This window comes from Lathyrus oleraceus, chromosome 7 (genome assembly GCF_024323335.1).
Source record: "Lathyrus oleraceus cultivar Zhongwan6 chromosome 7, CAAS_Psat_ZW6_1.0, whole genome shotgun sequence".
Classification (NCBI taxonomy): Eukaryota; Viridiplantae; Streptophyta; class Magnoliopsida; order Fabales; family Fabaceae; genus Lathyrus; species Lathyrus oleraceus.
The window spans coordinates 256,145,748-256,217,836 of record NC_066585.1 but is presented as its reverse complement, the minus strand read 5'-3'; the positions used below and the strand labels follow the sequence as shown (position 1 = coordinate 256,217,836).

Genomic DNA, 72,089 nt, shown 5'->3' with positions numbered 1-72,089 from the left:
TGTCATCTTCCAGTGGAAATGGAGCATAGGGCATTATGGGCTCTCAAATTCTTGAACTTCGACTCCACTTTAGCTGGGGAAAGAAGAAATGGGCAACTCCATGAATTGGAGGAATTAAGGAACAACACTTACCATTCGAATAAACTTTACAAGGAAAAGGTAAAGGCATACCATGATGGAAAGGTTCGTCATAAGGAGTTTCATGTTGGACAAATGGTATTGCTTTTCAACTCAAGGTTGAAGTTATTCTCGGGTAAGCTGAAGTCAAAGTGGTCAGGACCGTTCGTTGTCAAAGAGGTGCGCAACTATGGGGCCATTGTGATCGAGGATCCAAAGTCACAAGAGAGTTGGACTGTAAATGGCCAAATACTCAAAGTCTACCATAGTGGCGACGTAAATCGGGATGTGTGTGTCATTTCTCTATCTAGACTGGGCTAATCATTGGACCGTCGAGCTCTAACGACGTTAAACAAAGCGCTTGTTGGGAGGCAACCCAATGTTGTAAGTTTGCATTTTACATTTTTTTTCAATTCTGCTGTGTTAAATTTTATGAAATTGGGTTCTGTTTTCTGCCGTTCGCCCCGCGACCATCGTTCGCCCCGCGAACTGAATACAAAGCTTCAGTTCACGCTGCGAACAGTGCTTGGTAGAACCACTTAAGTTCTGTTTAGGTTATTTTTTCCTGTTCATTCCAATTCATTTTCAAAACAACAAGTTTCCCTCGTTTTCACTCCCACTCCCAAAACTTCCAAAAACTAAAAATCTTCCTTCCCCAACTCCCAAATCTTCATTTGCTAACAAGAATCAAGTGCTTCAATAAGGTACGTTATGCTTTTCATATCCTCTTCTCCATTTCCTTTTGGGTTCACATTTAGGTATGGTTAGGGATTGGAAAAAATTTGAAAATTGACACTTGAAATCACTTTGCATGTCTGATTTAGATTAGGAATAGGATAGAGTTGGAGACCATGACTGTTGGAAGTAGCAAACTTCACATCTTTGGAACCCTAGGAGGCTCCTAGAGATTTCCTGGTTCGCAGGGTTCGCGCCGCGAACTGGGAAATTCCAGGGCCATGTTTTTATGCTAATTGATTGCTAACTCTCTTCATGTTTTGTTGTGTGGTTGTTCTGATGTTTATTGCAGATGTCTAAGAGAACCAAAACCACGGCTTTCGTTCAACCCCGTTCATTAGGAAGGTTCACAAGTGACGAACATGAGGAACGTCTTGAAAACCTTATCAAGAGAGCCATCCAGCCGGAAAGGTTCATCCGTTTATTACTGGGTGGGACTTATCGGAACGTGGTTTCAAATTTTGAGAGACGAAGGTGGACGAAACTTTGTGAACCAGAAGCGGCAATCAACTATGATATTGTTCGGGAGTTCTATGCAAACGCCATGCATCAAGAAGAGGGGGGAGCTTTCAACTACCAAACAAGGGTAAGAGGAAGGATCATTTCTTTTGGGAGAGATGTCATTAACTCATATCTTGGTAATCCTCTAACCCTGGGAGAGAACGAGCGTTGCGAATATCGTACCCTGGAATTGGCTAATGTGTGGGATCTTCAAGCGGTGAATGCTACCCTATGCCTTAAAGGAAAATCATTTGACCTAAATGATCAAGGACTTTCGAAATCTTGGAAAAGGGAAAATCTAAATCTGGAAGCAAGGGCATTTCTGGTGCTGCTATTAAGCAATATTCGGCCAAGGAGCCACACCACCACGGTCCCTCTGGATGTAGGGTGTTTGATGTACTACATTATGATTGGAAAATTTGTGGATGTAGCATCAATCATAGCGGGAGAAATAAGGAAGATGGCTATAAGTGGAACCAAATTTGGTGGTAAAGCAGGTGTGCTTGCATACCCGGGGCTGATCATGGGACTTTGCCGTCGGGCGAATGTTGCCATTCCGGATGAAGTACACTTCTCTATCACTAGTGTGATTAACGATGCCTATCTGAATAGATTCTGCCAAAGCCAAATGGATAGAACCGAAGGAGCTGGGACTTCGTCATCCAGACCCCGACCCCGACCCCGCACTACTCCAGTCTTCGACTAGATGGCGTTTGCCAATTATTGCTGTGAGAGCTTTGAGGCTTCTAGGAGGTCTCAGTCATTTATCTTTGATGTTATGCAGCAACAATTCCAGAACACGTTCCTTGCACCCGAAGCTCGCACATTTCCTTCTCAGGCGGAATATGTGGCTTATGCTAATTGGCCTGAGGGTAGGCCAGATTTTATGGGGGGTGCAGGAGGTGGTGCAAACCCTAATGATGAGATGAAAGGCGTCCTTGGAGCTGTTGGTGGTGGCCAAGAGGAGGAGGATTGAGGAGTTGGTGATTTTGAGGAGTTTGTTGTCATTTTGAGTTTTCTTTGTATTATTTTTGTTTTGGAAAAATTTTGATGTACTTTTGGATGGCTCTAGTTCACCAAAACTTTGTTTTGTGTTAGTTGTTTTGATAATTGCATGAATACTATTTGAGATTTAAGTGTGTTACAATCAAATTGGTTTACCAATATTTTTTGTTTAATTGTTCTTACTCTTAAGTCAAGCTTAAAGCAACCGAGAAATGTTCGCAAAGAAAGAAGCATAGGACACTTCAAGTGGTGATGATAAGAATTAGTGTCGGCATTTCAAGGTACACTTTATCGCTTTCTAGACTTAACATGAGTAGTTTGATGGTATGTGCAAATTCCATATCATAAATTCATTGAAGTATATGTCATTTTTGAATCAAAATAGGACTTAACCAATTGTGAGGAAGCTTTCCATTGTACACTAAAATGCGGGAAACCGAGCATTATTTCAACTCATTCTTATCATGCTAAATCATGCATCAATCTATTTTTGTGTGAAAATTTTGAAAATGATAGAGGCATTGTTTGTGAGAAAAACCACTTGACCAAAAAGTTTGAATCAACTAACCTTGTGAGGAATAATCCTTAGTTAAACCCCTTTGAGCTTATTTTAGGATTCATTTGATTGATCATTGTAAAATCAATTGAAAATTTTGGAATAAATGAATCCTAATCTCTTTCGTATCAATTGAACCCTCAAACCGAGTTGTTCGCAAAATTTTGCCTTTTGCTTATGCCTAAGTAGGGAGCATTATTGAATAAATTTGGTTTTGGAATCTAAAGTTGGGGAGAGTAAAGAAAGAAGAGTTGATTAGAAACTTGGAAAAATGAGTTTTTATGAAAGGATAAAAATATGAAAAGAAACAAGAAAAAGAAATCACCCTTGAAACCATAGAGCAAAGAAAAAAAAAGAAAAAAAAAGAAAAAAACAAAGAAAATGCTCATGGTTGTGTGGATGTAAAAAGAAAAAGAAAAAAAGATAGGGATCAAAGAAAGGGAAATTGTGTAGAGTTGAATGTTTGGGAATGCTCCCTTAGAATAGGCAACTTTGTTGAATTCTCTTAATCATATCCTTTCTTGTAACCTAAGCCACATTACAACCTTTGAAAGACCTCTTGATTCTTAATTTTTACATGATTTGGTATTTGTTGTGATAACCGCATGATTTGAGTTGTTGTTGATTTAATTGCTTGAATGAGTGAAAGTAACCCTTCATGTTACTCATCATTATTATGATGTGTGTGTAAGTTTGATTCAATTTTGACATATATGGCTTTGAATTCCTTGGAATGATTTTTGCACTCAACCATTTCTCTTATTCATGTTTTGTCTAGAATTGAGATAGGTGGATTGATAAATTGCCAAACACTTTTGAACCATTTGAATGTCCTTGGTAAATCCTTGTTTCAATCTTTTGTGTCATTGCTTTGGTTGTGAGGGTGGAAACTTTTGTTTAGGGACAAACAAAATGCTAAGTTGGGGAGAGTTGTTAGGGACCAATTAGTACTACTTTTTATATCATTTTATTGGTCCCTTTTACCAAGTTTTGATGTAATTACACACTTTTATTCTCATTAATTTGTATAAATGCAATTAGGTTTAATTTATTTTGTTTTGAATAGTTATTTCACATATTTGTTAGTTTTGTAGAATTTTTGTATGAGAGAGCTTTTGGAATGCAACATCATAATATGGAAGATTTTGGATGAAGCTTGCAAAGCAAGGAAGCTGAGATAGCTTCAGTTCGCGCCGCGAACCTCCTTCGCACCGCGAAGGCTACGAATCCAGCAAGCTGATTTTGGGCCAAGGGTGTTGTTTTTCATGACTAGTTGTTTTTGCCATTTTGGTGTCTACCTTGGGATAACTTTTCTGCTTGGGATGAAAATGATCAAACAAGGAAATGTCAACCTTTTTAGGAAAGGAGAACACATTATTCTAAGACATTCATTATTATTCACACATTGAGATATATTTTGTAAGAGAGAAAAACAGAGTTTTCTTCCATTGCATTTTGCTTTGTAAAATGATGATGAGGAGCTAAACCCCATTTTGTCAAGATTGGAGGTAGTAGCTATTCTCATTTGTTTATGTATTCCATTTTATTTATATATATGATAAAAGATTGTTAATGTATTGAATGTTATTTTTGCCCTAAGTTGAAAATCAGATTTGAGTAGTTGTTGAAAGAGATTATTTGAGTCTCGACATAAAATAGATTTTCAAGTAGTGAATAAGTTGTAGAGATGGATTTATTCATTACTCTTCTTTTGTATCAATCGTTAAAGATTTCTATATTGATAGTTAGGTGGAGAGATCGTTTAAGGATCAATATAGTGATTATCACAATATCATTTAGACATAAATGACTTTGAGAGGATACTTGAACATCATCAATAATCTTAAATCTATATAGTTATCATAAGGAATCATAAGCACTTAGAATAGTGAACTCCAATCTTGCCAAGCTTTTACATTTGATTAAAACCATTTCACTGTTTTTAGTGACATTTTACTCAAAAGATAACTTTCCAAACAAACAACTTTTCTACTTTCTAAACTTATAACAATTTGGATTATAGAACGGCGGTAATAACAACCAATCTCTGTGGATACGATATAAAAATATTTGCTGAAGATATAAAATTCAACACCTTCCTAGGGTGTGACTTAGTCGTTGGAAACAGACCTAAGAATGCCAGGATTTATCAAAGAGGGAAAAGAGAATGAGTACCTGTTTAGCCCATATGGCTAAATTCTATTTGGCAAATGGTTGTTCAGGTACAAAACCTCTCCCCTTGTCATCTTCTGAAGCCGGAATCATGAATGCCAAAGGATTTTTGTCGGTATCTATTTTGAGAGTTGAAGTGGAAGCTGCCATGTTTGAGTTTTGAAAAGCTTAATGAAAGAGAAAAAGAGTTTTTCTTTGTGTAAAACATTTTGATTGTGAAGCGTGGGTGAAGAAGATTGAAAGAGGGTACAAAATAAGTATTTATAGAAATGGTTACCCTTCAAATGTTAGACACATGACAAACGCGTGTTAAGCTGAAACGCATCATTTTGTCAGGAAGTGGGGGAGTTAATAGAAGTTAATAAATTGTGCAAACCCACAATCTCCTAGAAAATAGGAGTAATGATGAGATTTTGAAGAAATCCATTGGATATGATAATTTGCATTAAAGTTTCAATGATGACACTGATGTCATCAAAAAGGTTTGAGCAGTATCGAAAATAATATAAAAAATGTCATTTTTCTCCTTTTGATTAAAAGGAAAGTCGAAACATGGCGTTTTCTGGGATAATATGTTACCCCGAATTTTTGACACAAGCATTTATTATAAGGATTTGACAAATTTTGATTTGTTATTTGGGTTTGTTACCTAAGTCTAAGTGGTCAACTATGACCATGAAATTAGAACATGCATTTCGATGAATTTGTCTTTTTGAAAGATGATGTTAACCTTTGTCGATTTTTTCAAGCAATCAGTTTTAAAAGGCCAGGGATAAGTAAGTTTTGGACTTAGTCAAATTACAAGTTTCTAATATATGATGTTACTCCATATAGTCGAACGGGGCAAGCAGATAAGATCAAACAGTTCTTCCAAGACACGTGGAAGCCTGTGCGGAGATTGGATGGAGACGAAGACGTGGCATAATTTGATATGTCGATCATTGTAGACTGTTATGTTAGGACTAGTATATAAGTAGTGCTCACTTGTAGTTTTAAGCATCCACTATTTTACACAAATTCTATAATAATAGAAGTATCCAAGTGTTTAGTGGGAAAAGATTGTTCTAAGAATGTATGTATTTGAATTCCATTATATGAATTCAATGCACACCCAACTACGAAGGACCATACATTATGAAAAAGGTTTTCTTTGGAGGAGCCTTGATTCTCTCAACTATGGACAGTGAAGACCTTTCATCCCTAGTGAACATAGATGCAGTCAAAAACTACTTCGCCTAAAAAATAGACCCGCTAAGTTGAAAACCCTAAGGGCGACTTAGGCAAAAATGGGCATCCTGGTGGACCATAAAAAGAAAAGGTCCAAGCAAAAATTAGGGATAAAACCAAAATAAATAAATAAAACCGCTAAGTTGAAAACCCTAAGGAGCAACTTAGGCAAAAAAAGGGTATCCCGGTAAACTGAAAACCCGAAAGGACAGTCTAGGCAAAAGTTAGAGATTTAAAAGGAAAGAGGTTGTGGTCTATCGTGAATCTGTGAATCCATCACTTCAACAATGGAAACCCCAGATGGGAAGAATAGATCCAATCACTCTCCTCAGAAGCAAAGCAACAAGAGCTTCAAGGATATAAGGGTTATAACATAATTGAAACTCGATGGAAATGTGAAGTTGTTTTTAATAAACAATGCGTTGAAAATTTTGGGGATGATAACGAAAGCGTCGAAAGAAAACACGAAATTACTTTTATTTTGAAATGTCTGAAGGATAACCACGACTTCCAAATATCACATACGGTGCACAAGAACCAAAATCACAAAGGTCACCTTGACCTAACAGATTACAAGAATTGTCATCAACACTCAACTTGCGTGCTCAGATCAAGCTTGGGGCACTAGAAGATCCAGATTTGTCTCACTACTACAGTAGTACCAAGAGACCAAAATGTCGGGAAGTCAAGTCCTTCCTACAAGAAAAGCCAAAGCCCAATCTTTATTGGCACTTTCAAAGTCCAATCATTCTTGGCACCTCCATGAAGCTCAATCCTTATTGGCACCCTTCAAAGCCCAATCATACTTGGCACCTCCATGAAGCCCAATCCTTATTGGCACCCTTCAAAGCCTAGTCTTTATTGGCACCTCCAAGAATAATAAAAGTCCATACATACCACAAAGCCCAATCACAGTTGGGATCTTGCATATAATAATCCATTATTACATAACATTGCATCACTAAAACACGTATCATATTCCATTAAGATGGAGTATTACGCCATACAAAATCAAACATGCATACTTAGCATAAGCCAGATTCAAGCCTTTCTCAGAAGCACAAACAAATCCTCAACTAAGACAATAATATCTCTACTAAGAGAACATCATCCTCACAAAATTTCTAATTGGTACTCCCGGAAGGTTCTCTAAGGCATTTCTTATTTATTTTCCTTTTGCAAGTATTATTGGCCTTCTGACAGTACTATATGCCTTTTACATAAGAAAATTTATATACACGATATCTTTCCTTTTGCAAGTTCCCCTTGCCTTTTGCATGGGAAGTCTCTCTTTCGGCTTACCTTTTATAAGTTCCCACTTCCTTTTGCATGGAAAGACCTTTTTCTTTATGCTTTCCTTTTACAAGTCCCCCTTGGCCTTTTGCATAAGGAATTCTATTTCTAACTTACTTACCTTTTATAAGTACCCCCTTACTTTTGCATAGGTGTCTCTCTTTCAGCTTAAATTTTATAAGTCCCATTTTCCTTTCACATGGGAAAATCTATTGGTCTACTTCTTATTACTTATCTTCTGTAAGTATCATCTGCCTTTGGCATAAGAAAGTACATTTCTGCCTTTGCTTTCCTTTTGCAAGTCATCTCCGTGTTTTGCATGAGGTAAGTCATTCATTTCCTTTTGCGTGAGGGATCACATTTACCATTCAAAATTTCCTAGCCTTTTGCTAAGGAATTCTCCTTGACTTTTTCAGGAGAAAACCAATTCAGTTCATCTTTCTTCTTAGCCTTTTTCTAAGGAGTTCTCATTTCCTTTTGCATGAGAAACCATATTCACTATCATCCTTCTTCTTAGCCTTTTGCTAAGGAGTTTTTCATTACCTTTTATATAAAAGAAAGCTCATTTCTGCTTAGCCTTTTCCTAAGGAGTTTCTCAACGCCTTTTGCATGAGAAATCATATTGACTTCCACTCTTCTTCTTAGCCTTTTACTAAGGAGTTTCTTATTGCCTTTTACATAAGAAATCATATTCACTTCCTCCTTTTTCTTAACCTTTTGTTAAGGAGTTCTTATTACATTTTGTATGAGAAAACACTTTTTCTTCTTAACCTTTTGTTAAGGAGTTCTCATTGCCTTTTGCACGAGAAGTCATATTCAATTCACTCCTTCTTCTTAACCTTTTATTAAGGAGTTCTCATTGCCTTTTGCATGAGAAATCAATTCACCTTCATATTTATTCTTAACCTTTTGTTAAGTTCTCATTGCCTTTTGCGTGATAGATCACATTCATTTTCACCCTTCTTCTTAGCCTTTGGTTAAGGATTTCTCATTTTCTTTTGGATGAGGAGTCACATTTATCCTCATGTATCTTCTTAGCCTTTTGATAAGGAATCCTTATTTTCCTTTTGCATGAGGAAATGTCATAATCCTTTACTTTACTTTTGCAAGTCTCCTCTATCTTTTGTAGCGGAAAATATTGTCACTCCCCATCAAAGCATCACTTGCCTTTTGCAAGATTTCTCTTCCTTTTGCAGAAGAGAATTTCAGTTGCCTATATTACTTTCCTTTTGCAGATATAAAATCTTCTTACCTTTGTGGAACCCTGCGGGAACATCTCGACCACCAATGCCTGTAAAAACTTGTTAGTGGAGTCAAAAACAAAAATAACCCACACTACATACATAACACATTGCATACATCGTGCATAACAAACATATCTCTTTACGGATGATCTATATCCCCAACAGAATATTTCAGCCAAGCCCAAGCAGATGACCCTACAGGAGCATATCTGTCATTCCAATCAACAAAATCCCTGATACACTTACCTCACATTACATCCACTCCATTCCCAGCGGGAAAACTTTTGGATATTCTGGTATTTAATCCTCTTCTACCTCGAATGTCTGAAAGCCATTGCTATTCATACCTTCAGGTCCAAGAAGATTAAATAAGAGAAGTTGTCATACCCCAAAATTTGCCCTGCCTTTTACATTTTTACCTGACTTTTAACCCTCAATTCATATGCATAAGCATACCATATTCATTCATGTGCAAATGCATTATTAATTTAGAGGGTGGTGTTCATAGCACAAGTGTTGGATAAATTTCTCTTCATGGTTTTCTTAAGAATTAAGATTATGGTACATTGGTATTGCACTTAATTTTGGTCTGAGATACTTGTGAATCATGTACACTACATCATGGAATTGGACCTGGTTATGGGTCGTAAGTATGATTGGCTAATCTTTTATGTATTTGGTCATTTGGTATGGACTCAAGACGGGGCTTTGCAATTCAGACTCATGTCATAGAAATCAAGATTCATTCCTTCAAATTCATGATTCATTAAAGAATGTCCAACATTCCATTGGAAAAAGTTCAAAACCAAATTACACTATTTTACATCTTTTGACCCACAGTTGACCTTTTAGTCAAATGGTTGACCAAAGTCAACTGACCATCCTAGACACTACTTGTTTCATCCCTTCATGAGTCCTCCATGTTTGAGCTTCCATGACTTGTCAAAATTTTGTTCATACCATGTGTCAAACCTTCAAAAATATACCAAATCACATACATAATGAGTCACAAAGATCAATGCATAACTCACATTTTCAAGCCACTACATCCAAGATAGCAAAAAAATAAGTTTTTGTGTTGGTAACCGGTTATGCAAAATCAGGTAACTGGTTACACCTACCATGTATGTCATTCCAGTAGCCTGGAAACACGCTTTTTCGAGTGTGTAATTGATTACTCAAAACCAGGTGAGCGGTTACACCTGTTTTGAATAGCCAAAAACCCATCCATTATACACATATTATCGAGTTGGTAACTGGTTACCAAGAATCAGGTAACCAGTTACAAGTATGTTACAACCCCCATTTTACACATGTTTTCATGTGTGTAACCGGTTACGCCATACCTGGTATTTGATTACACCTGCACCAGTAGCATAAAATCAGTCAATTGCCAGCATTACAATGCCACTGAAACATGCCAAACCAGTTCCAATTCACATAACACATAACAACAATGACATTATGCAGCAACTAACAATAACATTTATGCATTGAACCAAACATTTCTAACACACTAACAATTATCAAAACTTGAACTAATATTCATTCATTACAATCCTAACATTAAGTCAAGCTAAAATTCCATAACAATCCTTGCATTTAACACTCCAATGACAGTTCCAACTAACAATTTAACAGCTCATTAACATTGTTAACTTCATAATCAACTTGCTCACGATAATACTTAACACTAATTGCTGCCTAAACTTCTAACCGCTACTGCTCGAAAAATATGACCAAAATAGTTGGGAAGTTCATCTGTATAAACTCACCACTCTCTTCAATCAAGGGGGTTAATCATTTTCTGCAGAAAATCACTCATTGCAAATTCAGTTTTTATTCTCTCAATTCATCTTTTCCAATTCCTCTCCCCACATTAAAGCTCTATCACCATTGGAGCAAGCTTCGCCTTGAAGTTTGTCACCAATTGAGCTAAATCTCCTACATTATACACTAGTCTTACACTCACATAATCAACATCAATAACAATAATTTAGTTCAGAGTTTTCAGAGCTAATTCTTGAAGAGAAGAAGTTCATAGAAGAAGTAGAAGATTAAAGGTTCAAAGTAGCATACCTTTGGTTTTCTTTATCTTCTTCATCTTCAAAATCCATTAAATTCCAAGCCAACTCTCTGTTTTGCAGGTCGGTGAATTTCCATTCCTTTTTGTTTGCTGAATTTTGGATACCACAATGTAGCTTTTGCATGGGAGAATCAAAGCCCCGAGGTTTGGAGGCTTGATTCTTCTCCACCTCCATTTAATTTCAATTTTCATGGTTAGGGTTCATAGCTTTAATGCTTCAATTTAAGGAATTGGTTAATCTTTGGAAAGAATTAATGAGAGATTAGGATATAGGAGGTTGGAAGGAGTAGATTGATGGTGATATTTCTTAATTCCGGCCAACTCCGCCGCCTCCAGCACGGTGGAGCAAAGCTCCGGTGGTGGTACTCTTGACATTAACATGAACATGATGTATAGAGGAAATTAATTTTCTTTTCTGATTTTTTCCTTTCTCGTGGCTAATTTCGGTTGGGCCTAGCCATTAAACCCACTGATTTGTTGTTTACACCTCTATTTTGCTTAGGCTACCATTGCTGAACCCAACAACAACACCTTGTATTTGGGCCTTATCTGTTAGGCCTAAAACCTCTGATTCCAGGTTGCACACTCACTGGTTTATGCACCCCTGCAGATTTAATTTCTAATCTATTATTTCTTATTTTTTAATCATTCTTTTTCTATGCTTTTAATTCATGTAAATTCATGTATCATGGTTAATTAGAATATTTTCTCTTTTATAATTTAATTTAATTTTATTGTAGGAGTTTCTTTAATTCTTCATTAAAATTCATTAGAAGTTAGGTTCTAACATGCTTAATTTCATTTTTTTCAATTCCATGTTAATTCATAAAAATTCACATTAAAAAATGGTTAGTTTAATTAGGATATATTTCTACTTTAGATTTTAATTAAATTTAGTTTAGAGTTTAGCTCTTTAATCTTTCAATTAGAACTCATTAGAAATTAAATCATTTAATCTTGATTGCATGCATGAATTATGGTTGTTGCCATTATGGATGATTCTGATGTGCTTATGGTTTAATTCTGCATGGCGTATGATTATCCCTCATTTGGGGAAAATGTATCTCACTCCCATGAAAGTGTAACAATTTTATTGCTTTCCATTTTATCGCTTTCCTCACTAGTCCATTAACTTATAAAATAATCAAAAGCGAGTTAAAAAGAACCTTTTCCAAAAGAACAAAAATAAACTTGATCCAACGTCAAGTATTTTTTCCAAATCAAATTGAATGCAACGCGAGTACTCGATCCAACGTCAAGTACCGCTTTTATTTAATTCACACATTTTGTTCTATTCAACCTCAAACACTTGATCCAACGTCAAGTAATTTTCTAAACATTTTACTATAAACCGGATGAAAAAGAATGGGTTGTACGTACTTGTGCACACAATTTCTCAACTATTGGATTATCGGGCGTGCTTAGCTTGTGAACTGATACTTGTCTTCCATTCAAAACACTTAAAAATAAAACTAGTTTAATTTGGTCCTCATAGGTCGAAAAAGAGAGGTCAGGATACAATTGTCCTTTCAGCTCCCAAGTATTCGCATTGGCGACCATACTTAGCCTGTGGTTAGATACTTATCTCTCTCTAAGTACCAACGATTAAACTCACCTCACAAATTTCATAAATAAAAACTTTCAGGATGAAAAAGAGAGGTTATGATGCACTTGCCCTTTCAGCTCCCGAGTACTCAGATTGCCGGTCGTACTTAACTTGTAGTCTGATACTTGTTTCCTACTTTAAAATCAATCACAAGCAATCAAATTAAATTTCCCGCCTTAGGGCATTCAAAAACTTTTCACAAAGGACGTGTTATTTCGGTTTTACCGCAATACAAATAATGTTTAAGCCTCCCCACGCGCGAGCATACAAGCAACGTTTAACTACTAGAATGTGAATGTTAACATCGTCCAATAAAAATAACGACCAAATCCGTATTTTCTACCACAAAGTACGGAGCTCTGATTTTCTCATTGCACTATGATAATACGTAGGCATGAGGGTTCGAATCCTTGGTGAGCACACTAATTAATAAACTTATTTTTCCTCTTTCGCAAGTAACATTTAGATAGTAACACACATCCGTGAAAAGAACAAACAAAACGGTTCCCGTTAAGTACAACGGATGTGAGGGGTACTTTACCCTTGCATAATCGACTCACAAATCCGTTTTTGGTTGCGACTACCATCTTCTTTTCTTTTAAGGGTTTTATCGATAGTTTCCTTTTCCTTTGGAATAAATAAAGTTCGATAGCGACTCTGTATTTTTCACGGCGTGACACTAAATCACACATTAAATATAATAAACACTGAGCGGTATCTAGCGACACATCATTGCTTCCCATGTCATGAAAATGTCATATAATATAATGAAAGTGTCCAGTGATAATATTTATAAGCACAATTACCCTTTGTCTCTCATGTCTATCTTTAACATAAGGCATAGATTGTGTCACTCTTGTATAATTCAATATTGGACCCTTAGACATTTATCATATTACGGCGGATGAGAAAATTCTATTTAAGTCACTCATGTCCCTCGGTATGATTTGCGGAGAATCTATCAACCATATTTATAGTCATTATGTTATGGGCAATGTTTGAACGAAAATAAAGTACTCAAATCCACATATATGGTCCATAATGGTTTCAGGTTAAAAGGTGGTATACACCATTATCACCTTGAGAATAACTTACGACACTTGCATGATATTTTATTTAGTATTCTCATGGTAGATCAATCGAATATAAATATTACTCCTAATATATTTGTGTGTGTGTGTGTGTGTGTTCTCTCGCTTCATTATAAAGTTTGACTACATATACTTTAAGAATAATATCCTTATATTTAATGGGGTCTCACTTAATGCTTTTTTCAACTAGCTAACTGTTCGAGGGACTTTACTACTTTAGAAAAAATTATATAATAAAAAAATGTCTTATTATTATTATTATCATTATTAATATTATTATTATTATTATTATTATTATTATTATTATTATTATTATTATTATTATTATTATTATTAGATAACTCGATATAAATACTAAGTTACAATAAAACTATTGGCCTTTAGGGATTACACCAATAATTTGTTTCCTTGATATTTGCATTTCTGGATGGAAAAATTCCACTTGTTTTAGGGTAATCTCAAAAGAAACATGTATAATGGAATAACTTTCCTCCCCGACTTAGCACACTGCTTAGACAAATCCAGCTTTTCGAGACTCGTCTCCTGGAGGTCATCTTGAGCCTTCTTCCAACCCTCCCGAAGATTCTGATGCCTGATCAGGCCAGACAAATTGTACATGATTTTGAGCTCCTTGATTTTGCCTACTACTCCCTCACCATGATCGAAGCTCTACTACTTACTGCATTTGTTGAGAGATGGCACAAGGAGACATCTTCATTTCATCTTCCATTTGGGGAGATGTCTATCACTTTGGGTGATGTCTCCTCATTGTTCCATCTCCCCATCGACGGTAGATTCTAGACGAATCATGTTTTTAGCTCGTCGCTTGCCTGTATGACTGCTATACGAGATCTGATAGTTTCTAATAAGGTCATGCAAAAGTATTTTTCCTTCAACAGGGGCGCTCACCTTCGTATGTATTGGCTTCGGAAGACGTACGACAAGCTTGTTGTGGTTGTCGCTGGGGTGTACATGCTACATCTAATAACACATACTCTCTTTGCGGATAAGTCAAATGTTTATATTGACGCATGGTATGCGTGTATGTTCAGTAGCCTCAAGGTTAGCATATGGGCTTGGGGGTATGTTGTGTTGACCATTATGTAAACTGCACTTGGAGTGGCGACAATATTTAAGACCAGACAGCTTACTGGTTATTTGAGTATGTTACAGGTATACTTGAAATTATTATTTGTTGTTGATTTCTTATTTAATTGTTACAAATAACATTTCGTATTTATTATTTGTTATGTTTGTGTTTTGGTATCGGTGCTGGATATATGAGCATTTTCCCACCATTTGTGATAGGGGAGTGGAGCATTCCCTAGTGAGTTCCCCACAGGAGAGGAGATGAAGGGCCAGGCAATCACATCCGGTGTTGTTGAGTATACGAGGAGGCTCGATGTGTTGATTGTAGATGATGTCATCTAGATACCATACATTGATCATAGAGTCCACCGTGAGCTCAAGGAGTCTTCATTATATTCAGGTTATATGCGGTGGGAGACCATGGTTGCTAGACACTTGTCTGAGAGGTGTCTGGGACAATATGGATATGTTCAGATTATCCCACGACATGTTCCATATATACCATCTACAAGCATTGATTGGTGGTTTCAGAGTAACTTCATCAGCTCTAGTCATGCCATTAGAGATCGAGCAGTTCCTGTTCAGTATCCCTCGTAGTGTGAGGATGGTTACTTAGAGTGATACCTTATTGTATCAAACTCTATCATCATCCCACCTATCGAACATACATATGATGTTAGGCCTTCTGATACCTGTCGATGACGTGTCGCCGCCGCCTCCTACAGCTGACGCTGATGACCAGCAACGCCTCCAAATGATTGCAGTTATTATGGATAACTTCATGGATTTGATAAACTCATATGGCGAGGTTTATACTATATTATCTCGGGTTGCACACATAGCCCGTGAGGGACCTATTAAGACATCTTTTGTTTATTATATATTATTTGTATATTACTCAGACATCTTTATCAGAAAATTTTTAATTAGCTAATATTGTTGATCTTCAATTCATGCAACATCAACATAAACTAACATTTGATAATTGATTACGTAGCTTAAAAAACGGTGATAAATAAGAAAACCTAGACACTGCCAGATGATTATGGATGTTTCATCATCTTCATTATGTCGTCGACAGACCTTGAAATCTTAGCATCTAACTCGATCGACCTCTTTATTAACCTATGGTGAAATGATCTCCACATGTCCTTCACATCTTCACCGGTCTTCAACTCAATAAGGTTGTATTTCACCCTTCCGTCAGTATAAATCCAATCTTCACGAAACTCGATCTTTCTCACCTTTCAGTTTTCAGTATCAGACAGTAATTCATTCAACTTGGACGTCATGTGGGCGAGAGATGTGGTGTCATTCGGAAGTCGGAACTCTACGAGAGGTGAAGTTTCGTTGAAGTACACGTCAACCTTAATAAAAAATTGAGGAAGATGCATTTTTTTAGATATTTTCATCAAACAACGGGTGACCCCTATTTATACAACTTTGTATTTACTTTGGACCATACAAAACTATCAGTGCAATCATAGTCATCCAAAACTGTCGGCAATATCCTGAGCGTTTAAATTTCAAACAAATAACACTACCGAAAATTTCACTTTGGTTGAAAATTCCAGTATCAAATGGTAAATTTCAAAATTTTCAAAACTAATTGGAACTTATCGAAACTTTTGAAATTTTCAATATACCAGAAATTTATGTTACATTATCGGAAATTTTGTTAGTATCGGAAATTTTGTTTAACCTACCAAAAATTCTGAACGAAAATTTAATTCACTTTTCAGTAGGGAACAGTTTTGACATTTTTAAAAATATGGAGAATACCAAGTATATTTTGATGAGGGGGCTTGAAATTTCTAAATGAGAATCCAAAGATGTACTTGAGAAAAGGCCCATATCTCACTGACCCAAGTGAAGGTGAACCACAAATATGATGTTAAATGTCCCCAACATTTATTCACGCGTGTCCCTAACATTTATACATAATAAAAGTTTTGACAAACTCAGATCAACAATAATATGTGTTGGTAGTATTCTCATCAATGCCTACTCCTGTAGCACTTAATATCGATACCTAACCAGCAAGAAACTTTTGTTATCAAATGCTCCACCAAAATTTGAAGTTATGTACTGACATTCCTTCGTTGATCATGATGTTTTGATTTGTAAACTCGACAAATTAAACAAGGAGTAGCTACTATGTGTTGAAAATTAGTTATCACATATTATATATCTATTAGGATGTACAACATCTAAGCTATCAAAGATTATAAAATTATTTAAATTTAATAATAGAAGAATTTTTATTTTATTTTATTTAAGGGTTAATAGTTATTCTAGACCCTTCATTATACTCGATCATCATAATGTTTAATATATTTTTTATTAATATGTTAAACAAATGATATAATATTTTTTATTAATATATATATATTCTAGACCCTTCATTATACTCCATTTGTTTAACACAATGGATTGCATAATTAACATTTTTTTTTCTAATTTTTTAAATTTGGAAATTTTAATACCAAAAATTTAAATTAGACACCCTACCCACTGAGTTAGTTTAAAAAAAATATACATCATTTGCTTACCATATTAATACAAATATATTTCAAATATTTTAATTAAATTTCTATTTCAATTATTCTTTTCTCTCTCTCACTTGATACGTTTTTAATTTAATTAATTTATATTTTACATTTAATAATGTTAATTTATTATATAAATATATATTTTAATATAAAATTTATTATATTTGAAATTTGTTTTATAATTCAATTCCTATTTATTTCATAATATATAAATAAATAATATTTTGTTTTGAAAAGAATGTTTTGTTGAAATTGTTTTATAAAGGAAATTTTATAATATTTATTTATGAATTAATAAAAATAAATAGATATTTAAAAATAATAGATAAATAAATATTTATTAATTTCTAATAATACATAAATAAATACTTAAATAAGAAAAAATAAATGTTTATTTATTTTTAATAATACATAAATAATTATTAAAAATAAATAAATATTAGAAATAAATATATATTTAAAAATAAGACATAAATAAATATTTCTTAATTTCTAATAATATATGAGTAAATATTTATTTGTTTATAATAGTACATAAATATTTATTAGAAGTAAATAAATAGTTAGAAATAAGACATCAATAAATTTTTATTTATTTTTAATAAAAATAAATAAATATTATAAAATCTTCCATGTCAAAACAAAACTCAATAAAATATTATTTTTCAAACAAATATTATTAACTTACATATAATAAAATAGACAATAATTAAAATATTAAATAGATTTCAAATATGACAATTTTATATTAAATAAATGTTTATATAATAAATTAATATAATTAAATATGAAATATAATATAATAAAAATAGAAACGTGTGAGAGAGAAAGAGGGGGAGGGAGGGAGATAAAATAAAAATTTAATTGAAATGTTTAATATATTTTTTATTAATATGTTAAACAAATGATATAATATGTACATTTTGTGGGAGATTTTATCATCTCAAGCTGCCTAGTCCAATGGTAAGGGTGCATGGACTAGTTAGGTCTTATAACCTCCAAACTTAAAAATTAAAAAAAAATAATAATAATTAGAGGGAAAAAAGAGTTAACTTAATATTCCATGTCACTAAATATATGACAAAATATGATAATTTTGATAAGGTAATGAGAGATCCTAAGTTTCTTTTTTACAGAATTTTTCAAATTCGTTCCTATGATAGGGTGGGAAAAAAGATATTAACCTTTTATTTAATTATTAATGCACATAATCATTATGATAAAAAAATATAAATTAAAAACATTAAGAATTAAATGTGAGATAGAATTAATTAAAAAATAAAGATTCAATATTTTATAAATTAGAGAATTCATATATATATATATAATCTTAATATTTTTGGTGAATATATGGTGTGTTTTTCAAAATATTTTAAAATATATTATTAATAAAAAAATCTCAATAAAATAATCCCGTACTTCTTAAGAATTGATGACAAACACTAATTTTGGTAGTATTTAGTTCAAGACAATTTCTAACAATGAGGACGCAATATTATTTTTGGTAGGTGAAATCCACAATTTTATTTTGTTCCAACATTAGTAAATCACTATTTTTTTTAAATAATCATCTTTTTTAAATTATATAATAAAATAATTATATTTTTAATTTATTTATCAAACTAACCATATTTGTGAGAGCGTGCGTCATTATAATTGACGCATGCGTAAGAGCATGTGTCACTGTAATTGGCGCATGCATGTAAAAGCATATCAAATGTAGGAGCATACGTCATTATAATTGGCGCATGTAAAATGTAGGAGCATGTGTCACTGCAATTGACGCATGCATATAAAAAAATAAAGAGTAGCCATACACATGCGCCAAGTGGTGTATGCTAATACATTTACATGCATACGCCAATTGCAATGGCGCATGCTTTTATATTTTACATGCATGCGTCAATTACAGTGACGCATGAGTACAAATTCATCAACACATATGTCATTACAAATAACGCATCGATTCATTTTAAAGAAATCTATTAATAAATAATTTGAAATTGTGATTATTTTTGTATTATTCTTAAAAAAAAAAAAAAATCGCAAATCACAATCAAGGAACAGAAACATGTTAGCTACACTGTATGCCATTTAATGGGATCATAACTAAGCAAGCTGGCTATTGAATTTTGTCTATTTTCTTTCATTCACATCAAATCTATACAGATTAGATTGGCAATGTCGTTGACATTATTTAGTGGATTGTATGTAATAAATTCTCATTTACATAATTGAGAAAGGGCCAGGCTATGCTAGTATCGCAACATCTATTTAATAAATCTAGCCTCCCCTAGTCTTCTTACAAACTCAATAAAATATGTTCACTTTGATTTTGGTTAAAATTTATGATTCCGTTGTGAGCATTTTTTTTTAAGTTTGAAAAACAGTTTTGATATATTTAAAGCTAATTATCAATACCTTTAAAATAAAGGAAATGTATTAACGATAAAAATTCTAGAAGATGAATATGTTGATCATTTTGATAGGTGCGCAAATTTTCTTCATTAAAGTATAATATCGAAGAAAGGAGAATATTAATGCACATAAAGAAATGCAAAATCCAATTTGGAATGTATAGGATAATAGAGTCATGTACTTTGTGTCTTGGTATCCTTCATGTGTTCACAAAGATATGGATTCAATTTAGATTTAATTAAAAATACTAACGTGTAGTCTTGAGTTATAATAAACTGTTTTCTCTTGAATATTGGAGATTGTGAATTCTTTTTTCAATCATAAGAGGTATTGTATTTCACTTGCCTTACAAGAAGTAATTAGCGGTAAAAAAAATTGAATATTTTGTAAGAATTTTAATAGATCTAAATTTATTAGAATATTTGTATAATTAACTTCTTTTTTTTTTTTGGAAAGAAGAGCTATGCATTTAATCTTAATACTGAGTACGAAAGACTTCTTTGTTTTGTTATTTCTATGATTTTTATAGGTAAGATATATGTATAAAATATTTGTGTTTTAGAGTATCAATATAGTTGAAATGTCTAAATTTTCTTTAAAATTTTGATGCTCTTAATTTATAAAAAAAGTTAAGAATTTGCAAGTCTAAGTATCATTTGGTTTGAGATCTAACCTATAATGTTTGACCATTTATTTTACATATCCATTTGAGTTTGAGATGTTTTTTTAATTGGGTACAGCTTGTTAACTAATTCAATATAATATTTCATATTTACATGTTAAAATAAATCTAAAATATTTTTAAATAGACAAGCCACCTAATACTGATGACTCATTTCAACTATGAGGGATGTAAAATTCATTTTAGCTGGTGATATAGGTTGAGGGTCAGGTATAGGCGACAGTCTGAGAAGATCGTCTGGTGGAGACTATAAAGACGAATAAGTCCACTGATGTATAATAGAGAGGTGTAAATGATCAGTGAACTAGTCGTATGTAGGGGTAGGTGGGGAAGACAGACATTCAAAGAGAAACAAAGTCTCATTAAAAATGACATGCCGCGAGATGATGATTTTTCTGTGTGACAAATCAAAACATTTATAACCTCTGTGATTAAGGGGATACCTTAAGAAAACACACGGAGTCGAGCGGGGTTGTAATTTGCTAATGGTAGTGGAGGAGAATAAGGCATAACAAAGACAACCAAAGACGCAAAGATGTGTGTAAGATTGATCATGAAGATACAAATGTTAAGAGAGATTAGACAGAGTTTTATGGGGAAGAATATTAAGAAGATATATAGTCATTTGAAGCGCATGATACCAAAATGAGAGAGGAACAGAAGCATGACCGAGAAGAGTGTGAATCATGTTGTTAATGGTGCGTATTTTTCGTTATGCCTTGCCATTTTGGGATGAAGTGTGGGGAAAGAGAAGCGAAAAATGAGACCATTAGCAACACAATAATTATGAAAAGATATATTGTCATATTCTCACCCATTATCATATTGAAAACATTTGATAGTTTGAGAAAATTGTGTGCGAATTAAATTTGAAACATAAGTGAACATTTCAAAAACTTGGGATTTATTTTTTAGAGGAAACATCCATAGAAAATCAGAAAAACCATCCAAAAATAAAACATAATAACGATGACCAGCTGAACTCAAAATTCGTGATGTCTGTAACACCATAATTTTTATTTTAATAGTATCAATATTATTTTACTATTATCGCTATTATTTTTAATTATTTTATTTGAGTGTTGGTGTATTTTAAATAATTATTTGAGTGTTTTATTTAATTAATTTGTTGGGATAGTTAAGTATATTAGAAAAATTAGATAATTATGTTATTTTAATTAAATTAGAGTAACATTTAATTTAAATAATAATATAATGGGAAATAGAGTTTTAGAAAATAGAAAGAATATGGATATAACAAAATTGAGGGGCGAAAGGAGATTAGGATAAATTAGGGTAAATAAATAGAGAGACTGGGGTAAAGTTTTGTACGGTACGTGTAAAACTTGGAAAAAGGGGGAAAGAGGCAGAACCTTCGAGAGCGAGGAAAAATCCCAAATAGGCTAAAGGTTTTCATCGATATGAAAATTCTAAGTAAAGGGGAGAATGATTCATGTATGAGCGGCTAAACATACAAATTGTGAGGGGTCCTTACCCTCATTCCTTCTTCCTTCCTTTATCTATATTTGATGTTTGTGGCAAAAAAGGTTTGGGTAAAATCTTTGAGGAGATCAATTATAATATTTACCTTTTGATTATGATGCGATATGTTATTGTTATTGTTGAATTTTGATCTATCTTTGACCAAGTATATTGGCGTGTTGTTTGAGAATCGATGGTTACGCCATAAAGGCGAAAATGTAAAATTTGTATAATTGTTTATACTTTATGTGTGGCTGTTGATCGGTGTTTTGGGGCGAAAAATCTTTAAAATCCAAAAAATCCAAAAAAACGCCAAAAATTCCAAAAAGTTAGAAAACTAAATCGAGTAAGGGGTGGGATGGAGGGGCAGATCGGCGGAGTCAGGAAGCCGAGCCTGATAACGGCGGCGTAGTAGTGTGAGTCACACTTAGCGGCGCCAGAGGAGGGTGGTTACGGTCAACAACGATGAAAATCACATGCGATGTGAAGTCGCACTAGCGTGTAGGGGCACACACGGGCTGAGGCAGTGCAGGTCGGCGCAGTGTCTGGAAGTGCAGATCAGCGCGATGTCCTGTAGTTCAGGCATCCATTTGGCAGTTCGTGGTCCGGCTCGATGGGTTTTGAGGAGTTTGTTATTTCAATGACTTTTCGTTACCTTTTTATGAGTTTAGAGTCATATTTTTATTTGTTTAGAGTCCTTTAACAGGTTTAGAGTTGGAGTTGAAGGTATATGATACACTAGAGTTGAGTTTGGATCCTTTTGACTTTATAAAGATGATTTTTTTGTAATATTTTTATTTGTTAAGGCATCCAAGTCAAAACGGTTAAATTTGGAGTTAATGAGTAGTTTAGAGTAGGGTATTATGTTGTTAGAGTTAAATTTGAGTAATCTGGCGTGTTCTGAGTTGTGTTGATCAACAGTGAGTTAAGGCTAGAGTATACTTGTAATCTCTGACAAGCTACAAGTTAATCATGTATAGGATGTAGAATTATGTGTATACCATGTTCATGAATAATTGTGAATGTTTATATAATTATATTAAATTGAGCGGTAATTATATAATGTGTTGAGTTTAGTAGTTCGGAGAGGAACTATAGTGTTAACTTTACATTGGAAAAGTTGTGGGTTCAAAAAGGAATCGTTGTTGAGTGTGTGTTTTAAATGTTATTAGTTGAGATTTATGCATTCATATATATCAGAGATAGGTAGAACTTCAGTTCAGTGAGGTCATGGTTTAGAGAGGAACTAATGAAGGTCTCAGGTTCAGAGAGAAACCAGAGACATGGATAATTTATTCACGTAACTATGACATTCAAACCTTGGTACCACATGCATTGAGAAGCAGGGGAGAAATGCATTGCATTATATTTTCATTTATGATTATCTAATTATTGTGAATCATTTTATGAGATTGTTAATGTTGTTTTAAAACTATCCTAACTGTTTACATAAACTATTAACATTATGAACTTATTTCGTAATCCCTTATGTTTTATCCTGGTTCATTATTAACTAAGCTACCTCCAGTCCACCCTTCAAGGTGATTTCCTCTTATCAAATGGACTTAATTCACTCTGACCAAACTTGATTACAACCACAAATACTAATCGTCAATGTCTTCTTGAGAAATTCTGATTATACCCTAGTCTCGCAAGGAAATACATCTCAAAAGTTGACAAACAAAGTGTGTTAGAAAGTTGCTTCTAAGAAAGCGGATTACACAAATGTATTACAAAGATTTACACACACAAATATTTTCCATGAAAGTGTATGAACAAAAGTTTCTTGTGTGTTTGTTTTTATTTCTCTCAAAATATTCACAGTATGCAATTTTCATGTTATAGTTGTTACTGTGTAGTTGGGCATAGTATTTCATTCTTTCAAGACTCTTTTATATAGGAAATGACAATATTTGTTGGAGGGCAGAAATGGAATTCACAAATGTAGTTGTATACTTGCATAACGGTCTGTGAAAATGGGAGAGACAATGGTACAATAGTACAATCCTTTTCCCATGAAATCAGTATAGTAGAAAGAATATTGATCTTGTATTGTGTATTATTTTCTCACGTAAACGTTTTTTATCTTATCTTCAATTATTCAGAGGATTAGGATAGAGAGTTGATGAAGCATGCATAGAAGAAGAATTAGAGTCTGTATGAGATATTCTTTAGAACCTTGTATTTAAAGTCTTCAAAACCTTGTCTTTAGAGTCTTCAGAACTTGGTCTTCAGAGTCTTGATCCAGAGTCTGGTTACACAGTTCATCAGAGTTATTGAGCGTAAGACTTCAGAGCTTGCCAATATTAAAGGCTTCCCTTGTCAGATTCATAATGAAAACTTTGGATAGTGATGTTCAGAAGCGTTGAGCACAGTAATTCAGAGCTTGATCATCTTTGTAAAACACACATATCAGAGTCAGAGTGCATTAGGTTCAGAGTATGATGATGTCACATGTCACTTCTTCAGAGTCAGAACTTGCATCTAATATCTGCACACTTAACAAAATAGTTAGGGTACAAAATTGTTCTTTATGAGTCTATGTATTGTTATCACCAAAACATGAGGCCATATGCAAAACTAAATCTTATTCTTATAGTGACGACCCATAGTGGTAAAGAAGTGGCTAGTTCTAGTTCTTAAGAGAGGGAGGTTGAAGTTAGTTTGACAACACCACCCGAAAAGGATGTTGTTGAAGAGGTTGAGAATGAAGTGCCATATGTTGCTCCTCCTCCCTATAAACTCATTCTTCCTTTCCCAAGGTGGATGCCTAATTTAAAAAGTTTCTGGAACTTCTCAAGAAGATCTAACTCAATGTGCCTTTCACTGAGGCGCTAACCCAAATGCCCTCTTATGTCAAGTTATTAAAGGAGATCCTCTCAAACAAAACAAAGATAGAAGACCATGAGACCGTGGCTATGACCCTTGATAGTAGTGTCGTGATTCAAAACATAGTTCTCCCTAAGCTCAAAGATCTGGGAAGTTTCTTCATCCTTTGTCATATAGGTGTCATACCCCAAAATTTACCCTCCATTTTTACTTTTTTTGCATAGCTCATTTGCATACATCTAATCATATCATGCATGACCATTGCATTTGGTCATGAGATCACAAGCATGGCCACATTGTTGGTTTATATCTTAACATTAGGGTTTCATCTTGATTTTGCTTGTCAAATAACCCTAACTTCAATAAGAGATGGTATTTGTTTGTTACTATGCTCATGTAGGTGATCATGCTCCAAATCAAGGCAAGACAAAGGTCTTTGGTCAAGGGAAATGCAAGTGTGCTCCATGTGATTCAAAGGTGGTTCATGTGTTTATTTCCATGTCACATAATTCAATCCTCAAGATGTTCTCAAGATCACTCAAGACCTAATCAATTTTTCATCAAAGGATGATTATTATATCATCATGGTGTCTTGAAATGCAGGAAAGAATCAAGTTTGCATAAAGGGATACAAGTTGGTTTGACCTAATTTGCAAGTATGTCACGCCTTTGGTCCAAACTCCATAACTTCTTTAATTTGTATCCAATTTCCGAGCTTCTTTGATCCAAATGTGTCTGTTGAGTCCCTCTACAACTTTTCTTCAAGGGTCAAACACCAATTCAATCATTAAGGACCTCATTTGTGAAAAGGACCAAGTTGCCAAAATGGGCCAAAACCTTGTTATGACCACTACTTTCCATCCATGTCATTTTCAGCTCAAGTACCATTTTGATCCCATTCCTTTTGCATCTTGTTAAGCTTATGTGAAAGATCATTTGGCCCAAGTTTGGCTCAAAATGCACGAGTTATGGTGTCATCAACTTAGGACGTCAAAATGACCAAACATGGCTCAAGTTGCTTGGCCAATTGCCCAGCCTAAATTTTAGGTCACGATCTAAACTTCCCAAGCATGTAACTTCCATCTCAAACATCATTTGGACTTGGTTCTTTTTGCATTGCATTCTACTCTATGAAAGGATCATTTGGCTCAAATAAAATTGGAAAACGCATGAGTGCATTGGAATTGGCCTAAGCATGAACATGGTGATCTAAAATTTGTTTTGCAGCGTGACCTATAATGTGGAATCATGCCAAATCAACATTGGACCACTTCTCATGCGTGCAAACTTGTTTCTCGTGACCGAACGCATCTCACCATAACACAAAATGACTTGCAAAGCACCAAAATCACGAGTTTGGTACCAATTTTTCACACAGTTTGAATCTCAGATTTTCATATTGGATTTACACGTTTGGGATCCAATCTCACGCGAACCTTGACCTCATTACATTCCCTATAAATAGAGGATGGTTTTTACTTATTTACCAAGCTTCAAGAGCCAAGAAATCCCCTCCTCATTGAAACTCGAAAGCACCAAAAAACCAGTCACTCATTTCTTCGATTCAAGTCCTTTTGCTTCCAAATTTCTTCCCATAATCCTTCATCGGCATCATCTGAAGTTGTCTGAAGGATTATCGTGGTCTGAAACTCCCTGCATCCTTGCTTCCAGTTTCACCATCTTCAATCTTCGACCTCGATTTGGACAAGGTAGTCACGAGTGAAATTACACTTCAAACAAGTTACCATTCTCTTTGTGTTGTTCTATTAATTGAAAGCCCTCACCTCTCTCTGATTTATCTTTTGATTTGGTCATTTAATTTAACTTTGAAGTTTTAGGGTTCTTCATGAGTTTGAGAAAATTCTCTCTGCTTAGAGGAAATCAATTGCTCTGATGCAGAGAGATGGGGACGATGATGGTAGTAGTAGCTTGTACCATAGTGTTTGAGCTCAAAACTCCCAATTTCTGAAGTTGCAAAATCGAAAATGCAGAGGTTGAAGATGAAGTGTCCCTTGTCAAATCAGAATGCACCACTTCACTAGTTGTTACATTTGAATGTTTTCTTTTTTTCTATTTTATTTTCTTTTTATTTCTTTTTCTTTCAAAAATCATTTTAATTATCCCCTTTATTATTTTTTAGTCCAACTTTTTTTCACAATTTCATAAAAATATTCTCTATCACATATGATTTTTCCATACTTTTTAAAATTCATTTTGCATTTGATTCATATTTCTTTTATGTTTCATTTAATTTTTATTTAATATTTTTATTTTAATCATTTTAAAACATTTTTCACCCCAACTTTGGAGGTCAAGTTACTTATAATTTTGTTGACCTCTTCCATTTTTCTTGGGATTTTATTTGATGTTTTGATACCTCTTTGACATTTTCTCTTTTATTTTCTTTTATTAATCATTATTAAATCTTTTTTTAATCTTTTTTATTTCTTTTTGTTATTCACTTGATGTTTTTACCTAAGTTGATTGCTTGGTTGAAGAGGTCTTCCACATCTCAAATCATTTATAGATGGACTTGAGATTGATTCAACCTTCTTTGATCCAAATTTGTTGATAGATGATCATGAATCATCTTCAATAATTTGCATCAATGATAGGTTACCCATCAATGCGCCATATTTTGAGTCCTTTGATTTGTGGATAGATTAATCCATATGTGATTATCTTAACTATTCACTCATTATATCTTATTCTCTTCTCTTCTTTTGCTTTGATCATTGTGTTACATGTTGTAAGAGATTAACTTTGTGTTAATTCTCTAACATGTCTGATACATACATTGTTATTGATCGACCTCAGATAGGTATGGCTTCTACATAATCCTACTTACGATTATTTAACATGACACTAAATTGTCCCGACATAATTAATTGACCATTAACTCCTAACACTTTACATTATTACCATTTAATTCTTGCCTTTTAATTTAAGTCATTTAGTTTATGCCATTTACTTTTATGTCATTTACTTAATGCACTTTACTTTTATGTCTCATTACTCACTATATCACTTCATACTCTATTCATCTTCCCTTACTCATTTGTTGCTTCTTATCTTGTTTAATTGATCTGTTTGTTAATCTTAATGAATCAAAACATGATAAAGTGATTTTGACTTGCTTATTACATTCATCTGCTTAGGTGATCAGTGCATTTTGATGCACATTCTTCTATAATTGTACTTAGGCATTTATCTAGTTTATTTTACTTATTTTAATATTTTATTATTTTTTTAGATTTAAGTTCATATTTGCCTTTGATCTATTTTCGTTTGTTATTTTCAGTTTTAGCGGCTATTTGATACCTGTCGACTGTTTAGATCATAACTTGAGCTACAGGATTCCTTTTTGTGTGTTCTAACATGCGTTAGAAAGCTAAGAGAAAGGACTACAACTTTCGTGTTGAAGCCAAAAGATGATTCAGGGTGAAGACGTCTCAAATAATTCGTTGAAGTTTCGTACTTTAGGAAATAATTTCTTTTGGGCCATTTGTTGGGCCAAATTTAGGTTTTTCGGCCCAGTTTGAATTATAAGTGAAACCCTTATTCTGTTTAAAAGGGCAGCCACGGTACTGTAGCAAACACACATTATTCACGATAACTTTTTGCTTTTGTGCGATCATGAAGAGGAACTAATCTCCTAGAGTCAATCTGTTGTAACCGAATTTCCAAGGCTTTGAGGTTTTTATTCTATCAATTTAATTTCGTTCTCTTTCAATTCTATTCTATGAAATTTCATTTGCTTAATATGTATTTTGTGGAATGGTTTTGATTAAATTCGTATGATTGCATTCCTAACTATTAATCGTCGTTTTCGTCGCTTTGTCGTTAAATTGCGTTTGTAAATCGTGTTTGCTTAATTCACGATTGTATTTATACCTTTGCTTAATTCGGAATATAGGAATATAAATCTGTCATATATCTATTGCGCTTGTCAATCGAATTTGAATCGAATAGAGATCGAAGCCGCTTAGGGAATTGGTAGGTAAAAACTAATGATTAGTCGGAAACCAAAAATAGTAGATTGGCTTATCTTATAATCGCTTATTTTAGTCACTTTTTTTTCTTTGTTTTCTAAATCGACCACTAAAACATAAACCTCCCTTAAATCGATTTCATTAGGTTAAGAATAATACAAGAATCCTTGCGATACGATACTCGAGGTGTCACTTCCCGTTTACTATATTTTATTACTCGTTGTGAATCCAAAAGGTCATAATGCTAATGTGAGTGCAATTTCGTTGAGATCCGGGAAGGTAACAGAACCATCCCCAGAAAAAAAAAATCTTGAGGTAACACCTGAACCTTCTTCCGTTGTGGTAGAAATTGAACCCTCTGTTGTGGTAGAAACTGAAAAAGAAAAAGAGAAGGAGTATGTGCCACCAGTTCCTTTCCCACATAGAATAATGAAAAATAAAAGGACTAATGATGGAGACAATGAGAGAGAAATTTTAGATGTGTTCATAAAAGTGGCGGTAAACATTCCGCTTCTTGATGTTATTAAGCAGGTTCCGAAGTATGCAAAATTTCTAAAAGACTTGTGCACAAGTAAGAAAAGGTTGAAGGGCAATGAGAGAGTAAATTTGGGACGAAACATTTCAGCCCTTATCCAGCCTAAACAGGCCATACCCCAAAAGTGCAAGGATCCAGGAACTTTTTATATTCCATGTACCATTGGGATAGTAAATTCAACAATTGCATGCTTGATTTGGGAGCAGGCATTAATGTTATGCCTACCTCTGTTTATAATAACCTTGATCTTGGTCCTTTACAGCATACAGGTTTAATCATTCAACTAGTGAACAAAAGTAATGCTCTCCCTATTAGAGTAGTGGAAGATGTGCTTGTTCAAGTTAATGACTTGATTTTTCCTGCAAATTTCTACATTCTAGACATGTATGGAGAAACAAATTCAAGCAGATCGCCCATCATTTTAGGCAGACCGTTCATGAAAACGGCGAAAACAAAAATTGATGTCGATGATGGAACCATGTCCATGGAATTTGGTGACATTGTCACAAAATTTAACATTTTCGATGCCATGAAACATCCCTTGGAGGAGCATTTTATTTTTCATATTGAATTGACCTCTGAGTTGGTTGATGACACCTTTTCTGAATTGTTTTCACTTGATTTTCCATCTCTATCTGAGTTTGATGATGTTTATTCATGTGATGATTATATTGGCACTAATCTTTGTGTTGTTTGTGCTGAGATTGATGCTGCCTTGCAGGGTGATAGTATAAACGAAGTTGCTTATGTGGCTGAAGCTCTTGACATTCCGGCTGCCCCAAACATACCATCCATTGAACAACCACATTCTGTAGAGCCTAAACCACTTCCCGAGGATTCATATTATTCATCAAAGCTTCAACTTAAGCAGAAACATAAGAAGGGAATTGGATGGACCTTGGCTGACACTCGTGATATTAGCCATTCCATATGTATGCATAGGATCTTACTTAAAGATGAAATAAAAGTAGTGAGGCTGCCCCGTAATCCTTTGATTCTTGATATTGTGAAAAAGGAGATCACTTTCACGCGCCCATTCAACACTTTTACTTATAAAAGATTCTTCTTTGATCCTGGAATACAAGGCGAATGCACTAATCAAAATTTCAAGGTCAACGGACACTACCCAAAGCTACTACATGAGAACCCGACTTTGGAAGAAGAGACTGTAGGAGAACTCTCTTTGGGAAAGGCTGCTTATGCAATCACTTATCCGCCTTGACTCCCCGGGTGTGTTCTTTACTTTCTATCACTCTTATTTTATAGTTATGCTCTTTCATTAAGGATAATGTATGTTTTAAGTGTGGGGGAGGGAACCATTTATTTGTTTTGTTTTCTTTGTTTTGTTTTCAGTTTTCCTCTACTTTGGTTTTTGTTTGCTTTCTTAAAAAAAATTGCATGCTTTTTCCTTTAGTTTTTGAGTTACAATTATGAGTATTTTTCTTAGTTCTCTTGACTAAAGTCTTGTGGTGTGATGTGAAAAATTTACTGTGCATTTTTAGTATGATAGGTAGGACTAGACTCTAAATTGTATATCTTTAGCAGTAGATCATTAACCCTAGTGAGCTTTGAGCCTTATATGGATAACATACAAAAATCCATCTCTTTCTTTCTTGTGTGATTCACTCATGTCTGTTGGTCTCTAGAACTTGAATTGACTCTTGTTGATGTTGTTGTTTACTTGTGCACACTGATATGATAAAGGAAATTTTGTTTTCTTTTGTTTTTTTAGCCAGTTAGCCAAAAAGTCAACCCTAAAATAATTGCATCCCTTGTTTGAAACCCCCTTGAGCCTATTATCCTTTTTTTTATTTAAAACTCATTACAAGCCGAGAAGTGAAAAACAATGTTATCACCATATTCAAAGGATTGAAAGAGTCTTGTTTGGAGTTGTGTGGGGTTGAATAATTATGTTTGTAATATTTCAGAAGTTGGCAGAAAAAGAAAAAAAAATAGAAAAAAAAATAAAAAGGAATGAAAAAATAGAAGGATAAAAGGAAGAAAAAATAGAAGGATAAGAGGAAGGAAAAAAAAGAATTATGTTTGTAATATTTCAATACGTGTCAATACATACTCCTTCAAAAAAAAAGAATAAAAAGAGGAAAGAGAAGAGAAAACAATTGTTATAGAGTTGTTCAAGTGAATGAAATATTTTGTAAATTCAACTTCCTCAGTTTCTTTCAAGTCTTTTTTATCTCTTTGAATTTTAGCCTAGTATCCCTTATGATTTATCTCACCCTTACCTTGGTCACGTTACAACCAAATAAAAGTCCTTTTGATCTTTGTGTGCATGTATTCCAATTGTGGATGTTAGAGTCCTTTCAAGCTTATGGTAGTACTAATTTTCATGTTGTGCTTTGAGTGTAAACAGTTAATCTAAACACTTGAGAGTTGAGTGAATTATATCCTGTGAGGATCTTACTGTTGTTGATGTACTTTTTGGTAATCTGTTTTTCTACCTGCTTTGAATGTCACAAATAGTTGCTTACTAACACCATATTCTTGAAGCTTAGACTTAGAATTATGCTTATACCTTGTATCTTGAAAACTTTTGGAAGTGCATGCTCTATTTTCTTTCCTTTTGGTTTGAAATTGTAATTTTGCTCGGAGTGCAAAAGTTCAAGTGTGGGGGAATTTGATCAGTGCATTTTGATGCACATTCTTCTATAATTGTACTTAGGCATTTATCTAGTTTATTTTACTTATTTTAATATTTTATTATGCTTTTAGATTTAAGTTCATGTTTTCCTTTAATCTATTTTCGTTTGTTATTTTCAGTTTTAGCGGCTATTGGATACCTGTCGACTATTTAGATCATAACTTGAGCTACTAGATGTCGTTTTGCGCGTTCTAACATGCGCTGGAAAGCTAAGAGAAAGGGCTACAACTTTCGTGTTGAAGCCAAAAGATGATTCGGAGTGCAGACGTCTCAAATAATTCGTTGAAGTTTCATACTTTAGGAAATAATTTCTTTTGGGCCAAATTTAGTTTTTCCGGCCCAGTTTGAATTACAAGTGAAACCCTTATTCTGTTTAAAAGGGCAGCCACGGTACTGTAGCAAACACACATTATTCACAATAACTTTTTGGTTTTGTGCGATCATGAAGAGGAACTAATCTCCTAGAGTCAATCTGCTGTAACCAAATTTCCAAGGCTTTGAGGTTTTTATTCTATCAATTTAATTTCGTTCTCTTTCAATTCTATTCTATGAAATTTCATTTGCTTAATCTGTATTTTGTGGAATGGTTTTGATTAAATTCGTATGATTGCATTCCTAACTATTAATTGCCGTTTTCGTCACTTTGTCGTTAAATTGCGTTTGTAAATCGTGTTTGCTTAATTCACGATTGTATTTATCCGTTTGCTTAATTCAGAATATAGGAATATAAATCTGTCATATATATATATTGCGCTTGTCAATCGAATTTGAATCGAATAGAGATCGAAGCCGCTTAGGGAATTGGTAGGTAAAAACCAATGATTAGCCGGAAACCGAAAACAGTAGATTGGCTTATCTTATAATCGCTTATTTTAATCACTTTTGAAATTCTGGTATCAGATATGAGATGTCGAAGGTAATGTCATGACACTAATATCTGAACAATATAAATAGGATAAAGATAAAGAACAGTAATGCAAGAGACACAAGCAATTGTTAACCCAGTTCGGTGCATACTCACCTACGTCTGGGGGCTACCAAGTCAGGAAGGAAATCCACTAAATAGAATCAGTTCAAAGACTCTCAGTAAACAACACAAGCTACAGTCTTTTTCACCTAATCTCTACCCGTGTGACTTCTATTTAAGAACTCTTAGATATGAGATCCCACTCACTCCCCCTCAATTACACCAGTGATATTAAACAAGAATTACAATGAAAAAAAGACACTCTTCAAAGACACACACTTGATCTTACTTAGCAGCTTCAATCAAGTAGACACACACTCATGCTTAAAAGCTTAGAGTGACAAATTACAACTCAAAAATCAGGCCAATTCAATCATCTCTGGATGAATTGAATGGCTTACAAGTCACAAAACCACACAAGACTTAAACCCTTATTCTCTCTCAATATTTTGCTCTGTATTTCTTGCGTATCAAATCAGGTTTTCTATGTCCTTTTTATAGAAGCAATTTGCTGGGCTTGGACATCATAAAATCCTAAAACTATTTTCCATTCAAATCTTCTTATGACAGTTGATTAGATCTCTTTGGAAAATAAGTTAATCACGTTGTAATTACTGATTGATAGCATGTTCAATTAACTCATCAATCATACACAGATTGCCATTAAAAGCGCAATCACATAATACATAACATTCAGACTGAATGTTCTGTATACAGATGTCATGACATCGGGTCTGACATCCTGGAACAATCCTGCATAATTCCATTTTAAATATCCACCAGGTACATGATATCAGATGTCATGACATCGGGTATGACATCCTGAAACAATCCTGCATAATTATATTTTAAACATCCAGCAGGTACAAGATATCTTATGTTAAGACATCACATGTAACATCTTGTGAACACTCTTGATTTTACCAAAATTGCTGCCAACACCTAGAACCAACAATTTTTTTTGCTTTGTTTTCTAAATCGACCACTAAAACATAAACCCCTTAAATCGATTTCATTAGGTTAAGAATAATACAAGAATACTTGCGATACGATACTCAAGGTGTCGCTTCCCGTTTACTATATTTTATTACTCGTTTTTGACCCGTGTGCGACAACGAATCATTAGGCTTAGCACACATTTGCACACACATGGTTTTCTCTCGGACTACCTAACAATAAGACATAGGACAATACACTTTGCACCCATATGGCATAAATCAATGGCAGAAGAAGTGGGGGACACAAAACAACAAAGGAGGGGATGTGTCTCATTTGGATTATCAATAAGATTAGAGAAACCCTAGAGGGCTTAAAAAAATGGAAAATGGATCACATTAGAGGTTTTCCCCCAATCCCTATGAATAGACACTATTAGCCTTGAACATTTTTCACTTTTTTTCAAATTTTATCAAACATACGCGTGAATTCAAAATTCTTTAGGCAATACCAAAAAATTTATTTTGACTCCCAAAAATTTTGAAAACAGTATGTATTTTACCGTAAATTTCAAAATTTCTAGAGAAATCAGTTGAAAATGTACCGTGAATTTCAGAATTTCTGATATTTTTAAATTTATTTTTCTGGAAATTTTAGAATTCCCAATACAATTTATATGCATTTTCCAAAAAAAAAATCAGAATTTCCTATAGTAAAAAATCTTTTTCTCAAAACTTTTATAATTTTCGATGAAATTAGGGAAATTTTAAAATTTCTGGAATTTATTTGATTTTTTCTGACTTTTGCAGTGAAATACAGAGGAATGACGGGACTATTGCAGGTAGAGCGACATATAGAGCGGCATACCAGACTATGGTTGTTGAGGCTGAGTCTTCCAATATACGGGTTGGACGGGTGGTTCCAACCAATTCACATCGGAAACGGTTGGCTGAACATGGGCAATTTTGCGCACCCCATTGAACTCAATGATGAGTAGTGAGATCAGTCGAGCAGTCCAAAGATGATGTTGAGGTTGTTCATGCTCAGGATGTTCATAACCCATCGGTCTAGAAAGATGTGACACATGTTGCTGTTGAGATTGCTAATGAAATGGTCCAGCCAGATGCCCCTATTACAGATGTTCTTGTTGATGATGAGGTGGCTGTCACATATTCGGTCTCATCTGCTACTACTTACATAGAGGTTGCGACTCCATCGACGAAGCCGTCTGTGCACACTAATGGAGCATTTCCGGGAGGACCAATTGATTGGCTGATGCTTAAAGAGTATGTTAACCATGTCGCATACCGACTACGACAGGGAGAGGTATATATATTTTATGTTTAACTTTAATTTATTTAATATTGTTCCATGAAAGCTAACTGCTAATTTTTTTAATTTGTTTATTACAGGATCTTCTCATGTTGAAGGTGACCTTCCACAGGTCGAAGATGAAGAACTTCCCGAAGACTCTGATGCCTGAGCAGGTCTGACAAATTGTACATGATTTTGATCTCCTCGCATTTGTGGACTGCTCACTTACCATGCTCGGCGCTTCACTTCTTACTGCTTTTGTTTTACGATGGTACAAGGAAACATCTTCATTTTATCTTTCGTTTGGGGAGATGGTTGTCACTTTGAATGATGTCTCCTCATTGTTTCATCTCCCCATCACCGACAGATTCTTCACAGCTCATGTTATTAACTCGTCACTTGCACGTTTGACTGTTGTACAAGATTATTTATATATTACATGTAACATTACTCAAACATCTGCACATAACTTTTTATTAGATAATATTTTGAATCTTCCATAGATGTAAAATGAACATAATTTAACATTTGACAAAGAAACTTTATTTTTTATTTTTAAATATAATGTTCACAAAAATAATATAAAATATCCACCTTAGATATTATTAAATTAAGAAAATTAATAAAAATTGATTCACAGTAGAATATCACTCTTTTTTCTTTTCTTTTTCATTAGAACAACTTATTATTTTAGACTTTAAAAAGGAGATCTTTATTTTTTTTACAGAAAAAAGTTTTTAACATGCAAGATAATTATGATTTCTGAGTGAAGCTTAAAGTCTGTGTTTCAGCAGCCTCTCCTTGGACCGGTTCTGGTTAGAACATACCCTAACTTCCAAAAAGAATAGAGTCGAGCAGCATACAAGTTTTTAAAGATAATTTTTTTTTCTATTTCCCACAAGAATGATTTTATAAACTGATTTTATAAGGATAAAATATGTTCAATATAAAAACCTATCATTTAAGAAACTCTAAGATTCCTTATTGGCAGTGCCATAGGTACTACAGGAAAACTCAAGCACAAAATTAGGATTAATTGACCAAGATATACTACAATGTATTATAGAAATATATTTTACAAAATTTTAAAGCCATCCAATGCATGCTTATCAAAATAACTCCATTCATTTTTTATGAAGTGGAAATAACAAGAATGACTGTATAAGGTAAAATGTTCACATTGGCAGCAGCTTAAAGAATTGAAAAAAACGGTTGAATAATTTAAATCCAAACTCAGCATAAACCACAAAAAGAATGAACAATAAGACAGCATAGAGTTAACATAACAATAGCATTCCAAATCCCAAACCGACCTAAATTTATCATTTAACTTGGAAAGTAAACTTTGGTTAAGTTTTCAACTGACAAAATCCAAATCAACCTTCGGTTTTTGTATGTTTTCTAATTTGACCCGAAACAAACTAACCTGATAATATACGGGTTGGTTCTTGTGATAAGTTTACAGACCAAAATATTTATTAAAGAAAACATATATAAATAGGCATTAGCACACACTTAGCAATCCCAAATACAAACCAGAATTACTAATCGGGCAGTAACAATCCAAATACAAACCAATTATCAATAAACTTAGCAACTCATCAAAGAGAAGCAGAAGAATCATAGAGGCAGAACAAGTCTCAGAGAAGCAGAACGAGATTGCTGCAGTTGGAATGAAGATGCGTGACACACAAAACTGAACAAGACCACAGTTGTGTGGGAGGTTGGCTGAGTGAAATTGAGACTAATGGAAAAAAAATGTTTGAACGATCTGATGAGATGTATAGGCCTGGGCTAACTCTATGCTCCGGTGATCAATTTTAAGATCTGAAACGTGTCACCGTCCTGAACCAACCATGTTGGTTCTCCTTGTTTTTCGTTCAGGTTTTTACCAGAACCAATAAAGAAGGGTAATTTCTGGGTTCTTTATATTTACCCTGTCCACTTGCACTCCCTACAAATACTTCACAGCAAACATACTCTTGTCAATTAGGTTTGTTTATATTTGCATCATGAGAATTACTGGTTTAGGCTCACAGTTACAGGGCCAAACTATGAAATTCGTTAACTCGTCTGAAACATGTATCTATAAATATATTTGTGTAAAAATGTTTCTAACAACATCACTCCTCCATTCAGCATAACAGCTTCCTCTTATATTGTTGATCCATGACTCAAGCATTGACATATGTCTTCTTAGGACATGTACTCTTCCACTCTATCACATTTGACCTTGTAAGGTTCAGTCAACAACTTCATTAAGTGCCACACTTCGTCCCGAACTCAATCATGATGCACTGGCCATGAATTTAAGGCCGTGTTCATAACAATATAACAAGAATGAAGCTGCCATTGGTTCATAGCTGATTTCTACCTCAACAGAAAGTTCTTAATCAGTTACCACCCAGAAGGAAAAAATCAAGGACTATCCCAAGTTATAAACAATATACCCTTTTGTTGTTCTATCAAATTAAAAAGTTCTATTTATCTACAATTTAAAACAACACATAAGAAATGTAATTTTAAACTCTTTAGTAGGAATCGTTGTTATTATAAGCATCCAATAAGTAGAATTTAGGTTTGAGATACTCTTAAATTGGATTTGGCAGGTAAGATATGTATGGGGCTAAACATAAAAGTTGGTGTCTCAAATTGTAACAATCTAGTCTTCCACATTATCAATAATACAAAATGATCTGAAGTTTTCAAAAAGTTAATCCAGTTCATCCCTCTATCTGAATCTGCTATCAGATGCATTTTTTATATTAACTTTATTTCAAATTCATCCCCAACATTGTCAATTTACTATCATTATAGTATATGCAATTACCAACATAGACAAACCTAAAATTGACCATGTGGAGATTAAGATTGATATTTGTTCAGGGCCACTCATAAGGCACAAGACGAAAGGCCCAATGGTAAAGCAAGCACGAAGAGCAAGTAGTCCTCTATCCTCCCTAAAGCAGGTAACTCCGCGCTTCAGGAGCACTGCTAGTCATCCAAATCAATCAGCGTTCCCACTATTTAAGAGAAATAAACGTCATTCTCAGGTATTCAAATTCATTTTCACTCTCACATCATTTTTCATTTCTCTGACTGATTTGAACGTTGGAATGCTAACATTGTATGTCAGTCCCCTGACCTCCTCTCCACCGCATCAAAAGCTTAAGTCCACCGTATCAAGCACTACTACATCATTCACCGAACGATTCTTGCTCAACCAAGGAACAATATTATAATAACAATAGTGCAATTTCAATGACAAAATTAGGTATCCCTATCATGTTCAATTTTGAATATTTCCCCAATACAAAATAGTAAAAATACAAAGCACTTCTTACATATATACTAGTACAACCAAATAATATCATGATTGCATCAAGTTATACCAATTTGCAATGAGGGAAATGGAAAGTGTTGTTCAGGTGATGTGACGAGGAGGAAATTGACCTTTTTTGAGAAAGGAAAGAGAGTATTCAGAAGCATCAATTAGGTCAGCAATGTTATGCAAAGAGCGTTCATCAGAACCAACCCAAAACATTGCACGTACCTTAGCTTTCATAGCCAATCTAGAGGCAAAGTTCAGTGGCAACAAAGGAGAATTCAGGCTTCTCAGTGTCTGACGATATAGCGACAGAACTCGACCCCTGTTCCGATTCAAATCCTCTGCAGTCGCCCATATGAATCCCTTTCCCATTCTGCAAAACAACAAAAATAGTTGAATAGAAATTAAAAACATATGCATCAGATTAACGAGTATGCAAAAAAAAAGGAAGAATAAAGAAGGAAGAGACAAACCTGGACAAGCGTGTTGCAAAGGGCGAGAGAGTGAGCGGATGTGGGTGACGGTGTGCGGCGGGGCGGACTGGGAGTGGCGGCGGCCGAACTGATGAAGGAGAAGTAGAGATTCTCTTGTTTTGAGAGAAAAAAAAGCACTTATTTTAATCGGACGGTTTTCAAGACACTACACTTTTTTTGAGGATCATCCGATTTTTTTGGTTCGAACCGGCTCATTTGTTTCTATGGCTCAACCCATTCAATTTTAAAACCTGAGATTATCACACAATAGAGGAAGGAGGGAAATAGTTTATGTGCAATTCAGATAGAAAAGATTCATTGCAATTCTGAAATAGTATGAGTAATACTTAACATTAGTGTTTGATGATGTCATAAATTGTTGTTTTCTTGGAGCTCCAAGACACTGGACTATGAACAAAGTAGATACATGAATTTGATGTTAATCTTTTGAGATCATGATCACTTGCCTAATTTGAATAACTATAAGCCTTTGGAGATAATTTCTAAAGTGGAGCCTTAAGAGAAAGAAGCAAACCATGAGTTAAAGTGCCACTTTTGTAGCCATGAAATGGCATGCTTTATTAATACACTAAAAGATATCGGGACAAGTTAATGTTACATAGTATAAAGCTCCAACAAATTATCTACACAAGGAAATATCTTCCATTATGTTAGTTACGTGTTTAGTTAGCTTGTAATGGGGGAAAATAGGAGTGTCGACTCCATTTGCATTGAGATGGCTTTGCTCTATTTAGGTTTGTTCCATTTATCCATATTCAAAGCACATATGTATCACATGTGACAAATATAAATCAAAGAGTTGGAATTAAAGGGTTAAAATTAAATAATCATTTTAACTAAAAAGAAAAGAAATGCATTAATTCATATCTTTCTCTCATCATCTACCTTGATATGAGACTTTCCTTCTTCACTCGTCTACAACCAACCCACTTCATTCGTCGTTACGATAATGTTTTTTATTTATTTTCCTTCATGCACCTTGTTATATTGTTAATCTACTGACATATTTGTCAGGTCACTTTTCTGTTCTTGTTCGTTGTCACTCTCTTTTTCTATCAGAATTAGAAAAAGAAGCATAAAGGAACAAAGCTTTTTGTCACGTGATTAGAAGGACTACATGATAGCAGAGTGGCGTGTGCTGGTGTATGGAACATAATGAAGGAAGAACACCACCGTATGGACTAACGGGAGTAGGGTGGTTGCGGTACCCTTCGTCGTATGAATGAACGGGGAGGAGCGGTGGTGGTGACAGTGAGTAGAGGAGGGAAAGGCTACAACAACCTTGATATCGATTTGAGGAAAAGGCATAAAGAAAGAAAGGCTCTGGTATCGTTGATGATGGTGAGAGGAAAAAGGAAACATTTTTCTTTTCTTTTTTATTAAAAAAGTATTTAATTTTAACACTTTAATTTGTTTTTGCCACTTGTCATATATTGGTGCTCTGAATAGTGATAAATGAAGGAAACTTAAATGGAGCAAAGTGTTACTCATTTCCATCAATCATATTAATTTTGGAGGGTAAACCTATGAAGTATTTTGTTTGTGTTTGGAGTAGAGATCCATTAGACTGATATTTCACCTCAATGTTAAGGAAGTGTTCACGAGGCCAACTTTTTCAATGTAAATTTGGCATGTAGTTTGGTGATCAAATCATGGATGAGTTTAGAATATGATCAAGTTATCATAATATCATTAACATATACAAGGTGTATAGTGTGATGTTTTTATGTTTGTAGATGAATAGCGAGTGATCACACTTGTTAGAGGAGAAGCCATATTGAATAAGAGCATGATGTAGTTTCTCATACCATGCCCTTAGAGCCTCCTTTAGACCATATAATCCTTTAGACCATATAATGTCTTCTTCAATTTGTATACAATAGCTAAATTGGAACTCACAAACCCGAGTGATTGTTGCATATAGACTTCTTCTTGAAGCTCATCGTTAAGGAAAATGTTATTAATATTTATTTGTTGAATTTTTCACTTATATGTGAGAGCTAGAAACAAAATGATATGATTGTTAGTTGGTTTTACAACAGGCGAAAAACTTTTTATGGAAATCAAAGTCTTGTTCTTGGTGGAAAACTTTGGCAACAAGTTTGGCTTTATACTTGATCATGCTTCCATCTATATTTTCCTTTACCAGAAAAACCCATTTGCAGCCAATAGACTTTCTATGAAGAGGAAAAGTTATAAGTGCCCAAGTGCCATTTTGTATGAGTGGGTTGTACTTAACTTTCATTGCCTCAAACCGTTCAAGTTGAACTAGAGTCTGACTTGCAATACTTGGTTCTAAGTGGACTGTAAAGGCTTTGGGTTTAGAGTTTCCTATATTGACGTGTGTGAACATAAGGTGGTCATTAACTGATATATAGATTTGGGTATTTTGACTATGAAAGGAGAGATATTTGGAGTTTGCAGAGGCTTGTCTGTTAAAGGGAGAAAAAGAGGATGTGTAGTAAAAAACATGAGTTGACATGGAGGGCATGAGTGTTGTTAAATAAAGGTAGGTTAGCTATACTAGCTAATGTACTTGCAATAGGTTGAGACTCAGTAGAAATGTTAGATAATTCATGTGTTTGTTCATCAGTTTAAATGTACTGAGTTAAAGGTAAGGTAGGGTTATTATAGACTTTTGTAGAATTGTCATACATGTTTTTGTTTGGTAATTGATATAAATCAAGATATGAAATTTTGGATTCATTGAATATTACATCTTTTAAATTGAAGATTTTTCCTTCATTATTGAGGCACTTATGCCCCTTATGTGTATGAGAAACACTTAGGAAAATACATTAAGAACTATGACATTTTATCTTGTGCTAATTATATGGCATCAAGAGATGGAAGCGGACACATCAAAAAACTCTCTTTGACTTATAATCATGTACCTTTTTGTATAACGCATACAAATGTAAAGAAAATTGAGGCAAAGTATTTATAGGTAACCGATTTATAAGATAGACTAAAGATGTAAAGCTATGATATCATAATTTAATTGGTAAGTAAGCATTAACAAGTAAAGTTAATCTTATTTCAACTATTTGTCTACACTTTCTTTCAAGAGACTCTTTTTGATGGGATGTATGTGAAAAGGTAAACCTATGAATAATGTCATTTTATTTAATTAATTAATTAAATGGTATAAACTCTCCACCATAGTCACGTTGAATAACTTTGATCTTAGAACAAAATTGTGTGTCAATACACGATTGACACGGTTTAAAGGAAAACAATGCATCAGAGTTTTACTTTAGAAAATAAACCCAAGTGTACTTCGTAAGAACATCTATGAAGTGATATAAATTTACTAGCCCTTAAGAAGTGAAAACATGTGGGAAGTAAGATGGTTGAGATACCCCACCAAGGGGCGATCCATCCTGCAAAGACCAAGGTCGCCCCAGTGGGCCATGTAAACCGCTCAGAATAAGGCGTAATGTTACCTTAACTAGGCGAACAAGTCGCTTATCAGAGTTAGGCCCTTTAAACCAACATTCACGATTCACCAAATGAGAGTGATATGTCCTTATAATAACTGTCTAAGGGTCAGTCAAAAAGAGAAAAAAACTTTCTCTATGATCTAAGAAGGAATAACTTCTTCTTACCCATAATATAGTAGTATAACGGAAGTAACTTTCCTCAGCCCAGATCTATAGGCCTTTATAAATACCTCAACCTTGGGGTTAAGGAGGGACAAACAGTAACAAACACAAAATACCCAAAGAATACAATGTTTCTCACCTCGTGTGAGCTTGCTCTCTCCATAGCTCATGAAGTTTTGAATGAACATGAAGATAATAAAAGGGAGTGAGAATTCAATGGAAAAATAGTGAATAGATATGATAGCTTTCTCATTGAATTGAATGATAGTTAGTTACACATAGTGAATATATAGTTGCTAAGGAATTTTGGCTGGTTTGCAACCAAGAAGACATGTGTCCTTTAAAAGATCTAAACAACACTTCCTTTGGAAAATATTAATGCCAGTTTGGAATGTGAAACTTTTATGCCTATGAAGTATTTGAGTCTTCCAAAATATTTGATCTTGAAATCATCATTAAGTGTGGATTTGATTCTCTCAATTTCTTCTAAATTGTTGCTGCTAAGATTACATCATCCACATACACTAAGAGTGTAGTGAAGGATGTTCCCTTATGGATAGGGAACAAAGAACAATCAGAGTTAGATTATTTGTAACCTTGAGAGATTAAAAAACCTATCAATTTTTCATACCACTTCTTGCTGGACTTAGGCATGGCAATACAACCCGTACCCGCGGGTACCAACCCGAACCCGCCCCGAAGTTGACGGGGAAAACCCGGTTTGACTGGGTTTGGGTTTGGGTTTTCCCTGATTTTAAAATATGGGGATGGGTCGGGTAATGGGGACACTAGTACCCACCCCGAACCCATCCCCGAACCCGCCCCGTTTAATTTACTATGTAAATTATTATTTATTTTTGATAATTTAAAATATTAAATATGTGGTCAATGTTTTGATATTTTAATTTGAATTTATTATTTAAAATATTTGAAATGTATGTATGGAATTTTTTAGATTGTTTTATTTTATTATTTGTAATGTAATTTTATTTTGGAAAAATAAATATTTTTATTAAAAAATTGATTTTACTAAATGAATGGTGGCGGGCGGGGATACCCGAACCCGTTTGGGACGGGTTTGGGTTTTGATTCCCCATCCCCATTTGGGTTTGGGGCGGGGAACAGGGATTGTTTGGGGATTCAGGTTTGGGTTTGGGAGAGGTAAAAACCGTCCCCGACCCGCCCCGTTGCCATGCCGGGCTGGACTGTTTCAAATCATATAGTGACTTTAGCAACTTACACACTTGATTTGGTTTAGGACTTTTAACTCCTTGGGGAACTGACATATACACTTCTTCATACAATTCTCAATGCAAAAAAACATTATTTGTATCTAATTGGTGTAGATGCCATGAATTGATAGAAGCTAGAGCGAGTAATATTCTCATAGTAGTGATCTTGGCAACTAGTGAGAAATTATCAAAGGAATTAAGTCCTTCCACTTGATTAAAGCCTTTGACTACTAATCTAGCTTTGTACCTTTCAATTGTTCCATCTAACTTATGTTTCACCTTATAAACCCATTTTCTTACAAAAGGTTTAACATTGAGTGGTGGATCAACAAAAGTCCAAGTCTTGTTGAGTTTTCGTGCATCTAGTTCAAAGTTCATGGCCTTAATCAAACACTCATATTTTCTAGCTTCCTAGTAGTAGCTGTTATAGAAGAAACACAATGTTGTTATGAAGCAGATACGTTGTTATGAAGCAGATACATTATTCAGAGAATACAAATGGTTAATAGGATATAGATACCTGAATAATTTTGATTGAGTGATTGTTTTAAGAAACTGCATATGTAATCAGATAGGTGACTTGGCTTGTATATTTGTCTGTTTGATCTCCTCAAGTTTTGTGTGTCACGTATTTGGTTCTCATCTATGTGAGGATGTGGGGATTGGTCATCAAGTCACATATGAAAGGTCTTGTGCTTTCAGGTTGTTATGGTTTATGATTTGGGGTTGGCTATGATTTTTGGTTAAATCAGATGTGAGGTCAATATCATGATGTGAGGTTTTATCTGAATAATATGTCCAGTGAAATTATTAATTTGGATTATGGTAAGGTAAAACGTGGTATTGTTGTATGATATGTCATGATATAAAATTGGATTTGGTATGTAAGTCCAACAAAACAACTCCTTTAACATTTTGCTTGTAACCCAAGAAAACTCATTTTCTTACTATATGGTCGAGTTTTATTTTATGACTATGTATAGTGGATGCATAACACACTGATCCAAAAACTTTCAACTCATTTAGATCAGGATTAACTCCAAATATAACATGAAACAGTGATTTGTTTTAGAGATTTGGGCTAGGATTTCGGTTTATGAGGTAGGTAGCATGTGTAACAAAATACAATCAAAAGTGTTTAGGCAATATTGGCTGAAACAATAAGGCTCGGCCTATATTTAATATATAATGGTGCTTCCTCTCAATCCTCCCATTTTGTTGGGGAGTTCCAACACAGCTAGTTTGGTGTTCTATACCTTTAGAAGCATAAAATTCATGCATGAGGAAATCAAGTCCATTGTCTATCATGACTGTTTTAACTTTACAATCATGTTATTTTTCATTCATTAAGATAAACCTTTAAGTAAGAACATTAACTTCATACTTAGATTGAAAAGAATAATCCAAGTAAATTGATTGTGATCATCAAGTGCAGTAATGAAATACTTGTTACCATGAATTGAAGAAATGGACAAAGGGCCAGATATATCAAAACGTAAAAGTTCAAAACATTGTGTAGTTATGTGTTTACTAAGATAAAAAGGAAGTTTATTATGTTTTTCATAGTGACATATATCACATGCAACATTTTTATATATGGTTACAAAGGGGAAATCATGATATAAAGTAAGTAATCTCTTATTTAAAAGATGTCCCAAACTAAAGTGCCAAATGGCCTATTTGGGAATAGAAATGAAGTCAGGTTGAGCTTGTGAATTGGATGATGCTATAGTGGCTTGTGGTGTATCTTGTGTAGCAAGAAAATACAATCCATCTATCAAATCAATCGAACTAATCATCCTCAAGTTATTCTTTTCCTGAATTAAGCATTTATCATTATCAAACACTATTATGCAATCAATGTCAATACAAAGTTTAGGTACAGATAAAAATAAAGATTAAAATCAAGCACAAATAGGGAATTATGAGCTATTAGATCTAGTGAGAATTTCAAGGTTCTTGCATGTTTTGCTATAGCTATCTGTCCATTTGGTAATTTGATATTGACTGGCATAATTTTCTTGTAATCATCAAAAAATCTCATGGATGAACAAATATGGTCACTTGCACCAGAGTCCATAATCCATAATCCAAGATTTTATGATTAAAGGAATATGAAATTAGAGAAATGCCTCAAGTAGTAGCATTATGTATATGAGATGCATGATTCACTTTTCTAGTATAAACATTATGATTTGATCTTGATGCATGAAGTAAATGCACAAGTTGATCATATTTCTCTTTAGAGAATCCACAGTTGGCATTACCTCTACAGTTTCTAGAATCATCAATATCCTTCCTTTCTTCATTTGATTCCAAGCAAGATTGATTAGCCACCGCATGGTTTTTACCAAAGTGTGGAGGAAAACCATGTTTCCTATAGCAAGTGTCAATGGTATGGCCATTTATTCCATAATTTGTACAAACTTTCTTATTTCCATGTGTAAATGAAGAACCATTGGCGAAGCCTCTTCCTTGAGGTTTATGATAATCTACTGCATTAGTGAGAATATTTGGTTCATCTGGTATGGAATTATTGAGTTGGCGTTCACGTTGCATGACCATGGAGAAAATATTGTCGATGTTAGGCAAAGGATTCATAGTAAAATTTGAGAACATACCAAATCAAAGGAGTCATTCAATTTGATAAGGAATTGAATTGAACGAGTAATGTCATGTTGATGCTTTGCATTTCACAATCATGTAATGCAAACACAATGACATGGACATGTACAAGTGAGAATATAAAGGTATGTTTTGAGTTCTCTCCTAAAAAAAACTCAAAGTTGTGTGGAATTCTGGAATTGAGCAAGAATCTTGCTTCAAATTAAAGATTTCACATTGTAATCCAGAGATGCGAATGTTTCATCATTTACTACCATCACCCATCTTTGACTATCTTTTCTTTTGAATGTTTCTCTAAAGGTATTTAGTTGAGTCTTGGAACCTTTCAACCACATTTAAATCATAAGAAATAGAATTAACATAATTATAATTCAATAACATTACAACGTGAAAATACATAAGTTACAAGTTATAACTTTTTTGTAAACGCACACTCACTTTTTAGGTACCACAAAAATAAACAACCACTAAATACTCAATACGTATAACATGATTATCAAATTTTGTCTTAATTTAAGTATTTTTAATGCATCCTCAATCTTTCCTTTAAATGTTACTTATTCCCTCGATTTTACCTTTTTCATATAGATTATAAATAGTTAAACATATACATATTAAGATTGTTCATAGGCATGGATCAACCAGTACACCCATTCACCCAAACCAAACCCTTATTTTAACCCAATCCAATCATGTTCAAATTCAGGTCGAATAAACCCATTAAGACTCAATGTTATTTATTTTGGATCATGAGTTTGAAATTTTGAATTTGCGAACCAACAAACCAAATTCATTGAGATGTCATAATTAAATTTTTTTTAATTATCTAGTACAATCCTTAATATATATATAATAGTTTTTATATTGGTATAAGTGAAAAAGTCCCCCTAGGGATGCTAGAATTCTCTCAAGATAGGCGCTATAGCATGGTGCCCATGCGAGAGACTCCCTAGCTGCCCATTTATTAGAATGGTTGTCGATTGTTTGGTTATGTCGCTCATTTTTTGGATTACTCGCCTGCTCATGAGAATCCTGGAAGTGATGTGACCTGGCCTACAACGGTACAAGAGAAGGAGTCATAGGGGAAAGATCATGTTCTACTAAATAATAAGAGAGTTGATTAGCCACTTCCCGTGCTTTTGAGAGAGGTTTTTACTCTCTTGGAGCCTAAGGTCTAGGCTTAGAAATTTCTATAAATACTTCAACTCTGAGGTTTAGAAGAAGACATCCAATCCATCACGTAAAACACCACATACAAAGCTTCTCAGATTTCCTGCTTAAGCTTGCTCTAACACCACAACAATCCTAAAAACCTCTAACATCTATACACCATAAAAAGATTGTCACATATTGTAATTTTAGTAAGTACAATTAGTTCCCACCATTGGGCCCGATAAAATTGACATGGGTTACACTCATCATTACTCGTCGTTCTTTTTCGCCATCTTCCCCCAAAGGATGAAAAATAAAGTTTTGAGATCATTGTGAACACCATTGTTGAAGTTTTTTCTAGAGGATGAGTGAATAGTTCCTTTTAGAAAATATTCCAAGCATGTTTTGACGAAAAACATCGTACTCGTTGACATCATAGAAAACTTAGAGAGAGAGAGAGAGGAAGAAAGAGGGAGAGAGATAGAGAGACAGAATCCAAAATCACTTTCTCTAATAAATATTTCATTGACATTCTCCCTCACAACAATGATATCATAGTCATCACAGTGCTATATGATGATTAGAATATAAAGTGAGTATTTATCAATCTTTAAAGCTCAATAGATGTCTTATTCTATAGGCCTTCAAGGGGGTCGAACTTGACCCAGAAGACATTTGAGCATTCCAAGGTTCTCTGGTTGGTCTGCCAGGAAAACAGGTACAAGTGAAATGTCACACAACTCTTGAAATGATATTACCACTTTTCTCTGTGTCAAAGTACTTGAAAGTGTGATTAATAATGTATCCAAGAAGATTTTTAATTTGATGATCATTGGATATTTTCCAAGTCAAAAGAAGATTGTCCAGTGCAATTTAACTTTTAACCTTCTCTTTTTCATAATCGTTATCTTCTTCTTTCTCATGTTCCGACGCTTTAGGTTGATCAATTATTTTTTGGTGTCTTTGAGAATGTCTTGTTAAGATATACCTATGTCGTGAAAAGAAACACATATCCCGACATTTCTCGGACAAACATTAATAATAATCAATACACTTTTACCAATTAAAGAAACACTAGATACTTATTCGTTTTGGTCACACAACCATTCTTCCTTGCATAAAGTCAATGAAATAAGGAGATTTAATACATCACATGTCTTGAGCATCTATAAACAAGATCTCATACTCTCTTCATAGACCCAATACGTTTATCCTATAAAATCAACAACAAGTGATAGGTACCCAATCTTCATTGGATCCTTGGGGGTGAGTGAAAACAAGGTTGCATTTGGGCAACCATTGAAATGCTCCTTTAGGAACAAAAAGTTTCCTAAATTTTCATTTTTCAATAATATGACCTTTCTTGCAACAATAGAGACAAGATAAGTTTTGATGAGATGTGTTTTTGCTATTAGACTCTTTTTTGAAAAATTTATGCTTCTTACATGAATGGTTTAAATACCTTTCATACTTTGATGGATCAATATCAAATGCAATATTCGGTTGTAAGGCCTTGTCTAATTTGACTTGAAGAGCATTTATCTATTTTTCCCAATCATGACAAGATTCACAACCAAACCTTGAAGGTTTTTCATTCTCATTCTTGTCATTTTGAATATCTATCATAGATGTCTTAATAGCTTCTAACTTCCTTTCATATTCTAACACTTTAGCTTCTAAGTGTAAAAAGGTTTTTTCATGTGAAGCTAATTTGTTAAAGGCATTGAAGGCCTCTCTATGAAGATCTTTAAGAGCTTTTTGTAATTGTAGATAAGATAAGTCATTAATAGTTTCAATCTTAGAAAGACTTACATGTTTCTTCTTCTTTTTATTTTCCATAAGGAAAATCCGAGCCGATTATACACTTGAAGTGAAGCTTTCATCACTTGATGAATCACTTGCACTCTTTCAAGCAACATATGCTCTTCTAGACTTGCTATATCTCTTATGTTGGCCTTTTTCTCTGTCTTTCTTAATCTTAGGACATTTCGGTCTATAGTGACCAAATTCTCCACAATTATAACAAGAACTTCTAAGTTTACCTTTCTTGTTCTTATCTTCCCTTGAGGCTTTTGCTACCCTTCTAAACTTGGTTAAGTTCTTGTCAGAGTGTTTGACTCTGCTCTTCCTTATGTACCTTTCTTTTGACAAACAATCTCATGTCATCATCATCAAAGTTCTTGTCATCCCTTATTTCACAATCACTTTGCTCAATATATAAGGGCTTTGAGTTTGAAGTCTTTAGAGCAATAGATATTTTCTCTTGAACATTGTCTTTTCCTTTCTCCTTCTTTACCATCTTCTCATGCTCTTTTTCGTGTTTTTCTAAGCAATATATTTATTGCTCATGTTCTTCTAATTTTTCAAACAAGTTAGTGAGATCAAGTACTTTAAGATTATTCGCCTCTTTGATTGTGGTGACCTTGGGTTTCCATTCCCTATTAAGAAATCTCAAAACTTTATTAGTAGCAATATCATTGTGTCATACCCTAGTTTTTAACCCTAAGATCCCACATATCATTTTAATCATTGTACACAAACAAGATCACATCTTGGTCCTTCCCCTATCCATCTTTGAATTTGCTTCTTACAGGGATCACCAAGCACCTCTTTGTTGGTGGTTTACCTTTGTGTTTACATGATTAATTGAGTATCTAACCAATAATCAAAATACCAAAGATATGTTTTATTTTCCTTAAGTTTATTATGCAAGGTAGGTCTTTTCAATCAAGAGCATCTCAAAGTTTTGTTGCTTACTTCTCAAGGAAAGTCAAAGGTTCATATGTTTATTTCCATGTCTCCTTCAATAAGAAACTTCAAGCTTTGAGCAATTTAATCAAGATGAAATCAATTACACCTTATTTTTAACTCATATGATCACCCATGTGCTTTGAAATGCAAGGAAAGTCCAAGTACACAAGCTTGTTCCAAGGGGTTTGACCAAAAAGTCAACATTTTGAAGTCAAGGTTCCAAGGATCACAACTCCTTCAATTCTCAACATTCTTGAATGCCTCTTTTAGCATATGACTCTTATCAACATACCCTATAACTTATCTTTACATGACAAGAGCCAATTATGCTTGGAGGATCATCAAAGGTTTGGAGACATTATAGGTCATTTGTGGACTTAGTGAAATTTGACCTATTTTCAAATGACTTTTCCTCAACTTTCAAAGATCATAACTTCTTCAATTTTCAACATTTGAGGCTGATTCTTTTTGCACAATTTCATTTATGATTCCCTATACAAGTTTTCTTGAAGGATCAAAGTCAAATTGTGCTTGGAAGGCCATGGAATTCATTGAGACGTTATAGGTCATTTTCAGTCATGGAACACTTGAATTTTTCTAAGTTGTATGATCAGTTTTTCATGCCAACTTCAACATGACATAACTTTATTCTTAAACATACAAATGCAACATTTCTTGGCACATTATAATATTTGCTATGATGTTAACACATTGCAAAAAGAATGGGATCAAAAAGCCTCTTGAGTAGGATGCCCCATTGGGTTGATCATGGTGACTTGGAACTGAAGAAACTGTCATTGTCTAAATTTTGAACTTCACTAATCTCAACTCCAAGCCAAATTACCATGTGTTTTGGACCTAAACATGTTTAACCGAGTCTCCAGAAGTTAATTGACCCTTAAAATGTATCATTTGGCTGAGTTTTGATGAGTTTCAAGTTAAATTCTTCTCACATTTGGATAAAATTCGTTTTGCATAAATTCAACATCATTCCACATGTATTTGGATCCAAACACACTCCCTATAAATAGAGGAAGCTATTGCATTCATTTCCAAGCTTTTGATAGCCAAGAAATCCTCGCTGTAACTTAAAATTTTTCCAGAAAATTCAACTATCGTGTTTTGAGTTTCAGCTTGTTTCAATCTAATTTCTTGATTCCATTAGCACCTTTAGCATCCTCTGAAACGTTTCCAACAATTCCCAAGCTCTGAGACCTTCTGAAGTGATCTAACTAGAACGAGCTTCATCAACTTCTGATCACCATCTGGACAAGGTAGTTTTGAGCATCATTTGAACTCAAACAAGTTACCATAATGTAGTCATTCACTCTCTGATATTTTCCCCTAACTTATTTGGTGTTGGTTGATCGTGTTCATCATTTAATTTTACTTTTTGTGGTTTGCTTACTTCTGAAACTTCTCTGAAATTCCCTTTGCTCGATTTAGATAAATAAATTTGGAGCATAAGGTTGGATTCGGGATGAGAAGAGGATCACAATGGTGGTGGTCTCGTGTTCTGAATTTACCAAACGATGAAGCTCCGGCGAGAGCTCACTGGAGAAGATGATCGGAGTATTCCAGGTCGTCTGAGTTTGGCCAGACACGTTGGACATTTTAAATTTTCATATTGGTTGGATTTGAATTGATTACAGCGTGTTCCATCGTGCTCTCTAACCTGAGGAGTGTTGGATCTGTAACGTCAATTAATGGGGCGTGATCCAACGCTCCGTGTTTTTTCTTATTTTAATTATTTTTCTTTTATTATTTTTAATTGCTTTTTCTTTTAAAAATCATAGTAATTTCACTTTTTATCCAAAAAATCCCAAATTAATTTAAAAAATTCTCTTTTATTTTTCTTCATCTGAGTCTTGTTTTTCCCATTTTATTTCTCTGATTTTTTTTTTATTTTTCATGAATTTTCTCTTTTCTCCTTTGTTTTAATTGGTTTAAAAATACTTTTCTTCATTTTAAAATTCTGAAAAATTTATTATATGCTTCCTATTTTATTTCCAACCCTCCATAATTTTCTTGGCCATTTATTTGGTGTTTTGAAGGACTTTACAGATTTTTCATTTTATTTCTATTTTAAAATTCATTTAAAAAATACCTTTTGTACATTTTTATTTCATTTAAGTGCATTTTATATCAGTGACCTTTGTGAACTTCTGTTGGCCTTGGATCATGATGGTTTGGAACACGAGTCTCATCAAACTCAATGGATCTTGGATGTTGATAGGGTGAAAACCCTAATCCACCAAAATGGATGATTGATTTTGTTGGTGACTTGATCAAACTATTGGGCTAATTTGGGTGTGACTTTTCTTGTCTCCTTCTTTTTCATCTCCTTCTTTTCCCTTTGATCAATTGGATGACTTGTGTCCATCTTGTTCATGATGTACGGATTGGTACTTGATGAACTTTCATCATTTCAAATCTACCTCCTAATTGATCATGGACCATTTAAGGTAGTTTAGATTGATGCATAAGTTTGTCCTAAGTGTCATGAAGTGTGGATTGAAGTAATGGATCCTCCTCCTAGTCTTTGTGTTTGATCGTTCCCTCTTTTCTTTTTTGTGTGGCATGACTTTAGGAGAATGATTTACATATCATTTCTCTAGCTTGTATTAACACAAATATTATTATTGACCGACCTAAGATAGTTATGTCTTCTACATAAGTCCAATTATGATTGCTTAACATCACGCTAAATTTGTCCCAAAAGCAAAAGCATTTTCATAAGTGAGATTGTAAGTCTCCTACTCCTCATGGTATTATGTGAAAATATTGCTCCTTTTCCATTTATGAGAGCTAGTGGCATACTTGTTGATTTTATCCAAGTTGGATACCTTCTTATAAATGATGTATAAATTCATATTTTTATGCTTGTGAGTGAATAGTTGAATGTTCTCCAAAAAATGACCAAACCATTCTTTTTTTTATTACTAACATTTTACTTGTATTAACTTTTACTTCAAACTCATTTACTTATGCTCTTTTACTTTATGCCATTTACTTTATACTTTATGTTTAGCATCCCATATCATATTATTTGTGATTTGTCATTTATTCTTTGTATATTTGGATTTTTTTCTTTTATGTCCTTGTAAAGAAAGCACTAATAAGAAAAAACCTAAAAAAAACTTGTTTCTTCTGATTCATGGGCTTGTAGTTACTATCCTTAGCAATGTTGTGAGTTATGGACTTAGAATTAGGATCTTGACCTTTTCTTTGGGACTTGTGATTTGAGACCTTGGAATTCATTGGGTATCTTTGACTTGGGGATTTCCTCTAAAGACTTGATTTGGTTATTTTGGTTTTGTAACACCCTTCTAAATACCCCAAAATATTTAATTAAATAATAACATATCAATCAGAGTAATTATGCCCCGAAGGGTGTCACACAATCATTTCACAACATTTATCAAAATATCATGTCATGCTCATTTATTTAATCAAAATAAGACTCTTTTGCATAATTCGCAGCGGATACAAAACATCGACATTCAAAGCATGTACTACATTACATGTAAAGTTGATCAACAACTGAATTAAAACATATTCAAACATCCCCTCCCGATGTTACATCTACCAGAGCATGACCCACTAAGGACGACACTAGACTCCATAGCACTAGCTTCTACTCAACTCACTGCTCGTTACCTGAAAAATAGTTGTAAGGGTGAGTTCCTCAATCAATATAATAAGCATTATAGAACAACATGTAATGCTAAGTAAATAACACATCAATTCACCCTAATCAGACTACGCACTCAGCAACGGCAATATCCATTCAAACATCATATTCAACAGTAACATATAGCATATGTATAATCTCAACCATACTCAACATCAACAACACAACACACAACACACATATAATACTGGAATACATCCATTCATATTATATGCAATACATTCATTATGCAATGAGACTCCACACATGCGGTACCGACTATTCTTGAACATACAGTTCAAGCTCACCGATCAAATCCAGATACGGCTACTAAGCTCACTAGTCCCACTCACTTGAGATCTAATGACTCACTCACTAATTCCTCACCATGGGAATTAGCTACAGCCCCGAAGGCTAGACTATGCACACTAATCATCTAGCATGCAAACATCAACAATAAATCCACAATGATTCACTCACTAATTCCTCACCATGGGAATTAGCTACAGCCCCAAAGGCTAGAATATGCATGCTAATCACCTAGCAATGCAACAACAACAGCAACAATTCAAGAATAGACATAAGCTCACACTCTAAGCCATAAAACAGTCTATTCACAATGCATACATAACTGATACATTCACAGTATCATGCTTATCATCACACATCATTAATACATTTTATCACAAAAGCATATCACATCATGCCACATAATCAAATACAGTATTAGCACATTCTACTAATACCTATACTACTCAAAACAACGGGAAATGATCCCTGCTACATCATACATCAGCTAAGTACATCACTCAGCCTAAACAACCAAAAACTGCACAACAACAGCACAGAAAAATCACAATTCTGCCCATACGCGTATTGCCTATGCCCATACGCGTATTGCCCACGCCTGACCAAATCCATACGCGTAATGCCCACTCTCATACGCGTATTGCGCATTTCCTCGCCCAACCCATACGCGTATCACCTGTCTCATACGCGTATGCTACGCGTAACAATCCCCCATTACGCGTACCAACAGAGACCAATTTACGTTCAAACTATCATCTTCCTCATCCATACGCGTAAGGCTTCCTCCATACGCGTACCAGCCATCTCATACGCGTATTGCCTAGTGCCATACGCGTACCAGGCCATCTCATACGCGTATTGCCTAGTGCCATACGCGTATGACCAGAAACCAGATTTCCAGATCTGCAATGGCTTTCTCTGCTACGAGATCTACCCAATCCAACCTTCCACAGTCCAATTTCTACACAGAAATCGTTCATATTTTCAACACAATTCATATCTTATTCGATTACACAAAATCTGACACTTTTACATCTAATTCCTACGAATTCTTTCTCAATTATACCCCAATTTCGTTTATCCAAAAAGTTCACAAATTTATCATGCATCAATCTAATCAGAGGTAAAACAATGGTTATCACTACCCAGTACATATTATCACATAATGCCCTTTAACCGATGATAAACCCCCCTTACCTGAGTTAATCCAGCAATCTCAGAGCTCCAAGCTTTTCCTCTTCTCTTGCTCTGCCTTTTTGCCCTTTTTCCACTTTCAACCGCTTCTCTGTGTTTTCCTTTTCACGTGCAAACCCTTTTTACCAAAAATGGGACTTTTTATTATTCCAACTTATTTTATTCCAAATAAATAATTATCCCAATAATTATTATTCCAAAATAATAATAATAATAATTCAATTATCTAATTAAATTAATAAACATATTATTAACTTAATTTAAATAATTATTATATTATTATCGGGGTGTTACAACTCTCCCCCACTAAAAGAGTTTTCGTCCTCGAAAACATACCTCAAGCGAACAACTCTGGGTAAGACTCATTCATCTTACTCTCCAGTTCCCAAGTCACATTGCCACCTGCTAGTCCTCCCCAAGCTACCTTCCTTTTCCAAAACACAAGCTCTCAAAAGATCCTCTAGTGACTGAATCGTCCTCTCAGTCTGACCATCAGTCTGCGGATGATATGCAGAACTCAATCTCAGCTTAGTTCCCAAAGCCCTCTGCAAACCTTCCCAGAACTTCGATGTAAATCTAGGATCTCTGTCCGAAACAATACTAGACGGAATACCATGCAAACTTACAATCTTCTCAATATACAACTCGGCTAATCTCTCTAACGGATAATCCATTCTGATCGGAATGAAATGAGCCGACTTCGTCAATCTATCCACAATCACCCAAATAGCCTCAAAATTCTTACTTGTCCTCGGCAAACCAGAAACAAAATCCATACTGATACTATCCCACTTCCACTCTGGAATAGCCAACGGTTGCATTAGCCCAGACGGCTTCTGATGCTCAATCTTTGACTTCTGACAAGTCAAACAGGAATAAACAAAACTCGCAATTTCTCTTTTCATTCCCGGCCACCAAAATAGCTCCTTCAAATCATGATACATCTTCGTAGCTCCAGGATGAATACTCAGGCCACTACGATGTCCTTCTTCAAGAATGCTCTTCTTAAGCTCAGTAACATCCGGAATACACACCCGATTACCAAATCTCAAAACACCATTCTCATCAACTCTGAATTCACCACCTTGACCTTGATTCACTAGAGTCAACTTATCAACCAAAAGCATATCGGATTTCTGACCCTCTCCGATCTCTTCCAAAATATTACTCGTTAACTTCAACATTCCCAATTTAACACTATTGTGAGTACTCTCACACACCAAACTCAAGTCTCTAAACTGCTCAATCAAATCCAATTCCTTAACCATTAACATAGACATATGCAATGATTTCCGACTCAATGCATCAGCTACTACATTTGCTTTACCCGGATGGTAATTCAAACCAAAGTCATAATCCTTCAGAAATTCTAACCATCTCCTCTGTCTCATATTCGGCTCTTTCTGATCAAACAAATACTTCAAACTTTTATGGTCACTGAAAACCTCAAATCTTGACCCATACAAATAATGCCTCCACAACTTCAGAACAAACACCACAGCTGCCAACTCTAAATCGTGTGTCGGATAGTTCTTCTCATGAACTCTCAGTTGTCTCGAAGCATAAGCTATAACCTGCTTATTCTGCATCAACACACCACCTAAACCCAACAATGAAGCATCACAATAAACCTCGAATAGTTCCGACGAACTCGGTAATATCAGGATAGGAGCAGTAGTCAACCTTTTCTTTAACTCTTGGAAACCTTCTTCACATTTCGAGTCCCAAACAAACGCTTGCCCCTTTCTAGTCAACATCGTCAACGGTAACGCCAACTTAGAAAATCCCTCAATGAATTTCCTATAGTAACCTGCAAGTCCAAGGAAACTCCTTATCTCAGAAACTGACTTCGGAGCTTCCCACTTAGACACCGCTTCTATCTTAGAAGGATCAACAGCAACACCACCTCTTGAAATTACATGACCAAGAAAACTAACTTCTTCTAACCAAAATTCACACTTAGACAGTTTAGCAAATAACTTCTTTTCTCGGAGAACTTCTAAAACCACTCTCAAATGCTCAGCATGCTCTTCTTCAGATTTCGAATACACCAAAATGTCATCAATAAACACTACCACAAACTTGTCTAGGTACGGATGGAAAATCCTATTCATATACTCCATAAATACTCCAGGCGCATTAGTCACACCAAAAGGCATTACAGAATACTCATAATGTCCATACCTTGTTCTGAAAGCAGTCTTCTGAATATCCTCAGTTTTCACACGTATCTGATGATACCCAGATCTCAAATCTATTTTGCTGAACACACTCGCACCAACCAATTGATCCATCAAATCATCAATCCTCGGCAAAGGATACCGATTCTTGATCGTCACTTTATTCAGTTGCCTATAGTCCACACACAACCTCATAGTACCTTCTTTCTTCTTAACCAACAACACTGGTGCACCCCACGGTGACACACTCGGACGAATAAATTTCTTATCCAACAGATCTTCCAGCTGACTCTTCAATTCAGCTAACTCAACAGCAGACATACGATACGGAGCCATCGATATCGGTCTAGTACCAGGTACCAAATCAATCGAGAACTCAACTTCACGCTCTGGCGGCAATTCATTCACTTCTTCAGGAAACACATCAGGAAAATCACACACCACAGCCAGGTCACAAATCACCAGTTTATCTTTAGCTTCCAAAGTCGCTAACAGCATAAACAACTCTGCCCCATCTACCACTTCCTCATTCACCTGCCTTGCTGATAGAAACAAACTCTTTCCCTCTTCAATCTCAGGAAAAATCACAGTCTTATCAAAACAATTGATATAGACTCGGTTAAACACCAACCAGTTCATTCCCAAGATAACATCAACCTGTACTAGTGGAAGACACACAAGGTCCATCCCAAAGTCTCTACCAAAAATACTCAAAGGACAATTCAAACAAACTGAAGTAGTAGTCACTGAACCCTTCGCAGGAGTATCAATCACCATACTTCCAAGCATCTCAGATATCTCTAACTTAAGTTTCACAGCACAATCCAAAGATATAAAGGAATGAGTAGCACCGGTGTCAATAATAGCTACAAGAGGAAAGCCATTAATATAACACGTACCTCGGATCAAACGATCATCTGCAGAAGTCTCAGAACCCGATAAAGCAAAGACCTTGCCTCCTGACTGATTCTCTTTCTTCAGCTTAGGACACTGTGGACTGATATGGCCCAACTCTCCACAGTTGAAACAAGTTACAGTCTTCAACCGGCACTCTGCAGCCAAATGACCACCTTTACCACACTTGAAACACTTCATCTCAGCACTGGTACACTCATGAACACGATGTCCAGCCCGACCACATCTATAGCACTTAACAGGAGCACTAGAGTCTCCCCCACTAGGCCTCTTCATCCCACTCTGCCTCTGGAAACCTTTGCCAGCTGCATACGGTTTCCCACGATCAATCTGATTCTTACCTTTCCTATCAACCCTTTGCTGATAGCTCTCTGCTCTAGCCTTGGAATCCTGTTCGAAAATCCTGCAACAGTCAACCAAATCAGAAAACACCCTGATCCGCTGATATCCAATCGCCTGCTTGATCTCGGGACGCAACCCGTTCTCAAACTTCACACATTTGGAAAATTCCCCAGTAGCCTCACTGTAGGGAGTGTAATATTTTGACAGCTCTGTGAACTTAGCAGCATACTCAGTAACAGACTTGTTACCCTGCTTCAATTCCAAGAACTCTATCTCTTTCTTTCCTCTGACATCCTCTGGAAAGTACTTCCTCAGAAATCTCCCTCTGAACACAGCCCAAGTGATCTCAGCATTTCCAGCAGATTCCAACTCAGTGCGGGTAGCAACCCACCAATCATCAGCTTCCTCTGACAGCATATGCGTACCGAACCTGACCTTCTGGTTATCGGCACACTCAGTCACTCGGAAGATTCTCTCGATCTCCTTCAACCACTTCTGAGCGCCATCTGGATCGTATGCTCCCTTAAACATTGGAGGATTGTTCTTCTGGAACTCACTCAGTTGACGAGCAGCTCCCATTCCCATAACATTCTGATTTCCTCCAAGTACTCCAGCTAGCATACCCAGAGCCTCAGCAATTGCAGCATCATCTCTACCTCTTCCAGCCATCTCTATTCTGAAAACCCAATAAACTGAAACAATGAGTACTGATAGGTTACACAACACCTATACCGTACAGGGGAAACAGAATAATTACGACTCGACTCGACCGACTATGCTCTGATACCACTAATGTAACACCCTTCTAAATACCCCAAAATATTTAATTAAATAATAACATATCAATCAGAGTAATTATGCCCCGAAGGGTGTCACACAATCATTTCACAACATTTATCAAAATATCCTGTCATGCTCATTTATTTAATCAAAATAAGACTCTTTTGCATAATTCGCAGTGGATACAAAACATCGACATTCAAAGCATGTACTACATTACATGTAAAGTTGATCAACAACTGAATTAAAACATATTCAAACATCCCCTCCCGATGTTACATCTACCAGAGCATGACCCACTAAGGACGACACTAGACTCCATAGCACTAGCTTCTACTCAACTCACTGCTCGTTACCTGAAAAATAGTTGTAAGGGTGAGTTCCTCAATCAATATAATAAGCATTATAGAACAACATGTAATGCTAAGTAAATAACACATCAATTCACCCTAATCAGACTACACACTCAGCAACGACAATATCCATTCAAACATCATATTCAACAGTAACATATAGCATATGTATAATCTCAACCATACTCAACATCAACAACACAACACACAACACACATATAATACTGGAATACATCCATTCATATTATATGCAATACATTCATTATGCAATGAGACTCCACACATGCGGTACCGACTATTCTTGAACATACAGTTCAAGCTCACCGATCAAATCCAGATACGGCTACTAAGCTCACTAGTCCCACTCACTTGAGATCTAATGACTCACTCACTAATTCCTCACCATGGGAATTAGCTACAGCCCCGAAGGCTAGACTATGCACACTAATCATCTAGCATGCAAACATCAACAATAAATCCACAATGATTCACTCACTAATTCCTCACCATGGGAATTAGCTACAGCCCCAAAGGCTAGAATATGCATGCTAATCACCTAGCAATGCAACAACAACAGCAACAATTCAAGAATAGACATAAGCTCACACTCTAAGCCATAAAACAGTCTATTCACAATGCATACATAACTGATACATTCACAGTATCATGCTTATCATCACACATCATTAATACATTTTATCACAAAAGCATATCACATCATGCCACATAATCAAATACAGTATTAGCACATTCTACTAATACCTATACTACTCAAAACAACGGGAAATGATCCCTGCTACATCATACATCAGCTAAGTACATCACTCAGCCTAAACAACCAAAAACTGCACAACAACAGCACAGAAAAATCACAATTCTTCCCATACGCATATTGCCTATGCCCATACGCGTATTGCCCACGCCTGACCAAATCCATACGCGTAATGCCCACTCTCATACGCGTATTGCGCATTTCCTCGCCCAACCCATACGCGTATCACCTGTCTCATACGCGTATGCTACGCGTAACAATCCCCCATTACGCGTACCAACAGAGACCAATTTACGTTCAAACTATCATCTTCCTCATCCATACGCGTAAGGCTTCCTCCATACGCGTACCAGCCATCTCATACGCGTATTGCCTAGTGCCATACGCGTACCAGGCCATCTCATACGCGTATTGCCTAGTGCCATACGCGTATGACCAGAAACCAGATTTCCAGATCTGCAATGGCTTTCTCTGCTACGAGATCTACCCAATCCAACCTTCCACAGTCCAATTTCTACACAGAAATCGTTCATATTTTCAACACAATTCATATCTTATTCGATTACACAAAATCTGACACTTTTACATCTAATTCCTACGAATTCTTTCTCAATTATACCCCAATTTCGTTTATCCAAAAAGTTCACAAATTCATCATGCATCAATCTAATCAGAGGTAAAACAATGGTTATCACTACCCAGTACATATTATCACATAATACCCTTTAACCGATGATAAACCCCCCTTACCTGAGTTAATCCAGCAATCTCAGAGCTCCAAGCTTTTCCTCTTCTCTTGCTCTGCCTTTTTGCCCTTTTTCCACTTTCAACCGCTTCTCTGTGTTTTCCTTTTCACGTGCAAACCCTTTTTACCAAAAATGGGACTTTTTATTATTCCAACTTATTTTATTCCAAATAAATAATTATCCCAATAATTATTATTCCAAAATAATAATAATAATAATTCAATTATCTAATTAAATTAATAAACATATTATTAACTTAATTTAAATAATTATTATATTATTATCGGGGTGTTACAGGTTTCATCTGATGCATGGTTTATTATTTGTTCATTTGGCTTGTTTGAGGCTTAATCTAAAGGATGTAATTCTTGTTTGACTTATGTCATAAAACTTGTTATCTCTTGGTCATATCTTTTCTCCCTAGCTTTTACTTTATACTCTAGGATAGTCTCTTCTTCTCCTCCTCCCTTTCTTTAATTTTTAGAATCTACTCTCTTTTTCAAAACCTTCTTATTTTCTAACTTTAACCACTTTCTCGAAATAAACCTTGACTTTTGTCAAGTGATTTTTAAAACCTTTTTCTTAATAAATGCTAACCCGTCTTAAGCATATTTAGACCAATTTCAAAAGGCTAAAAAATGTCTAACTCATTTAAATCATTTTTTTGCCCTTTGTGCACTTTTCCTTTTAAAACTTTTCTCAAAATTTAGACATGAGTCATTTCCATAGTTGAATATAATTCTCCTATCCCCATAGTATTAATGGCAAATATTTTTCATCTATGAGAGTTTGTGGCATACTTGTTGATCCTTATCCAAGTTGGAACCCTTCTCATGATGATGCAAAGTTCTCATACTTATGGGCGACTAGTTGAGTATTCTCCTTAAAATTACAAAATGTCTTTTCATTAAAAATGAATCAAAATAATTATTATTTTTACCATGAACTACTAGGTTTTGATCCTCCATTGCACTTTGTTGGTACGTAGGCATCAGACTTCAAAAGGTCTTGGCAAACACAAAAATCATAAAAAAAATATTTCTTTTCCTATCTCCCTAATCTTTTGCAAACAATACCCATTTTCAAACCAAAATGCACATTTTCAAAGAGGTTCCCATGGAGTACCATGGATGTTTAGGATGTTAATACATTCCCTTTTCATAACTAACCCCCGGACCCTTATCTCTTTTTATTAGTTTTGTTTAAAAACTTCTTCGGGTTTTGTTCGTGCTTTTTCCCTTTTCCTTTGGAAACAATAAAAGCGCGGTGGTGACTCTTGCTTTATGAGTTAAGTTAATAAATAGCTTAATCTCAAAAAAAAATGATTGCTACATATTAGAAATAGGCTTACCTAGAGCATTCAACTGGTTAATAAGACATGTGAACCTCTTTTTCATTTCGGCAATGGTTTCACCATGCTTCATACGAAAGAGTTTAAACTCTTGATTCAATGTGTTGATCCTAGCTTTTTTGACCTCGTTAGTTCCCTCATGGGTAACTTATAACGCATCCCACATAGCCTTGGTGGTTTCACAATAGGAAACACGATAAAATTCATCAACACCGAGTGCAGATATGAGAATGTGTAGTGCTTTCCAATTGTAAGACCATAATTTCTTATCATTGTCATTCCATTGATTTTATGATTTTGGTACGACGACGCCTTCACCATTGGTCATAGTAATTTCATTAGAACCATTGATGATGACGTCCTATACACCTTTATCAACTGAGTTTATACGAATATGCATACAAGCTTTCCAATAGCCCTATTTTTTACCGGTGAAAATCGGTGCTCTATTGTACGCCCTTTTAGGTTCGGTAGCCATTATCTAATAAGCAAATATTAAGCACGGAATTAACCGGAGCTTGTGATACCCCTTGTTAGGCAATAGGCCTAGATCTAGAGGGAGTGAATAGATCCAGAGTTAAAAACTTGACAAAATTAGTTTGAAAATTTTACGGCGCGAAAGCATGTTCCAAATATCCAGGATCAAAAGTCGTCTAACTAAAACCACTATCAAAAATCTAAGATATGTGTATTAAAGGAAACTATATGATAATGATTCACAAATTGATCAACAACAACTAAGCACAAATAGTTGAATGCAAAGTAATACGATTAAGTCTATCTCCAATGATGATTCACACACAAATACAAGTGAGGCAATTGGTCGAACACTTAGTGTGCGATGAATAATGTTTGAAATTTCATGTGGTATTATTTTTATAGGAATCCAATCACAACCAAATGGTTTATGATCTACACAACAATACCAATTTCAAAATATATTCAAAACATTTGATCCAAACAATATTGGTCAAACAATCAATGTGATCGACAATTTGCAAATAAAAAATAATATATATATATATATATATATATATATATATATATATATATAGAGAGAGAGAGAGAGAGAGAGAGAGAGAGAGAGAATACAGAAGGTTTTGTTTAGGCAGTTCCGCAATCGACCTCGATATGGGTACGTCTTCCCTCAATTAGAATTTGAATTGAGATATTATATTATATCTTACTTTACAAATATGGGAATACAAGAGATGAAGAAATCTAACCCTACAAACCTTTTGTTTGATGTTGATTCTACCACCTCCAAAACCCTTGATCAAAGATATATCAAGTAACCAACAATGTCGCCTCAATTCACCGTTCTCACGCTACTTCTTTGAACAAAACCCCCGTGTTCTTTAAAGCTTTCACTAGGTCGAATTAATTCCAAGCGCACATTTGTTGAAACCCAATATTTAAGAATGTGATTCACCGTCTCACGCTACTCCTTTTCCGAAGAACCTCTCGTTATTCAAAGACTTCACTAGGTCGAATCTTGATTGCGTAATCTTTTCCAAAACCTTAAAAATCTAACGATCTTGAAGGAAACCCCCACATTGGTTTTTTGATTTGAAATACTCAAAGTTATTAACCCAATATCAATGTACAAACAACCTAATTGGACATTATCAACCCTAATCTAGAGGAAACCTGATGACTTCTCGACAAGTGTATCAATAATGCCGCAGTAATAAAAGATCAAATCCACTAGAACTGTGTTTGAAAAATCCAACAATTATGCAATATAAAGGAAACACAGTATATGGGGGAGGGGATTTCAGGTTTTAGAAGGGAAAATAAATTACGAGTTTAAAACAAAATTTTTAAGACAGTTAGGTTGTGTATTAGAATCCCCTTATCCTCTCTTGTTGATGTATGATCCCTTGTATGAATGGTCTAATCCTTATAATCTCACGGCGAACTAACAAAACTGTTATAGCTGATCCCTCATGAAATAACTCACTAACCACTACTCGGAGCTTTTTATCCCTAGTCCGCCAGAGTAAGGAGGGTTAGGCGATGTACAAAATGGTAATTCCCTAGGCCACTACTCGGGGTCTCCTATACCTATTCAACCAGCCTAAGTATAACAGTTTCCCTAGGTCCAACATATAGGCTAAGGGCATATATGTCTAATATCATATTAACAGAGTATCTCAAATAAAAAAGCATTAAGATTAAGAAACAATTGAATAAGATTCTAATTCAAAGTATTCGTACAAAATCAAACCAACATATAATACCAACAAGATTGAATAAGATTCATCATCGCATAACCTAACCTAGAGAAGATTAGCTACTCATAGTAAATTACAATACCAATTGAATAAAGAAGAATAACATATGAGTTACCGTGAAGGATTGGCCTCCAATGGCTTCTAATACTCTCAAAGTCACCCTTTGATGTTGTAAAATCATGCTCCCAATGCCAAATTTCGTAACCCTTGTGAAAGTGCAAAATTCCCCCTTTTAAAGGCGTCAAAATGGACCATAACGCATCAGGAAAAGGCCTAGAAAAGTTACCATCACGCGCATGATACCTTGCATCGCACGCATGATGCAGCTTTTAATGCCTTATCGCGTGCGTGATTCTGCGCGATGGTGGATGTGATTATTTCTGAAGCTTCACTCTTTTTTTCTCCTTTTCAATCAAAATTTCACTAAATACACAATTTGCAGACTTAGCTATTTTTCCCTCATTCTTTGGTCATTCCTTCTCATATTTGCTCGACTTTCACTTGTTTTTCTATGATTCTTCGACTAAATATATGCAATGATGGACTGTTATGACAACCCCAAACTTGAATTATTGTTTGTCCTCAAGTAACACATATGTAATTGCACATTTCAACAGACAACAAGTTGCACAATAACAAACGAGCATCACCAAATTAAAATTTTCTTTTACCTGACCATGTTCTAGCTTCCAACTTCTATCCGGCGAATTAGGAAAACATCCTCAACATTGACGAGTACTCAACCTGTCTCTTAGCTCACTATAACTCACTCAAAGGATAGCGTGATCACTCAATCAACATGCAAAATCAATTAAACTTAGCTTGATTACATTCTAAAAAAGTTCATCAAAGAGATCACAACACACATATTAGAGGGCTTTCCAAGTTGTAACTTGGCTTATGGTAGGGTAGGATATATTAAGGAAAGTCAGATTAAACCTTTGGAGTTAGGTTCCTACTTCTCCTTTATTTGTCATACATTTTTGTTAGTACTAGAGATTTGTGATCCTTCTTATAATGTCATTCTTTTTCTTTTCTCATTTATTCTTTTTTTTTGAAGAAGTGACTTTTTCTACTTCTTTTTCGCAATAATGTTTTTAAATTTTGGATCATATTCTCTAGTACCCCAACCCCAAACTTAAAATGTTGATCACTTCCAAGAGCAACCTCAAACTTAATCTTTTTCATAAACTCTAAGAATAATATATCTATCTAACTCCAAAGAGAGGATGGAAAAAAAGATCTTTCAAGTAATATGGCTAAGAATTTAAGGCTACGTCATCGAAAGAAAGGCTTAGGCTCAAAGTGTTTAGCAAAGGATAACCCTACTACTAAAGGATGGTTTACAAAGGCTCAAAGTTATAATCAAAAAAAAATTACCCCAGTGTGTGTTGATCAAACTTGATAACTTACTTGAAAATAAATCAAACCAGATAAAAGAATAATGCATGGATACACTCATAAAGAAAGAAAAGTGAACAATGGAAATATTTGGCTCAAACCTTATCGGATGAGGTATATGTAGGTTGAGTACAAGTTCGTTGATTATTTTCTCATCCTTCACCTTCAAGTTGCTAGTTGCTATTTTGATGATCAAGTCTCTTTTGGATCATTTGCTCCATGCTAAAGTTAGAACTTGCATCTGAAAACCATATAAACAACTACAAACAATTTTATTAAGAAAAATATATATCTTCATGACAAGGTGTCGCATCGCGCGAAAAACCGGCGGGAAAAGAAAGAACAACAGAGCCGCCACCGTGCGTTATTTATCCCAAAAGAGGGAAAGGAAACGCTCAGAGTAAACCTGGAAAGAACATGGTCTCGCGACCAAAGAGAATGGGTTCGGGAGTCGGTTATGCGAAGGGAAGGTATTAGCACCCCTACGCATCCGTAGTACTCTACGGGATCCACGCACAAAAGGAAGGAAATTGGTTGCTAAAACACTGCTCAAACTCACACACACACTGGCTGAAAGAGACACAAGAAAACTGACTGAAACTGACTCGGCAGGATGTCGCATCCTGGGCCTACTTAGTCTATCAGGCGTAGACATCAGAGTCGAAGTAGTTCGGACTGGGGAAACGACACATGCTCGCTAGGATATCGCATCCTATGCATACGTATCTTCTCGGACGAGAGAAGAATCAGAGCATTCGTAGCTCGGCTGACACGCACACAAACAAAAACAGGCAAACGTGGAGCCTGAATGCCAATCACTGGACTTACATCAGCATCCGAACCAAAACGCACTCAAGAAGGCAAACGTGGAGCCTAAATGCCAATCACTGGGCTTACATCAGCATCCGAACCAAAACAACGCAACAGATAGATAGGGAGTCTGGGACTCAGCCTACAACTGTCAAACACAAACAAACAGACAGACAGCAAATGCTAAGGAGTCAGGGACTCGAGCCTAGCAAAGGTCAGACAACACACACAAAAAGAAAAAGGGCGCCCGGAGAGATCAGCTCAATCTCCTGCCTACATACTTCATCTGGTATGAAGATCAGGGCGATGTAGTTCCCCTACGCAGGGATAAGGATCTAGCCTAACCAGATAACAGAGGGAGACACAACTAGGGAGACTACGACTCGAGCCTAGATGTTATCATGCAAGATCATCCCTAAGTTAAGGTTTCTAGCTAAATGGCACAAGGGCCAACCTATCCTGAACAGACACAGGAAAGAGCAAGGTCTCGATTGCAACTAGGGCAAGAGAAAGGGGATATCTCAATCACAACAGGGGTGAGAGAAAATTGTTAGTGTTAGTGGTTAGTCAAACTCGACAAGACATCGCGTCTAGTGCCTACGTATCTCACCTGAACATGAGAATCAGAGTTGCCGTAGTTCGGCCAAACAACTCTAAACATGGCTCACACAGGAAGCAAGCCACACACACTTAACTTGCACAGGAAGCAAGCCAAGCAAAACCTAACTTGCACAGGAAGCAAGTCTAAACTAATCCTAACTTGCACAGGAAGCAAGTCAAACAATCCTATCTTGCACAGGAAGCAAGTCAAACAATCCTATCTTGCACAGGAAGCAAGCCAAACAATCCTATCTTGCACAGGAAGCAAGTCAAACAATCCTACAAGCACAGATAGCACACGCTATACACAAACAAGTGGCTCAAACAAGGGTTAGGTTTTAGTCAAGGGGTCATATCAACCTCGACAAACAAACCTCTGGAATGGGGTGAATGTGCTCTTAACCTTGCCATTGAGGGGCTAAGGTGAAGCAGATGAAAGGATGAAGTGAGGATGAGACCTCACAGCTCTTATCCCTGGCCTGGGATAGCTCAAGACAAGAATGTGTGGGTTCAGAAAGTGGGAACCCCTCTACACATTTAAAACTGACTCAACTGTACAATTGTACAAGATCTTGGGTTTGTATCTGCAATGCATCAACACAGTGGTGTGAGCAAAGCAGATGACACACTGAATAGTGGGGGATAGACTGCATATCCCTACCTTCCACCAATTGCCTCTTCACTTAGGAGGACTTTGACTCTATGCAAGGACAAAGTTAAACATCCACAAACATCGCCTCTTAAGGAGGACTTCAGACAGTTGCCTGGCCAAGTAACAGGCCAGGTCTTCCAGACTACATGAAGTAAAAGAGACATACCTCAATGCAAATTGCTTATACAAGCAAAGCAAAGCAAAAAGTTCACAAGGAACTAAGCAACTAAAGCACCTGAAACAGTCAAGCAGATGTTAGCATGCAACTTCAAACAAAACAAACAGAAACAGACACCAACAGTTAATTGGAGGCACATGGATGTGCAAGGCACAAGGCTTAAGGCGTGTGAGCCAAGCCACCTACAAAACAAAGAGGTTAAACAATGATACTTGAGTAAGCTCAATCAAATTAATTGGTCTCATTGGTCATTTGATGGTCAACCTGAAATCACAAACTCAAAGGTGAGTAACAGGACCACTAGGGCAAGCCTAGGGCCAAAAGTGAATGAGAAAGTCAAAACAGCAAGGGATATCCAATCAAAGTCAAGTTTAAACATTCAAGAAACACAACCAATTGGGTTCACATCCATATCAATCACTATCATCAATTCATGAGCCATTCAGGTCAAAGCATGGCAAACAGAAGCTCATAGAAGTCAACAGAAAGACTTAACTCAAAAGCTATCTAAACATTTTCCAAAAATCACCAAATAAATCATGATCAAAACTAACACATAGAATGGTATACATGTCAAATTTCATCTCATTTGGACAAGTGGAAGACAGTCAATGAAAATCAGAAAAGTCAAGGCAATTTTGAACATGCTTAAGGAAGTCAACCAAACATGCATCAACTTAGAAAATTCATAAGTCAAGAATGGTGTATGATAAATGAGTGGGATCAAAACCATGGCAAAGATGAGGATGTCTAGTTATCTCATGCAAAATTTCATGTCCATCCAATAGAGTATGAGAATTTCACAAATGAAATGGGAACATGTGTCACACAAATTCAACATTTGTCTAGGCAGGGAAGAAAAATCTCAAACAAATGGAAAATAGTTCAATTAAATCCAAGAAAATTCACAAGTCAACTAGACATACAAGAGTAAGCTCATGCAAAAAATCAAGTCATTTGGAGGTCAAGAAGCATGGCAATGAAAATCATGAAGTTGGACATCAATGGTGTGACACAAATTGTCACACCTTAATTCAAAACATCATAACTCACAAACCACAAATGATAAATCCATAAACTTTATACCAAAATCACCATGAAGGTGTCTAGTTTAAGCACAAAAAATTTGGGAGCCATTGGATAAAGTATCATCATTTCACAATTGATTTGGCAAAGTGTACAAAATTTGGTCACATGTCACAAACCCTAAGACCATTTAAAAACCACTCATCCAAAAATTCTGGAAAAATAATGATAAAAAAGTAGAGATCATGATGAACACAACACAAAAAATCCCATTCAAATTGGATCAAAAATGAGCAAGTTATGAATTTTGGAAGATTGGTAATCAAAGTGAAGAAATTAATTGAATTAATATTGAGAGAATGGCATTTTGGTAATATTGGAATCCACTTATTTAAACGCAACCGTTTTGGCCCTGAAAATAAAATGTTTTCATTGGCCAGTACAAACCAAGGCCAGGCATACGTACAAATAAAATAGAAAAATTCTGGGAATTACACTTGAAGGCTAGGGTTTCACATACAGTGCTCATTCATCATTTTCAAATACGATTTTTTCGAAAATGCCCAGAAAATTGAAATCAAGCACATCATTCTCATCAACAAACCAAGCACAACAATATTCCAAAATCCCTTTTCCTTAAATCGAGCCAAGCAAGAAGGAATAATCAAAACAAGTTTGGATCATCAACATTCATTTCGACATTACTCGACCATCACTCAACCATTTTCAAAAACAAAACTATCATGAAGCTCAGCATTAAGAGACCTATCTAAAACATCTCATGGTTCTTGAAATAGAGAGGGTCGAAATTTTACCTTTTTTGAAGCAGAATGAGAAACAGTTGTTGTTTGGTCTTTGAGGCTCAAAACAGCTGGCCTTTAACACCCTAGATGATGAATGGGAGAAGCACTTTGGCTTGAAATGGCTTAGTTTGAGTACAAGCAACTTCTGTCATGGATGATGTGCTGCACAAACAATGCTACTTTCCTTGCTTCTAGTCGTGGTTCAGGACTTGCAACAGCTTTCAGAGTGATGGAATGTGATGATAAATCTAAGCCAAGCTCGAGTTTTTGTTACTTTGGAATTCTTTTGACAGAAAATTATGGACAACCCTGCTCCTTCATGTTGATTTTTGTGGTCATGAGCTTTGACAGCTTTTCTTCCAATATGCCAATAACAAGGTGAATTTAGATGAGTGAAAAATTGGTTTGTTGCTATTGATTCATCATGACAGAAAAATGGATTTGAAGGTCTTGTTTGATGTGTTTGTGTGGGAGAGCAAGGTTTGGTTCTTTGTGTATTTTGGACAAGGTTTGGACAGAAAAATTGCCAAGCAAGGTAAGAGCATTTGATTGGTCTGCTACTAGGGTTTTTAAGGTGTAATGCAGGGTTGGACTGAAAGATGAAATGCAGGTAGCAGGGTCAGGTTTGGTTGGAAGTTTAGGCAGGTGAGAGAAATAACCAAGAGCAGCAAGATGGTTTGAGAGAGTGTATGAAGTTGGTTATGTTGGCTTGTGGCTGTTTTGTTCTCTTGTGTTTGGTTTTAGTTTGTTTGTTATGCTAGTAGCAGGATTTGAAGAAACAAAGCAGTGTTGGAATGAATGCAATGCAGGGTGTAATGAGTGAATCAATGCAAGATGATGCTAGGGTTGGTTTTTTGTTGGTCTGCTACTGCAGGGTTTGACAGGAAATGCAGTTGTTTGATGTTCTTGTTTAAAGCAGGGCCAGAGTTAGGTTACCTTGGAAGCCTGGGCCGAAAAGTGGAAAATGCAAAGCAAGGCCAAAATGCAGTTTTTGGATCAGTGCTTTTTTCTGCAATATGTTTGATTGTGTTTGATGCTGCTAGTTTGGGGGCAGAAAATGGTGAGGAAATGTTGGGTTGAGCAGGGCCAGGCTAGGCCTCTTGTGCTTCATGAGGCTGCTATGATGGTTTGGTCACTTTGTGCTTGGACAGAAAATTACAAATAGCAAGGTGAGTTATTGATCTTGGTTGGTCTGTTTTGTTTTTTCGACAGCAAAATTGCAAGGTGTCTGGTGTGTTGGTTGCAGCTAGCAAGGTTTCATCTGACAGGAGAAATGATGGAGGGCACTGTTGGTTTGATGATGGCTTTTGGTTTTGGGCTTTGACAGTTTTTCTTTGAAATGCAACCAGTGAAGTGTGTGTGACTGTGAAGTTGGTTAGCCCTTAATTCCTCATGACAGGAAAATTATGGACCATTCTGCTTCTTCATATTCCTTTTGGCAAGGTAGGGTTTAACTCCTTTTTGAAGTTTTTGGCAGCAAAACAGAAAATGC

The 72,089-nt window shown here is 35.2% G+C and overlaps 2 protein-coding genes across 2 annotated transcripts; one reads left to right on the top strand and one right to left on the bottom strand.

The window, feature by feature from the left end:
* The first annotated feature begins 15,392 nt into the window (after nt 1-15,392).
* Nucleotides 15,393-35,267, top strand: LOC127103288 (uncharacterized). Its single transcript, XM_051040558.1, has 6 exons — nt 15,393-15,567; nt 28,913-29,382; nt 29,475-29,596; nt 34,584-34,689; nt 34,846-35,100; nt 35,187-35,267. The coding sequence occupies exons 1-6, from the start codon at nt 15,393-15,395 to the stop codon at nt 35,265-35,267; spliced, it is 1,209 nt and encodes a 402-aa protein (XP_050896515.1).
* Nucleotides 35,268-38,300: 3,033 nt separating this feature from the next.
* LOC127106023 (uncharacterized) lies at nt 38,301-39,331 on the bottom strand. The gene is made up of 2 exons (XM_051043299.1): nt 38,890-39,331; nt 38,301-38,789 (listed from the first exon to the last, which is right to left on the bottom strand). The coding sequence occupies exon 2, from the start codon at nt 38,786-38,788 to the stop codon at nt 38,513-38,515; it is 276 nt and encodes a 91-aa protein (XP_050899256.1). The 5' UTR covers nt 38,789; nt 38,890-39,331; the 3' UTR covers nt 38,301-38,512.
* Between the last annotated feature and the right edge of the window lie 32,758 nt (nt 39,332-72,089).

What these genes read in the sequence shown, in the direction of transcription:
- LOC127103288 (XM_051040558.1), top strand. Translation starts at nt 15,393, where the DNA reads ATGATGTTAGGCCTTCTGATACCTGTCGATGACGTGTCGCCGCCGCCT. An exon ending in TCGGGTTGCACACATAGCCC is followed by an intron (nt 15,568 to 28,912) that starts GTGAGGGACCTA and finishes TGAATCCAAAAG; the next exon opens with GTCATAATGCTAATGTGAGT. An exon ending in ACCGACTACGACAGGGAGAG is followed by an intron (nt 35,101 to 35,186) that starts GTATATATATTT and finishes TGTTTATTACAG; the next exon opens with GATCTTCTCATGTTGAAGGT.
- LOC127106023 (XM_051043299.1), bottom strand. Translation starts at nt 38,788, where the DNA reads ATGGGAAAGGGATTCATATGGGCGACTGCAGAGGATTTGAATCGGAAC.